The following is a 72,089-nucleotide window of genomic DNA, read 5'->3' as shown; positions in this document are numbered from 1 at the left end:
GGGTTGCTAGTAGTGTTGATTACTCCTTGTAGTTGATGCTAGTTGGTTTATTCGGTGGAAGATTATAACTTCAGATCCTTAATGCACAGTAATACCCCTCTGATTATGAACATGAATATGTTTTGTGAGTAGTTGCATTTGTTCCTGAGGACATGGGAAAAGGCTTGCTATAAGTAGTCATGTGAATTTGGTATCTGTTCGATATTTTGATAAGATGTATGTTGTCTTTCCTCTAGTGGTGTTATGTGAACATTGACTACATGACACTTCACCATTATTTGGGCCTAGGGGAAGGCATTGGGAAGTAATAAGTATATGATGGGTTGCTAGAGTGACAGAAGCTTAAACCCTAGTTTATGTGTTGCTTCGTAAGAGGCTGATTTGGATCCATATGTTTCATGCTATGCTTAGGTTTACCTTAATTCTTCTTTCGTAGTTGTGGATGCTTGCGAGAGTAGTTAATCATAAGTGGGATGCTTGTCCAAGGAAGGATAGAACCCAAGCACCGGTCCACCCACATATCAAATTATCAAAGTAACGAATGCAAATCATATTAGCGTGATGAAAACTAGCTTGACGATAATTCCCATGTGTCCTCGGGAGAATTTTCCTTTATATAAGAGTTTGTCCAGGCTTGTACTTTGCTACAAAAAGGATTGGGGCACCTTGTTGTACCTTTTTTTTACTTTTTTTGCTTGTTACCCGTTACAAATTACCTTATCACAAAACTATCTGTTACCGATAATTTCAGTGCTTATAGAGAATTCCTTACTAAAAACCGCTTGTCATTTCCTTATGCTCCTTGTTGGGTTCGACACTCTTACTTATTGAAAGGACTACGATAGATCGCCTATACTTGTGGGTCATCAAGACTCTTTTCTGGCGCCGTTTTTGGGGAGTGAAGCGCCTTTGGTATGTGGAAATTGGTAAGGAAAAATTTATATAGTGTGCTTAAATTTACGACACTTGTTACTATAGAAAGTAATCCTTTGAGGGTCTTGTTCGGGAAAATCAGCAACATCTCTCCAATAAATCCCATATGAATTCAATAGTCTTCTTGTGTGGGAAAGTTAAATATCCTGGTGATTTTCTTGTTCTTGGTTCCCCACAAGATGACTTTTGTCCCATTATATTTGGTAGACCCTTCTTGAATACTTTTAATGCTAGGATAGATTGCAAAAAGGATATTGTTACAATTGGGTTAGGGGATATGTCTCATGACTTTAACTTTGCTAAATTTCATAGACAACCCCATGATAAAGAATCGGCTAGTAAGGATGAAGTTATTGGTCTTGCTTCTATTGTCATGCCTCCTAATGATCCTTTAGAACAATATTTGCTAGACCATAAAAATGATATGTTTATGAATGAATGAAGGGAAATAGATGAAGTATTCTTTAAACATGGACCTATTTTGAAACACAACTTGCCTGTTGAGATCCTAGGGGATCCTCCACCACCGAAGGGTGATCCCGTGTTTGAGCTTAAACCATTACATGATACTCTTAAATATGCTTATCTTGAAGAAAACAAGATATATCCTGTTATTATTAGTACTAACCTTTTAGAGCAGGAAGAGGAAAAATTATTCAAAATTCTGAAGAAGCACCATGCTGCTATTGAATATACTCTTGATGACCTTAAGGGCATTAGTCCCACTCTATGTCGACACAAGATAAAATTGGAGAAAGACGCTAAACCGGTTGTTGATCAGCAACAACGGTTAAATCCTACGATGAAAGAAGTGGTAAGAAAATAAATACTAAAGCTTCTGGAGGCAGGTATGATTTATCCCGTTGCTGATAGTCAGTGGGTAAGTCATGTCCATTGTGTCCCTAAAAGGAAGGTATTACTGTTGTTCCTAATGATAAAGATGAATTGATCCCACAAAGAACTTTTACATGTTATAGGATGGTAATTGGTTTCCGCAAATTAAATAAACCTACTAGAAAAGATCATTACCCTTTACCTTTTATTGATCAAATGCTAGAAAGATTATCTAAACATACCCATTTTTGCTTTCTAGATGGTTATTCTGGTTTCTCTGAAATATATGTGTCAAAAGAGGATTAGGATAAGACCACTTTTACTTGCCCTTTCGGTACCTTTGCTTATAGACGTATGCCTTTTGGTTCATGTAATGCACCTGCTACCTTTCAAAGATGCATGATGGCTATATTCTCTGATTTTTGTGAAAAGATTGTTAAGGTTTTCATGGATGATTTTTTCGTATATGGAACTTCTTTTAATGATTGCTTGAGCAACCTTGATCGAGTTTAGCACAGATGCGAAGAAGCTAACCTTGTGTTGAATTGGGAGAAGTGCCACTTTTATGGTTAATGAAGGTATTGTCTTGGGGCATAAAATTTCTGAAAGAGGTATTGAAGTTGATAAAGCTGAAGTTGATGCTATTGAAAAGATGTCGTGTCCTAAGGACATCAAAGGTATAAGAAGTTTCCTTGGTCATGCCGGTTTTTATAGCAGGTTCATTAAAGACTTCTCTAAAATTTCTAGGCCTCTTACTAACCTCTTACAAAAACATATTCCTTTTGTCTTTGATGATGATTGTGTAGAAGCATTTGAAATACTTAAGAAAGCTTTGATTTTTGCACCTATTGGTCAGCCACCTGATTTGAATTTACCCTTTCAAATTATGTGTGATGCTAGTGATTATGTTGTACGTGTTGTTCTAGGACAAAGAGTTGATAAGAAACTAAATGTTATCCAATATGCTTGTAAAACTCTAGATAGTGTTCAGAGAAATTATGCTACTACTAAAAAAGAATTTTTAGCAATTGTATTTGCTTTTGATAAGTTCAGACCTTACATTGTTGACTCTAAAGTAACCATTCACACTGATCATGCTGCTATTAAATATCTTATGGAAAAGAAAGATGCTAAACATAGACTTATTAGATGGGTTCTCTTACTGCAAGAATTTGATTTGCATATTATCGATAGAAAGGGAGCTGAGAACCCCGTTGCAGACAACTTGTCTACGTTAGAAAATGTTCTTGATGACCCACTACCTATTGATGATAGCTTTCTTGATGAACAATTAGTTGTCATAAATGCTTCTCGTATTGCTCCATGGTATGCTTATTATGCTAATTACATTGTTGCCAAATTTATACCACCTAGTTTCACATACCAGCAAAAGAAAAAGTTTTTCTATGTTTTAAGACATTACTTCTATGATGACCCACACCTTTATAAAGAAGGTGTAGATGGTGTTAGTAGATGTTGTGTACCTGAGCATGAACAGGAACAGATCCTACGCAAGTGTCACTCTGAGGCTTATGGAGGACACCACGTTGAAGATAGAACTGCACATAAGGTATTGCAATCCGGTTTTTATTGGCCTACTCTCTTCAAAGATGCCCGTAAGTTTGTCTTCTCTTGTGATGAATGCCAAAGAATCGGTAATATTAGTAGACGTCAAGAAATGCCTATGAATTATTCACTTGTTATTGAACCATTTGTTGTTTGGGGCTTTGATTATATGGGACCGTTTCCTTCCTCTAATGGGTATACACATATTTTAGTTGTTGTTGCTTACGTTACTAAGTGGGTAGAAGCTATTCCAACTAGTAGTGTTGATCATAACACCTCTATTAAGATGCTCAAAGAAGTTATTTTTTCGAGGTTTCGAGTCCCTAGATACTTAATGACAGATGGTGGTTCACATTTTATTCATGGTGCTTTCCGTAAAATGCTTGCTAAATATGATGTTAATCACAGAATTGCATCTCCATATCACCCATAGTCTAGTGGCCAAGTAGAACTGAGTAATAGAGAGCTCAAATTAATTTTTCAAATGACTTTTAATAGATCCAGAAATAATTGGTCCAAGAAACTTGATGATGCATTATGGGCCTATAGAACTGCATATAAAAATCCTATGGGTATGTCTCTTTATAAAATGGTTTCTGCAAAAGCTTGTCATTTACCTCTCGAACTAGAACATAAGGCGTATTGGGCCATTAAAGAGCTCAATTATGATTTCAAACTTGTCGGTTCGAAGAGGCTATTTAACATTAACTCACTTGATGAATCGAGAACTCAAGCCTATGAGAATGTCAAACTGTTTAAAGAAAAAGTCAAAAGATGGCATGACAAAAGGATACAAAAGTGTAAGTTTAATGTAGGTGATTCTGCTGTGCTATACAACTCTCGTTGAAGATTTTTTGCAGGAAAACTTCTCTCTAAATGGGAAGGCCCTTATGTTATCAAGGAGGTCTATCGTTCCGGTGCCATAAAAATAAACAACTTCGAAGGCACAAATCCGAAGGTGGTGAACGGTCAAAGAATCAAACATTATATCTCAGGTAATCCCATAAATGTTGAAACCAATGTTATTGCAACCGTAACCCCGGAGGAATACATAAGGGACATTTTCTAGAATGTTTTAGACTCCGAAAAGGAATAGGTATGTGGTACGGTAAGTAAACCGATTCGAAAACAGTTCTAATAGCAATTTTTATCCATTTTGGAATATTTAAAAAATTAGGAAAATAAGAAGTAGTCCAAAAGAGACACGAGGCATCCACGAGGGTGGAGGGCACGCCCTACCCCCCCTGGGTGCCCCCTGCCTCGTGGGCACCTCGTGTGCTCTCCGGACTCCGTTTTCTTGCACGATACTTCGTTTGGTCGGTAAAAATTCTGTGACGCCCCCGATTCGATCATACACTAATCATACACGCAAACGTGTACGATCAAGATCAGGGACTCACGGGAAGATATCACAACACAACTCTAAAATAAAATAAGTCATACAAGCATCATAATACAAGCCAGGGGCCTCGAGGGCTCGAATACAAGTGCTCGATCATAGACGAGTCAGCGGAAGCAACAATATCTGAGTACAGACATCAGTTAAACAAGTTTGCCTTAAGAAGGCTAGCACAAACTGGGATACGGATCGAAAGAGGCGCAGGCCTCCTGCCTGGGATCCTCCTAAACTACTCCTGGTCGGCGGCGGCGGCCTGCAAGTAGTAGTAGGCACCCTCGGCGTAGTAGGGCTCATCGTTGACGGTGGCGTCTGGCTCCTGGGCTCCAGCATCTGGTTGCGACAACCGAGAGGAAAGGAAAAGGGGAAAAGAGGGAGAAAAGCAACCGTGAGTACTCATCCAAAGTACTCGCAAGCAAGGATCTACACTACATATGCATGGGTATCTATGTAAAGGGGCAATATCGGTGGACTGAACAAAAGAATGCCAGAATAAGAGGGGGATAGCTAGTCCTGTCGAATACTATGCTTCTGGCAGCCTCCGTCTTGCAGCATATAGAAGAGAGTAGATTGAAGTCCTCCAAGTAGCATCGCATAGCATAATCCTACCCGGCGATCCTCCCCTGATCACCCTGTGGGAAAGCGATCACCGGATTGTCTGTGGAACTTGTCTGGGTGTGTTTTGTTAAGTATCCGGTTCTAGTTGTCATAAGGTCAAGGTACAACTCTGGGTCGTCCTTTTACCGAGGACACGGCTATTCGAATAGATCAACTTCCTTGCAGGGGTGCACCACATAACCCAACACGCTCGATCCCTCTGGCCGGACACACTTTCCTGGGTCATGCCCGGCCTCGGAAGATCAACACGTCGCAGCCCTACCTAGGCACAACAGAAAGGTCAGCACACCGGTCTAAATCCTATGGCGCAGGGGTCTGGGCCCATCGCCCATTGCACACCTGCACATTGTGAGGGCGGCCGGAAGCAGACCTAGCCTCCCTAATACAAGAACAGGCGTTCCAGTCCAATCCAGCGCGCGCCGCTCAGTCGCTGATGTCACGAAGGCTTCAGCTGATACCACGACGTCGAGTGCCCATAACTGTTCCTGCATAGTTGGTTAGTGCGTATAGGCCAGTGGCCACACTCAGATCAAATACCAAGATCTCGTTAAGCGTGTTAATTGAAGTATCCATGAACGCCAACCAGGGCCAGGCCCAGCTCTCTCCTAGGTGGTCTCAACATGCCCTGTCTCTCTACCACAAAGTAATAGTCTGGGGCCATCGACTATCCTCGATTCCTCTCTACCTCAATATGCTCAATTCCTCGAATAGGTGGTAATCCCGGTGGCACGTCTAGTGGAAAGACATCAGCGAAATCCTGCAAAATGTTAGTGACGGCAGGAGGCAAAGAAGAAGGCACGTCCTTGAATGAAAATAATGCCTCTTTACACACTAAAGCGTAGAAAACAGATTTGCTAAAATCTAGCTCATCAATATCAGATTTGGTGGCAAATAAACATGCACTTTTTAATTTAATTTTAGAAGTAACACTAGATGGTTTATTATTAGGCTTCATTTGTTGCTCCAATTCTTTTGCCACAATCTGATTTTCACTCTTATTGTTCTCCTGTTTTGCTTTATTACCTCTATTAATATCATCTTTCAAAATGGAATCAGGAGTCATAGGAAGCAAAGTAATATTTTTATCCTTATGAACAAGAGTATACTGATTGTTTCTACCATGGTGTACAGAATTTTTATCAAACTGCCATGGTCGACCAAGTAATAAGGAACATGCTAGCATAGGTACCTCATCACAATCAATATAATCAACATATGTAGAGATACTAAAATGCACATGAACAGTACGTGTTACCTTAACCTTGCCGTTGTTGTTGAACCATTGGATGTAGTAAGGATGTGGATGTGGTCTTGTGGTGAGAGATAGCTTCTCCACCATATCCATGCTAGCCAAGTTGTTGCAGCTCCCTCCGTCTATGATAACGCGCACAGAACGTTCCTTCACAACTCCCTTTGTATGGAACAAATTATGCCTCTGATTTTGCTCAGCTTGTGTGAGCTGCACACTCAAAACACGTTTAGAAACTAAACTTTCATACCTGTCGACGTCTTCAGGAGCCATGTATTGCGTCTCATGACCAGAATCATCTCCACCATGTTCTTCACGTGTAATAAGAGCCAAACTCTCCTCATCATAGTCACTAGCGGACTCATACCCACCGTCCTCAGTAGCAATCATCACACGCTGAGATTTCCATTCTCTCGCATAATGATCTCTTCCCTTACAACGACGACAAATAATATCACTTGTGTTCCCTGTTGATGCCATGGAAGAAGAAGAGCTCTGTGCAGGCCCAGCAGGTGCGCTCTTGGCAGATAGTGGTGGTTGTGCCTGCTTTCTTGTATCACGGCTGGAGGTGGCACCTGATGGAGGTGCTGGTGCAGTGGAAGTAGAAGATGTATGCGGTGTCCATGATGAAGGTCGACCTGCAAAAAAGTTAGTTCGCGCCAATGCTTGTCGATCCTGCACTTCACGTTCAGCTTTACAAGCAAGATGGAATAAACGAGTGGTATTAGTATACTCCTTATACTCTAGAATGGTCTGAATCTCTCTATTTAATCCACCCATAAAACGTGCAAGCATAGCTTCATTCTCCTCAATAATACCACATCTAATCATGCCAGTTTGTAATTCCTGATAATATTCTTCTACAAAAAAATTCCTTGTCTTAAACGCTGCAATTTTTGAAGCAATTCACGTTGATAATATGGTGGAACCCAACGAGTACGCATAGCAGTTTTCATAGCAGCCCAAGTAGCTGGAATAGGATATAATCTACAATGTTCAGACCACCATACACATGCAAAACTAGTAAAAGCACAAGCAACAGCAGCAACCCGTCTCTCCTCGGGATATTGTAAACATGTAAAACGTTGTTCAATTTCTAACTCCCAAGTAAGATATATATCAGGAACATATCTACCCTCAAATGGTGGAATATTCAATTTCAGTTTAGGAACATGGTCATGATCTCGTACCTGAGGTTGTGGTGCAGGCCTACCATTGCGATTATATACCTGAGGTCTACCTGCTGGTGCTGGTGCTGGTGGCTGCACGTAGTTCTGATTTTGATCAACCTCATCCTCATAATCGCCCGCATAATCATCATCCTCCTGGATACCAGCAGCAACAGTAGCAGGAGCCAAAGAAGCATCAACAATAGGTACAGCGGCACTAGAATTTTGACCAAGCTCAATTGGAACACGTTGTGCTCGTCCCACTTGATTTGAAAGGAGCCATTGTAGTTGTTGTTGTAAAGGTGTGACAGGTGCAGCCGGCGTTCGTGGTGGAAGACGTGCGAGCAATTCATTAAACTTGTTATTGAGTTTTGTTTCGAACGTCTTCTCAATGCCATCTATCTTCTCCATGGCCTCTTCAAATCTGTTTAGCACATCTTACACCTGTCCACTCATCATTTGCTGAAATTTATCATGTAGTTGTTTGTTCGTCATGTTCTCCCAATCGGTCTCATCGGCTTGTGATCCTGCCATGGTTAGCAGCAATAGAAACACAAAAGAATATGATCCTACATACTACTAGGAAGTGGTGGTGATGGTGGTGTGTCACAAATCCTTCAAGCGAATCTCAAAGTCTTACCAGTTCTTACCCAGCAGCAGGTGGTGATCGACAACCGTTGTAGTCAAAACTCTCAAAGCTTGGATAGAGCGATGGCCAGGCGGTGTCAAACGCACAACGTAGATGTAGTGTGGAGCTGGGAAGGCTTATGATATGGTAGCAAAAAGGGTCAGCAAGAATCAATTCAGAGATGCAAAGTTGAATAAACGCTCAACGACGGTTCTGTGCTGGTCCTAGGCTAGACCATGCTAGAGACGCGAGCCTAGAACACTAACAAAATCACAATGCGACACGTAATCAAGGGAGGAGCACACTCTGAATTTTCTTTCTCTTTTTTTCACTTTTTTTGCACTTTTTTCCTCTTTTTGTTGCTCCACAACAAATTTTTTTTCGAAAAAGTCTACAAATGGTCTAAAAACTGCCTAGCCAGAGTTTTCCAAACTTAGTTTTTTTTAAACTGGAACTATTTTTCTTGTACGGGTGGCACTGATGTTGGAAAGTCCGACTTGGTCACGACTCGGAGTATGGCGTGATCTAGAAATCGAAAACAAACCAACAAATACTGGACTCGGACTGGTGGGGAGATGAATCTGGTGGAAACTCGGACTTGTGGCGGATATATGTAGGACGGTGGAACACGGACTGGTGGCGAATCTCTGATAGAGGTGGACTCGGATTATCGTGATGGCGGTGAATATATGGTATATGGCAGCGGTGATGACGATGGTGGTATATGGCAGCGGTGATGACGATGTTGGTATATGGCAGCGGTGATGACGATGGTGGTATATGGCAGCCGTGACGATGATGGTGGTATATGGCAGCGGTGATGATGATGATGCGGTGGTGGCATGACAACTTGTGAACAGAACTCGAAACTCTAAAGGACTAGACACCAAGACCAGCAACTCGACACGACGATGCAACCGCAAATTCAACGAAGCAAAAGACTAAAAAGAATATGCAATGGCTCAGACTGGTTCGGATAGGATGAACTAACCCTAATTTTTTTGTGGCTTTTTCGTGGACTGTAGGTATGATAACAGACTCGATCTAAACTACGAAAAACTATAGAATCTCATCGAACAACCTGGAAATCTGATACCACTTGATAGAGGCAAAGGTGTCCTGCCTTTCGATGAGATGGTGATTTTCGTTTTGGAGGAGTAGACTTTGATGATCCAACTACGTACGTGCGAGGACGTCGCGCCTTAACAATCGCTAAACCAACTCCGAGAGGTTATTGACCACGCCGGAGCATGATCAACATGACCACGAGGGTCTATTTCATGCTTGCCTGGTTGCTCTAGCAAGAAGGAGGTGTCGTTAACTCAACTACGTACGTACACTTTCTTCCCCCTCTTCTCTCTGGTAGACTTCGAGACCGATGCTGCTTCTGCCTAGTTCGACTACGGAGTTAACGACACCTCCTTCTTGCTAGAGCAACCAGGCAAGCATGAAATAGACCCTCGTGGTCATGTTGATCATGCTCCAGTGTGGTCAATAACCTCTCGGAGTTGGTTTAGCGATTGTTAAGGCACGACGTCCTTGCACGTACGTAGTTGGATCGTCAAAGTCTACTCCTCCAGTTCACAAATCACCATCTCATCGAAAGGCAGGACACCTTTGCCTCTATCAAGTGGTATCAGATTTCCAGGTTGCTCGATGAGATTCTATAGTTTTTCGTAGTTTAGATCGAGTCTGTTATCATACCTACAGTCCACGAAAAAGCCACAAAAAAATTAGGGTTAGTTCATCCTATCCGAACCAGTCTGAGCCATTGCATATTCTTTTTAGTCTTTTGCTTCGTTGAATTTGCGGTTGCATCGTCGTGTCGAGTTGCTGGTCTTGGTGTCTAGTCCTTTAGAGTTTCGAGTTCTGTTCACAAGTTGTCATGCCACCACCGCATCATCATCATCACCGCTGCCATATACCACCATCATCGTCACGGCTGCCATATACCACCATCGTCATCACCGCTGCCATATACCAACATCGTCATCACCGCTGCCATATACCACCATCGTCATCACCGCTGCCATATACCATATATTCACCGCCATCACGATAATCCGAGTCCACCTCTATCAGAGATTCGCCACCAGTCCGTGTTCCACCGTCCTACATATATCCGCCACAAGTCCGAGTTTCCACCAGATTCATCTCCCCACCAGTCCGAGTCCAGTATTTGTTGGTTTGTTTTCGATTTCTAGATCACGCCATACTCCGAGTCGTGACCAAGTCGGACTTTCCAACATCAGTGCCACTCGTACAAGAAAAATAGTTCCAGTTTAAAAAAAACTAAGTTTGGAAAACTCTGGCTAGGCAGTTTTTAGACCATTTGTAGACTTTTTCGAAAAAAAATTGTTGTGGAGCAACAAAAAGAGGAAAAAAGTGCAAAAAAAAGTGAAAAAAAAGAGAAAGAAAATTCAGAGTGTGCTCCTCCCTTGATTACGTGTCGCGTTGTGATTTTGTTAGTGTTCTAGGCTCGCGTCTCTAGCATGGTCTAGCCTAGGACCAGCACAGTACCGTTGTTGAGCGTTTATTCAACTTTGCATCTCTGAATTGATTCTTGCTGACCCTTTTTGCTACCATATCATAAGCCTTCCCAGCTCCACACTACATCTACGTTGTGCGTTTGACACCGCCTGGCCATCGCTCTATCCAAGCTTTGAGAGTTTTGACTACAATGGTTGTCGATCACCACCTGCTGCTGGGTAAGAACTGGTAAGACTTTGAGATTCGCTTGAAGGATTTGTGACACACCACCATCACCACCACTTCCTAGTAGTATGTAGGATCATATTCTTTTGTGTTTCTATTGCTGCTAACCATGGCAGGATCACAAGCCGATGAGACCGATTGGGAGAACATGACGAACAAACAACTACATGATAAATTTCAGCAAATGATGAGTGGACAGGTGTAAGATGTGCTAAACAGATTTGAAGAGGCCATGGAGAAGATAGATGGCATTGAGAAGACGTTCGAAACAAAACTCAATAACAAGTTTAATGAATTGCTCGCACGTCTTCCACCACGAACGCCGGCTGCACCTGTCGCACCTTTACAACAACAACTACAATGGCTCCTTTCAAATCAAGTGGGACGAGCACAACGTGTTCCAATTGAGCTTGGTCAAAATTCTAGTGCTGATGTACCTATTGTTGATGCTTCTTTGGCTCCTGCTACTGTTGCTGCTGGTATCCAGGAGGATGATGATTATGCGGGCGATTATGAGGATGAGGTTGATCAAAATCAGAACTACGTGCAGCCACCAGCACCAGCACCAGCAGGTAGACCTCAGGTATATAATCGCAATGGTAGGCCTGCACCACAACCTCAGGTACGAGATCATGACCATGTTCCTAAACTGAAATTGAATATTCCACCATTTGAGGGTAGATATGTTCCTGATATATATCTTACTTGGGAGTTAGAAATTGAACAACGTTTTACATGTTTACAATATCCCGAGGAGAGACGGGTTGCTGCTGCTGTTTGTGCTTTCACTAGTTTTGCATGTGTATGGTGGTCTGAACATTGTAGATTATATCCTATTCCAGCTACTTGGGCTGCTTTGAAAACTGCTATGCGTACTCGTTGGGTTCCACCATATTATCAACGTGAATTGCTTCAAAAATTGCAGCGTTTAAGACAAGGAAAATTTTTGTAGAAGAATATTATCAGGAATTACAAACTGGCATGATTAGATGTGGTATTGTTGAGGAGAATGAAGCTATGCTTGCATGTTTTATGGGTGGATTAAATAGAGAGATTCAGACCATTCTAGAGTATAAGGAGTATACTAATATCACTCGTTTATTCCATCTTGCTTGTAAAGCTGAACGTGAAGTGCAGGATCGACAAGCATTGGCGCGAACTAACTTTTCTGCAGGTCGACCTTCATCATGGACACCGCATACATCTTCTACTTCCACTGCACCAGCACCTCCATCAGGTGCCACCTCCAGCCGTGATACAAGAAAGCAGGCACAACCACCACTATCTGCCAAGAGCGCACCTGCTGGGCCTGCACAGAGCTCTTCTTCTTCCATGGCATCAACAGGGAACACAAGTGATATTATTTGTCGTCGTTGTAAGGGAAGAGGTCATTATGCGAGAGAATGGAAATCTCAGCGTGTGATGATTGCTACTGAGGACGGTGGGTATGAGTCCTCTAGTGACTATGATGAGGAGAGTTTGGCTCTTATTACACGTGAAGAACATGGTGGAGATGATTCTGGTCATGAGACGCAATACATGGCTCCTGAAGACATCGACAGGTATGAAAGTTTAGTTTCTGAACGTGTTTTGAGTGTGCAGGTCACACAAGCTGAGCAAAATCAGAGGCATAATTTGTTCCATACAAAGGGAGTTGTGAAGGAACGTTCTGTGCGCGTTATCATAGACGGAGGGAGCTGCAACAACTTGGCTAGCATGGATATGGTGGAGAAGCTATCTCTCACCACAAGACCACATCCACATCCTTACTACATCCAATGGTTCAACAACAACGGCAAGGTTAAGGTAACACATACTGTTCATGTGCATTTTAGTACCTCTACATATGTTGATTATATTGATTGTGATGAGGTACCTATGCTAGCATGTTCCTTATTACTTGGTCGACCATGGCAATTTGATAAAAATTCTGTACACCATGGTAGAAACAATCAGTATACTCTTGTTCATAAGGATAAAAATATTACTTTGCTTCCTATGACTCCTGATTCCATTTTGAAAGATGATATTAATAGAGGTAATAAAGCAAAACAGGAGAACAATAAGAGTGAAAATCAGATTGTGGCAAAAGAATTGGAGCAACAAATGAAGCCTAATAATAAACCATCTAGTGTTACTTCTAAAATTAAATTAAAAAGTGCATGTTTATTTGCCACCAAATCTGATATTGATGAGCTAGATTTTAGCAAATCTGTTTTCTACGCTTTAGTGTGTAAAGAGGCATTATTTTCATTCAAGGACGTGCCTTCTTCTTTGCCTCCTGCTGTCACTAACATTTTGCAGGATTTCGCTGATGTCTTTCCACTAGACGTGCCACCGGGATTACCGCCTATTCGAGGAATTGAGCATCAGATTGACTTAATTCCCAGTGCTTCACTGCCAAACCGTGCGCCTACCATACCAATCCAGAGGAGACGAAGGAGATTATGCGTCAAGTACAGGATCTTCTCGACAAAGGTTATATACGCGAATCCCTTAGTCCTTGTGTTGTTCCTATTATTCTAGTGCCGAAAAAGGATGGTACATCGTGTATGTGTGTTGATTGTAGAGGCATTAATAATATTACCATTCGTTATCGTCATCCTATTCCTAGGCTAGATTATATGCTTGATGAATTGAGTGGCTCTACAATATTCTCCAAAGTTGATTTGCGTAGTGGATACCACCAAATTCGTATGAAATTGGGCGATGAATGGAAAATAGCATTTAAAACTAAGTTTGGAATATATGAGTGGTTAGTCATGCCTTTTGGCTTAACTAATGCACCTAGTACTTTCATGACATTAATGAATGAAGTTTTATGTGCTTTCATTGGACGATTTGTGGTAGTCTATTTTGATGATATACTAATTTATAGCAGATCTTTGGAGGAACATTTGGAACATTTACGTTCTGTTTTTATTGCTCTACGTGATGCGCGTTTGTTTCGTAACCTTGGGAAGTGCACATTTTGCACCGACCGAGTATCTTTTCTTGGCTATGTTATTACTCCACAGGGAATTGAAGTTGATAAAGTGAAGATTGAAGCTATTGAGAGTTGGCCGCAGCCCAAAACAGTCACACAAGTGAGGAGTTTTCTTGGCCCCGCTGGATTCTATAGGCGTTTTGTGAGAGATTTCAGCACCATTGCTGCACCTCTCAATGATCTTACAAAGAAAGATGTGCTTTTTGTTTGGGGTACCGCACAGGAAGACGCCTTCACAGTATTGAAAGATAAGTTGACACATGCTCCTTTACTCCAACTTCCTGATTTTAATAAGACTTTTGAGCTTTAATGTGATGCTAGTGGAATTGGATTAGGAGGTGTGTTATTACAAGATGGCAAACCTGTTGCATACTTTTCTGAAAAATTGAGTGGGCCTAGTCTAAATTATTCTACTTATGATAAAGAATTATATGCTCTTGTTCGGACTTTAGAAACATGGAAACATTATTTATGGCCTAAACAATTTGTTATACATTCTGATCATGAATCTTTGAAACATATTAAAAGTCAAGCCAAACTGAATCGTAGACATGCTAAATGGGTTGAATTCATTGAGACTTTCCTTATGTCATTAAACACTAGAAGGGTAAAGAAAATTTTATTGTTGATGCTTTGTATCATCGCTATACTATGCTTTCACAACTTGACTTCAAGATATTTGGTTTGGAGACCATCAAAGATCAATATGTGCGTGATGCTGATTTTAAAGATGTATTGCAGAATTGTAAAGAAGGGAGAACATGGAACAAGTTCGTCGTTAACGATGGATTTGTGTTTCGTGCTAACAAGCTATGCATTCCAGCTAGCTCTGTTCGTCTTTTGTTGTTGCAGGAAGCGCATGGAGGAGGATTAATGGGACATTTTGGCGTGAAGAAGATGGAGGATATACTTGATACACATTTCTTTTGGCCAAAGATGAGACAGGATGTTGAGCATTTTGTTGCTCGCTGCACTACATGTCAAAAAGCTAAGTCACGACTCAATCGTCATGGTTTATATATGCCTTTGCCTGTACCTAGTGTTCCTTGGGAGGATATATCTATGGACTTTGTTTTAGGTTTACCTCGAACAAAGAAGGGGAGGGATAGCATATTTGTTGTCGTGGATAGATTTTCGAAAATGGCACACTTTATACCATGTCATAAAAGCGATGATGTTGTTAATGTTGCTGATTTGTTTTTTTGTGAAATTATTCGCTTGCATGGTGTGCAAAATACTATTGTTTCTGATCGTGATACTAAATTTCTTAGCCACTTTTGGAGATGTTTATGGGCTAAGTTGGGGACTAAACTGCTTTTTAGTACTACTTGTCACCCCCAAACTGATGGACAAACTGAAGTAGTCAATAGAACATTGTCTTCTATGCTTAGGGCTGTTTTGAAGAATAATAAGAAAATGTGGGAAGAATGCTTGCCTCATATTGAATTTGCTTATAATCGTTCATTGCATTGTACTACTAAGATGTGCCCTTTTGCAATTGTGTATGGTTTTCTACCGCGTGCACCTATTGATTTGTTGCCTCTTCCATCTTCGGAGAAGGTAAATTTTGATGCAAAACAACATGCTGAATTGATCTTAAAAATGCATGAGTTAACTAAGGAAAACATAGAGCGTATGAATGCTAAATATAAACTTGTTGGAGATATGGGTAGAAAACATGTTGTCTTTGCACCTGGAGATCTTGTTTGGTTACATTTGCGTAAGGATAGTTTCCTAATTTGCGCAAATCAAAGCTAATGCCACATGCTGATGGTCCTTTTAAGGTGTTAGAGAAAATAAATGATAATGCATATAAACTTGAGCTGCCTGCAGATTTTGGGGTTAGTCCCACTCTTAACATTGCAGATTTGAAGCCTTATCTGGGTGAGGAAGATGAGCTTCCGTCGTTAATACCATTGTTACACCCACAACCCCTATTGCTACATATACTGGACCAATTACTAGAGCTCACGCACGCCAATTAAATTATCAGGTACTTTTGTTTCTTGGTAATGATTCTAATGTTCATGAGAATATGATGCTGCCAAAATTGGATACATTTGTTTTGCTTACAAATGAAGGGCCTGGCATGGATAAGAGGGATGAACACTGGAGCAAGACCAAGCATGGAGATGATGGCATGCGCAAGGGGAACAAGAACAGAGTTACAAGTGATGATTTCAGGACTTTGAAGCCACCATAATGAGTGCATGAAGCCTTGGACGAAATATACAAGATGCCACTTCATAAATTTCGTACAGAGCTATTCTAGGTGCTGCATCACCTTTTTATTGGGCCAGGCCCATGTAATTTCGAAATACATAAGTATAGGCCATTTTTAGAGTCCGTATGTGTGGGGAAACAAGAGATAGGGTTGGTTTCGGACCCCTCCACCAAGGGCCACGAAATTCCCCCCTCTTCCTCCATATGTACAGCCCTTAGGGCACCGTTTAGACATTGGGTTTTGTTTATATTAAAAGTTCGACATAGCTGCAACTTTGCGTACTTCGTTTGCGTTCAACGACCAGACCAAGACGTCACAGAACCCCATCTTGATCAATAAATCTCTCATCTTATATTCGCAATATCTAGATTGCAATCTCAGTTTCTTGCTTGTTCTTTGTTTGCTCGCAGGAAATAGACCCTCGTTGTCAGGTTGATCGTGCTCCGGCGTGGTAAATAACCTCTCAGAGTTGGTTTAGCGATTGCTAAGGCGCGACGTCCTCGCACGTACGTAGTCGGATCGTCAAAGTCTACTCCTCCAAAACGAAAATCACCATCTCATTGAAAGACGGGACACCTTTGCCTCTATCATAAAGTTTTAGTGTGATCTAGTTGTGAGCTTTTCTGTATGACTCTCCTATGTAATCGAGTCCTCGAGCTATATATAATAAAGATTAGTGTTGAGTCGAGGGCTTGGTTATCTTGCTGTGATCTTGAGGGAATAATAAGAAAAAAGAAAGAATAAAAAGAATTAAAGAGGTCATATTGATCTTGTGGAGAGTAATGACTTCACATATAAATAGTATGATGAATAAAGATTGTTGAGAGTTGGCAAACATAGTTTTGGTCATCGTTGCAATTAATAGGAAGTAATAAAGAAAGAGAGGTTTTCACATATAAATATACTATCTTTGACATATTTTATGACCGTGAGCACTCATTAAAATATGACATGCTAAAAAGTTGATGTTGGACAAGAAAGACAACGTAATGGATTATGTTTTCTTATATCCAAAATAAAGTATATTGTCATGGATCATCCAACATGTTGAGCTTGCCTTTCCCCCTCATACTAGCCAAATTCTTTGCACCAAGTAGACATACTACTTGTGCTTCCAAATAACCTTAAACCCAGTTTGCCAAGAGAGCCCACCATATCTACCTATGCATTGAGTAAGATCCTTCAAGTAAGTTGTCATAGTTACAAGCAATAAAAATTGCTCTTTAAATATGTATGATTTATTTGTGTGGAGAAAATTAGCTTTATACGATCTTGTGATATGGAAGTAATAAAAGCAATAGACTGCATAATAAAGGTCCATATCACAAGTGGCAATATATAGTGATGTTCTTTGGCATTAAGATTTTGTGCATCCAGCCATAAAAGCACATGACAACTGTAGGACCTTGAGAAGAGGTGTCTAGAGGGGGGTGATTAGACACTAAGTATCAAAGTTGCAGTTTTTAATTTCTTTGAGTTTAGGCACAAGTTTAACATTCACAATACATAACAAGCAAGCATGCAAAGAGTATATGAGCAACGGAAAGTAAAGCATGCAACTTGCAATAATGTAAAGGGAAGGGTTTTGGAGGATTCAAACGCAATTGGAGACACGGATGTTTTTGTCATGGTTCCGATAGGTGGTGGTATCGTACATCCACGTTGATGGAGACTTCAACCCATGAAGGGTAATGGTTGCGCGAGTCCATGGAGGGCTCCACCCACGAAGGGTTCACGAAGAAGCAACCTTGTCTATCCCACCATGGTCGTCGCCCACGAAGGACTTGCCTCACTAGTGGTAGATCTTCACGAAGTAGGCGATCTCCTTGCCCTTACAAACTCCTTGGTTCAACTCCACAATCTTGTCTGAGGCTCCCAACTAACACCTAGCAAATCTAGGAGACACCACTCTCCAAGAAGTAGCAAATGGTGCATTGATGATGAACTCCTTGCTCTTGTGCTTCAAATGATAGTCTCCCCAACACTCAACTCTCTCTCATAGGATTTGGATCTGGTGGAAAGAAGATTTGAGTGGAAAGCAACTTGGGGAAGGCTAGAGATCAAGATTCATATGGTAGGGATGGAATATCTTGGCCTCAACACATGAGTAGGTAGTTCTCTCTCAGAACTGGTACGTTGGAAGTGTAGGTTTGTTCTGATGGCTCTCTCCACGAATGAAGATGAGGTGGAGGGGTATATATAGCCTCCACACAAAATCTAACCATTACACACAATTTACCAAACTCGGTGGGACCGAATCAACAAACTCAGTCGGACCGATTTAGTAAATCTAGTGACCGTTAGGGTTTTCGGTGGGACCGACGTGCAACTCGGTAGTACCGATATGGTTAGGGTTAGGGCATAACGTAATCTCGGTGAGACTGATTACACAAACTCGGTGAGACTGATTTCGGTAATTAGCTAACCAAAGAGTTGGTCAGGCAAACTCGGTGGGACTGATTACTCAAACTCGGTGGGACCGATTTTGGTAATAAGTTAACCAGAGAGTTTGCATTGTAATCTCGGTAGTACCGATTGCTCAAACTCGGTGAGACCGATTTTGGTAATGGACATACACAGAGAGATTACAATCCCATCTCGGTGAGACTGAGATCCCTATCGGTGAGACCGATTTGTCTAGGGTTTGTGGCAGTGGCAAAGACATTTGAAGTCGGTGGCGCGATCGGTGGGGCCGAGTTTGACTTTAGGTTTAGGTCATATGTGTGGAAGTAGGAAAGTAGTTGAGGGTTTTGGAGCATATCACTAAGCACTGTGGAGCAAAAATTCATTAAGCAACACCTCATCCCTTCTTGATAGTATTGGCTTTTCCTATAGACTCAATGTGATCTTGGATCACTAAAATGTAAAATGAAGAGTCTTGAGCGTGAAGCTTGAGCCAATCCTTTGTCCTTAGCATCTAGAAGGAGTTCCCACATCTTTTAGTCCATGCCACTCCATTGTTGAACTTATCTGAAACATACTAGATAAAAGTGTTAGTCCAACAAGAGATATGTTGACATTAATTACCAAAACCATCTAGGGAGCACTTGTGCTTTCAATCTCCCCCTTTTTGGTAATTGATGACAACATACATCAAAGCTTTAGATAAAGATATAAAGAATAGCAAGTAAAGCTTTGGAAAGACATGTAACAAGCATAGGCTCCCCCTACATGTATGCAATCATGTGAATATGGAATATAGAAGTATTTGAGAGCATAACCATGATAGAGTAGGCAATGTGTTACATGTATCTTGGCCATATGCATCAGAGCAAAGAATATTAAAGAAAATACCTTCATGCCCATGAGTCCTTCTTGCAAACAGTATGTACATCAGCAAGAATTCCTCATACACATGATTGTGATGCATATACTTACCTTGTAGTCTTGAGTTGGCTTAGGATGGAATGAACCTGCGTAAACAAGGTTAGATAACACAGGTACATCTACTAGCCAGAGCAAACAGAAGAAACCACAAGAATACCAAGACTGGGATGACATGTAGAGAGTGAGTACTAAGTACCACATTGGATTAGACATGTCCCCAAGAGTAAAGATATGCAATGAATTTAAATGATTTCTTTCCCTTAGATGTCTTGCTCCCCCTGAATCTAGCATGGGATACTGGGAGAAGATAGGGAACAGAAAATCAGAGCTGAAAGATATAATGAACAGAGCTAATGCAAATAAGCACATATGAACATGTCTTTCCCCTCAAGAAGACATGTGGCATATCTCCTCTTGAACACCAAGCATCTGGGATCCTTGAGAAATACTTTCTACTTGAGTATTCTCTCCCCCTGGAGATCTCTTTCTCCCCCTGAGGAGGTGATACTCTCTCTCTCTGATGTGATCTCTCTAAGTGATAAGCTTTGATGTGATCTCTCTCTCCCCCTTTGACATCAATTTCCAAGAAGGGTTTGATCCTTGAGTCACAGCACAAAGCATTTATATAAATGTGATGCTTGTAGAGGACAAGATTCATTGAGTGGAGCTGGATCAGAAGAAACACAGAATAAGTGGCAAACTGTTTTTCCTGTTGTGAAATCGGTGGCACCGAGTGGTATGCTTCGGTTGTACCGAAAGGATTCGGTTGGACCGAAAACAACAAATCGGTGAAACCGAGTTCATCGCAGAGAAAACACTTGTCACCTCAGCTCACTAGACTAGTAAGATCTCACAAAGATTTGCAAGGAATTTACTGAATGATATGCAATGAATTCGATGCAGAAAATGCAGAGCAAACAGAAAGAAATCTAGATGAAGTTTTTTTTGAAAGGGGAAACAAATATGCATGAGACAAATGCAAAAACACAGAAAAGAACACAAGAGAACTTCATCTAGAGATGGTCGGCGACAAAGTCACCTATGTTAGAGTATATTGACTTAGGAGTCAAGTGAGATCACTTGATCATAGGTCATACTCATCGTTTAAGCTCAAAATGGGGTTGCCATTTTTCGTTTAAGCATCTTGATGTATTCACATCTTGTCGAGTTGCTTTAGCTCATGACTTGGAGTAAAGCTTCTCTAAGATGGAATAACATACCTTGGTTGGTGGTGTTGAACATGTAGTTGAACTTGTGTGGGTTGCTCAAGGTTGATGTAGCTCATCAAGAATTGGGAGCACCACTTGGAATTTGAGTCCATCTACCTACATGGGTTAGTTCTTGCAAGGAAGAGCACTTGTGTATCCAAAAATGACAATCATGAAGCTCAACATAGAATTTGTCAAAGGATATGTTTGAATGGTTCCGTGCTTCCTTGTCTTCAACCACCATAGTGTAGAAACTTGGTGATGTAGAGATTGCTCAAGATGTGAGTAGATTACAATCTCATGGAATTTGATTCAACCAAGTACCTACATGGGTTATATAACATGCAAGATGCAAATATATCCAAGACATAAGATCTTCATCATAAGAGAAATATCAAGGATTAGTCATAAGCTCATGTCTTGCATGTGTCCAATGGAGTTTCTACTCCAAGTTTGAAGCATCTATGATGTTCAATTCTCCTCTCAACCTGCAAAACACTTTCTCATCAAGAGGTTTAGTGAATATATCCGCTAATTGCTTTTCGGTGCGAACATGCTTAAGATTAATGTCACCCTTAGCAACATGATCTCGAATGAAATGATGACGAACTTCAATATGCTTAGTTCGAGAATGTTGTACGGGATTATGACCAATTTTGATAGCACTTTAATTGTCACAAAGCAATGGAACATGTTTCACATATATCCCATAATCTTTAAGAGTTTGGGTCATCCAAAGTAATTGAGCACAACATGAACCAGCGGCAATGTATTCCGCTTCGGCGGTGGATAAGGATACCGAGTTTTGTTTCTTGGAGGACCAAGACACAAGAGATCTACCAAGAAATTGACAAGTACCTGAAGTGGACTTTCTATCAACCTTGTCTCCAGCATAGTCCGAGTCGGAGTAGCCAACAAGATCGAAAGAGGCCCTCTTAGGATACCAAATGCCAAAATTTGGTGTATGGATTAAGTATCTCACTATCCTTTTCACGGCCTTAAGATGACATTCTTTAGGAGCAGCTTGATATCGTGCACACATGCACACACTTAGCATGATATCGGGACGTGAAGCACATAGATATAACAATGAACCAATCATAGAGCGATAAACCTTTTGATCAACCGGTTCACCATCTTTGGTCAAGTCAAGATGTCCACTAGTAGGCATGGGTGTAGTCATACCTTTGCATTCTTGCATATTGAACTTCTTGAATAGGTCCTTGGTGTACTTCGTTTGAGAGACAAAGGTACCTTCCTTAGTTTGCTTGATTTGCAACCAAGAAAGAATTTGAGTTCACTCATCATAGACATCTCAAACTTCTCCGACATTAGCTTCCCAAACTTTTCACTAAAATGAGGGTTAGTTGAACCAAATATAATATCATCAACATAGATTTGGCACACAAATAGTTCTCCATTAACCCTTTTAGTAAAAAGTGTGGAATCAATTTTCCCAATTTCAAAGCCTTTTTCAATGAGGAACTTGGTCAAGCATTTATACCACGCTCTAGGAGCTTGTTTAAGACCATAAAGGGCTTTGTGAAGTTTGTAAACATGATTTGGTTTCTTAGGATTGACAAAGCCGGGAGGTTGCTTAACATAAACTTCCTCCTCTATTTCACCATTTAGAAAAGCACTTTTAATGTCCATTTGGTACAAGGTGATATCATGGTGATTAGCATAGGCAAGTAAGATGCGAATGGACTCAAGTCTAGCAACGGGAGCATAAGTCTCACCATAGTCCATACCTTCGACTTGTGTGTAGCCTTGGGCGACGAGACGTGCTTTGTTGCGAACTACTTGTCCATCTTCATCTTGCTTGTTGCGAAACACCCATTTGGTACCGATGATGTTGTGGTTGTTGTCGGGCTTCTCAACCAATGTCCAAACTTGGTTCCTCTCAAAGTTGTGTAGCTCTTCATGCATAGCATTTATCCAATCCGGATCTTCCAATGCTTCTTCGACCTTCATAGGTTCAATGCTAGAGATGAAAGAATAGTTTTCACAAAAGTTAGCTAAACGAGTTTTAGAGCGAGTGATTCTCCCGGTTTGAATATCATTGTAGATTTGCTCGACGGGATGGTCTTTAGCAATTCTTGCTCGAACTCGTGAAAGCTTTTGCTTGGTTCTTGGTTGAACTTCTTCTTCATCTTGTTCTTCTTCTTGGCCTTCTTCATTGTTGGCGTTGTCGTTCTCTTGTCGTGGTGGAGAAGGAGGTTGTTGACGTTCATCTTGATGCACTTCCTCGTTTTCTTCATCTTGGTGTGTCCCACTTGTGGATGCTTCCGTATCAACTCTTGGTTCACCTTGTCGTGAAGTAGAAGCTTCCACTTGGACGGACGAGGTACTCTCCTTCACCTCCGTTGGACGGACCTTGCCAATAGACAAGTCTTGGATTGCTTCCGAAGGATCTTTGTCTCCTACATCAATTGGCAATTGCTCTACTTGCGAGCCGTTAGATTCATCAAACTTCACATCTACCGTCTCTTCAACCTTTCGGGTGAAATTGTTGTAGACACGGTAAGTGTGAGAGTTTGAGCCATAACCTAGTAGGAAACCTTCATGAGACTTAGGAGCAAATTTAGAACGACGATGCTTATCAAGAATGTAGCACTTTGAGCCGAATACTCGAAAGTATCCAACTTGGGGTTTGTTACCGGTGAGGAGCTCGTATGCCGTCTTGCCGAGTAGCTTGTGAAGATACAAGCGATTTGTTGCATGACAAGCTGTCTCAACCGCTTCTGCCCAAAAGTGCTTCGGTGTCTTGTACTCATCAAGCATCGTTCTCGCCATTTCGATGAGCGTCCGGTTCTTCCTCTCAACAACTCCATTTTGTTGAGGTGTGTACGTAGCCGAGAACTCGTGTGAAATCCCTTCTTCGTCAAGAAAGGTGTCCACATTTGCGTTCTTGAACTCCGTTCCGTTGTCGCTGCGAACCTTCTTGATCTTCACTTCAAACTGATTTTGAGCCTTCCTGGCGAAGTTTTTGAAGATCTTTTGGACCTGCGATTTATCATCGAGAAAGAACACCCACGTAAATCTTGAAAAATCATCAACTATAACTAGACCAAAAGAATTTCCACCGAGACTCTTGTAAGCGTTGGGACCAAAAAGATCCATGTGAAGTAGCTCAAGTGGCCTCCTTGTGGTCATGATGTTTTTCACGGGATGCCTTCCTCCAACCTGTTTACCTGCTTGACAAGCACTGCAAAGTCTATCCTTATCAAATATGACATCGTTAACACCAAGGATATGATTCCCTTTAATAAGCTTGTCAAGGTTTCTCATGCCAACGTGACCTAGTCGTCTATGCCATAACCAACCTTTTGAGGATTTAGCAATGAAGCAAGTTTTAGGTTGAGCCTTTTTAGAGAAATCAACAATGTAAAGATCACCTCTACGTATACCGGTAAAGACCATTTTATGATTGTCTCGACGAAACACTTGGCAATCTACTTCAGTAAATAGGACATTGAAACCGAAATCAGCAAGTCTAGATACTGAAAGTAAGTTGTAGCCAAGAGATTCAACGAGCATAACATTCTGAATGGAGCTATCATGTGAGATGGCCACCTTACCGAGGCCAACCACCTTACCCTTTGAGTTGTCACCGAAAGTGACATACTTTCGAGGACTATCATTTTCAGCAAGCTCACGAAACATGTCTTTATCTCCGGTCATGTGATCGGTACATCCACTGTCAAGAACCCATTCCTTTCCTCCTGACATATATCCCCGAAGATTTGCCATAAGACCAAAATGTCTCATTGCATCGTCAAGATCGAAGTCACTATCATCATCCTCATCATAGTATCCATGTTCAACATCGTCATGTGGTGGATCAAGTCCTAGAGAGGGTAATTCGTTAGAGTGAGTTTGACAATGATCTTGCTTATGAATTCTTATAGCTTCGGAAATAATATCACCAATAATTCCAACATCTCCTTTGGCACGCATAAGGTTTGTAAGTTCAAATAGACGATCACCAAACATAGGATCACTAGTATTCATCTTACTCAAGGCAATAGACTTATGGAGAATTTCATCTAGATTTTTCAAGGAATAATTTGGAAAGCGTTCCTCAAGAAATTTCCATATAGTGTAGGCACACTCAAGAGTAGGCAAGTTTCTAATTAAGTTTCTAGGCAAGCCTCTAGTGATAAGATTAACAGTTCTAAGATTCCTAATCATGTCAATTGACTCATCAAGAGTAGGATGCATAGGATCAACATGAGGTGCACAAGGGCTAGCAATGTACTTGTTCAAATGATATTGATTGAAAATTACAAGCATCTCATTTTTCCACTCATGAAAATACTCTCCATCAAGTATAGGCACTCTATGTCTAAGACTCCCCAAAGTAGACTCATCCATCTTCCTCCAATGGTGATTAAACCAAGGCAATGGAGACCAATGCTCTGATACCACTTGTAGGACCTTGAGAAGAGGTGTCTAGAGGGGGGGTGATTAGACACTAAGTATCAAAGTTGCAGTTTTTAACTTCTTTAAGTTTAAGTGGAGTTTAGGCACAAGTTTAACATTCACAATACATAACAAGCAAGCATGCAAAGAGTATATGAGCAGCGGAAAGTAAAGCATGCAACTTGCAAGAATGTAAAGGGAAGGGTTTTGGAGGATTCAAACGCAATTGGAGACACGGATGTTTTTGTCGTGGTTCCGATAGGTGGTGCTATCGTACATCCACGTTGATGGAGACTTCAACCCACGAAGGGTAACGGTTGCGCGAGTCCACGGAGGGCTCCACCCACGAAGGGTCCACGAAGAAGCAACCTTGTCTATCCCACCATGGCCGTCGCCCACGAAGGACTTGCCTCACTAGCGGTAGATCTTCACGAAGTAGGCGATCTCCTTGCCCTTACAAACTCCTTGGTTCAACTCCACAATCTTGTCGGAGGCTCCCAAGTGACACCTAGCCAATCTAGGAGACACCACTCTCCAAGAAGTAACAAATGGTGCGTTGATGATGAACTCCTTGCTCTTGTGCTTCAAATGATAGTCTCCCCAACACTCAACTCTCTCTCATAGGATTTGGATCTGGTGGAAAGAAGATTTGAGTGGAAAGCAACTTGGGGAAGGCTAGAGATCAAGATTCATATGGTAGGAATGGAATATCTTGGCCTCAACACATGAGTAGGTAGTTCTCTCTCAGAACTGGTAAGTTGGAAGTGTAGGTTTGTTCTGATGGCTCTCTCCACGAATGAAGAGGAGGTGGAGGGGTATATATAGCCTCCACACAAAATCTAACCGTTACACACAATTTACCAAACTCGGTGGGACCGAATCAACAAACTCGGTCGGACCGATTTAGTAAATCTAGTGACCGTTAGGATTTTCGGTGGGACCGACATGCAACTCGGTAGGACCGATATGGTTAGGGTTAGGGCATAACGTAATCTCGGTGAGACCGATTACACAAACTCGGTGAGACCGATTTTGGTAATTAGCTAACCAGAGAGTTGGTCAGGCAAACTCGGTGGGACCGATTACTCAAACTCGGTGGGACCGATTTTGGTAATAAGTTAACCAGAGAGTTTGCATTGTAATCTCGGTAGTACCGATTGCTCAAACTCGGTGAGACCGATTTTGGTAATGGACATACACAGAGAGATTACAATCCCATCTCGGTGAGACCGAGATCCCTATCGGTGAGACCGATTTGTCTAGGGTTTGTGGCAGTGGCTATGACATCTGAACTCGGTGGCGCCGGATAGAAAGAATCGGTGGGGCCGAGTTTGACTTTAGGTTTAGGTCATATGTGTGGAAGTGGGAAAGTAGTTGAGGGTTTTGGAGCATATCACTAAGCACTATGGAGCAAGAAACTCATTAAGCAACACCTCATCCCTTCTTGATAGTATTGGCTTTTCCTATAGACTCAATGTGATCTTGGATCACTAAAATGTAAAATGAAGAGTCTTGAGCTTGAAGATTGAGCCGATCCTTTGTCCTTAGCATCTAGCAGGAGTTCCCACATCTTTTAGTCCATGCCACTCCATTGTTGAACTTATCTGAAACATACTAGATAAAAGTGTTAGTCCAACAAGAGATATGTTGACATTAATTACCAAAACCACCTAGGGAGCACTTGTGCTTTCAACAACCTCTGCTTCCCTCTGTGAAGGGCCTATCTTTTATTTTTGTCTTATGCCTTATGTACGAGTCATGGTGATCTTCACCTTTCTTTTTTACATTTTATCCTTTGGCAAGCACATTGTGTTGGAAAGATCCTCATACATATATCTAATTGGATGTAAGTCATCATGAACTATTATTGTTGACATTACACTTGAGGTAAAAAGTTGGGAGGCAACACTATAAGCCCCTATCTTTCTCTATGTCTGATTAAAACTCCATACCCATAAGTATTGCATGAGTGTTAGCAATTGTGAAAGACTAAATGATAGTTGAGTATGTGGACTTGCTAAAAAGCTCTTATATTGACTCTTTCCGATGTTATGATAAATTGTAGTTGCTTCAATGACCGAGATTATAGTTTGTTAGTTTTCAATGAAGTTTTTGATTCATACTTGACACTGTGAATAGATTGTTACTTTAACATAAGAAGTCATATGACAATATATATATATATGTGTGTGTGTGTGTGTGTGTGTTGCTGTTTCAAGAATGATCATGATGCCCTCATATCCGTATTTTATTTTATCGACACCTCCATCTCTAAAACATGTGGACATATTTTTCGATTTTTGCTTCCGCTTGAGGACAAGCGAGGTCTAAGCTTGCGGGAGTTGATACGTCCACTTTGCATCATGCTTTGATATTGATATTTATTGCATTATGGGCTGTTATTACACATTATGTCACAATACTTATGCCTTTTCTCTCTTATTTTACAAGATTTACATGCAGAGGGACAATGCCGACAGCTAGAATTCTAGGCTGGAAAAGGAGCAAATATTAGAGACCTATTCTGCACAACTCCAAAAGTCATGAAACTTCACGGAGGTACGTTTTAGAATTAATAAAAAATACTAGCGAAAGAATCAACCGGAGGGGACGACACCCTGTCCACAAGGGTGGGGGCGCACCCTACCCCCTGGGCACGCCCACCTGTCTCGTGGGCCCCCGGGCAGGCCTCCGGTGCCCATCTTTTGCTATATGAAGTCTTTTGCCTGGAAAAAATCAGAAGGAAGCTTTCGGGATGAAGCGCCACCGTCTCGAGGCGGAACCTTGGCGGAACCAATCTAGGGCTCCGGTGGAGCTGTTCTGCCGGGGAAATATCCCTCTAGGAGGGGGAAATCGTCACCATCATCATCACCATTGATCCTCTCATCGGGAGGGGGTCAATCTCCCTCAACATCTTCACCCGCACCATCTCCTCTCAAACCCTAGTTCATCTCTTGTATCCGATCTTTGTCTCAAAACCTCAGATTGGTACCTGTGGGTTGCTAGTAGTGTTGATTACTCCTTGTAGTTGATGCTAGTTGGTTTATTCGGTGGAAGATTATATGTTCATATCCTTAATGCATATTAATACCCCTCTGATTATGAACATGAATATGGTTTGTGATTAGTTACGTTTGTTCCTGAGGATATGGGAGAAGTCTTGCTATAAGTAGTCATGTGAATTTGGTATTCGTTCGATATTTTGATAAGATGTATGTTGTCTTTCCTCTAGTGGTGTTATGTGAACGTCGACTACATGACACTTCACCATTATTTGGGCCTCGGGGAAGGTATTGGGAAGTAATAAGTAGATGATGGGTTGCTAGAATGAAAGAAGCTTAAACCCTAGTTTATGCATTGCTTCATAAGGGGCTGATTTGGATCCATATGTTTCATGCAATGGTTAGGTTTGCCTTAATTCTTCTTTCGTACTTGCGGATGCTTGCGAGAGTAGTCCTCAAATTATCAAAGTAACGAATGTGAATCATATGAGCGTGATGAAAACTAGCTTGATGATAATTCCCATGTGTCCTCGGGAGCATCTTCCTTTATATAAGAGTTTGTCCAGGCTTGTCCTTTGCTACAAAAAGCATTGGGCCACCTGGCTGCACCTTGTTTACTTTTGTTGCTTGTTACCCGATACAAATTACCTTATCACAAAACCATATGTTACCGATAATTTCAGTGCTCGCAGAGAATACCTTACTGAAAATCGCTTGTCATTTCCTTCTGCTCCTCGTTGGGTTTGACACTCTTACTCATCGAAAGGACTACGATAGATCCCCTATACTTGTGGGTCATCAAGACTCTTTTCTGGCGCCGTTGCCGGGGAGTGAAGAACCTTTGGTAAGTGGAAATTGGTAAGGAAAATTTTATATAGTGTGGTGAAATTTACCGTCACTTGTTACTATGGAACATAATCCTTTGAGGGGCTTGTTCGGGGTATCTTCACCCCGACCAGTAGAGCAAAGAGTTTCTCCTCAACCTACTGAATCTACTGAAAATATTTACTTTGAAATCCCTTCGGGTATGATAGAGAAACTGCTAGCTAATCTATGTGGATGAAGTTTGTGGATTATTTAAGCTTGTAGGTATGCCCGAGATGTTATCAAGAAGAAGTTCTTCCCTTTATCTTTGAAGGTAGAGGCATTGACATGGTTTAGGCTATGTGATGATATGGGATCATGGAACTACAATCAATTGAAATTGGAATTTCATCAGAAGTTTTATCCGATGCATCAGGTTCATCGTGATCGTAACAAGCTTGGGGGAGGCTTAAGTCAATGTTATATTCATGCCCCAATCATGAGCTCTCAAGAGAAATTATTATTCAAACTTTTTATGCTCGGGTTTCTCTCAACAATCGCTCCATGCTCGATACTTCTTGTACTGGTTCTTTTATGATCAAGACTTTTGAATTTAGATGGGATTTATTGAAAAGAATTAAACGTAACTCTGACCAATCCAACTGCTTCTAGCTTCTTGATTTCTTCTGCAATAAACTGCTGCCTCTCCAAGGTCTGCTTTCGGACTTTCTGCTTAACAGATCTGGCATGTGGGCAGACAACAAGGTGGTGATCGATTACCTCCCTAGGAACACCCGGGATATCACTTGGTTGCCAAGTAAACACGTCGACATTCGCCCACAGGAAGGAAACGAGCGCGCTTTCCTATTTTTCCTCGAGGGTGGCGCTGATGGTGAAAGTACCATCAATGCCAGCCAGCCCTGCCGGGACCTTTTTCACTTGCGAGCAGCAACCTTGGATCTCTTGATGTTGGAACACTCCGTCACGTCGTCAATGGGTGTCGTGCACTCGGAGGGGGCACGCTTCCCAGACTCATCGCTAGAGGTCCTACAATCCTATTTCTTCCCTTTGCTCTCCTCGGCGGGAACCGGTGTTGTTGCTACCTCTCCCGTGACCGCGCCCCTGTACATCTTGTCCACACAAATGATGGCATCTTTCAAATGCGACGGGATGGTGAGGACTCCCAGTGTCCCAAGCATCTTCAAGGTATTGTAGGCATAGTGGGATGCCGCCATGAATTTAGCAAAGGTCAGACATCCAAGGTTACCATTGTATGGCAAGGGGATATCAACTACGTCAAACACAATCTTCTCGGTCCGGCAGTTAAGCTCTCCCCCAAATGTCACCGGCAACGTAATCTTCCCTTTAGGATGGCTCCTCCAAGGGTTGACTCCTTGAAACATGCCTGTAACCTCTAGCTCTTCTTCTGCTATCTGAAGCTTGCTGATAACTGTTGGGGAAATCAGATTCAGTCTGGCCCCATCACCCACCAACATCTTTGTGACCTTGAGGTTGCGAATTGTTGGAGAAACCAACAAAGGTAGGCATCCTACCGCAGTGTTGTAGCTGGGATGGTCCTCCTCGTCGAAGATGATGGGTGTAAGGGGCCATTTGAGCGGCTTACGGGCCTCTGGCGCTGGTTCCACGACATTGATTTCGCGCGCCCACCGCTTGAGTTGGCGATGGGAGGTGTGCAAAGATGCACCCCCGTCAACGCACAGGGCGTCCGTGGCCCTCTGAAACTCCTATGCACTGGTTTCCTCTTCATCCCCTTTATTACTCTCATCATCACAGACTTCTTTCTTCTGTCCCCTGGCGGGTTTTCGTTTGTTTCGAAAGGGCTTGCCGGGTGATTTGCTCCATCGCCTCAACCCTTACCGCCAATGACATTCTGACCCTTTTCCTTATCACACTTCTCATATTCTGCTCTCTGCCTCTTGACCAATTGCTCAACCTGATAGCACTCCTGAAGGTCGTGGCCCTTGGTCTGATGGATCTTGCAGTACGGGCCATCACCCTTCCCGGCCTTCTCTACAGCTGCAGCTTTGTTCGCACATGAACATGTCACCGGCAACGCAGCTCACACCGAAGGAGACCCGTTCGGAAGCGCGGTACGCAAGCAATCCAGCGGGCGCTTTTGAGCACCCGAAACCCCACGCGCCCGGGAGGGACCCAGTCTGGACGCGCGGCGGCAATGGGCTGCCCTAGGTCGGTTCGCCCGCCCCTAGAGCCTCGAGGATCGCTGCCCTTCAACACGAAGAACGAACGAAGAAGGAGAGAGAAAGAACAAGGGAGGGATGTAAAACTAGGGTAAAAAGTAGATGAGTTTTGCGATTATGTGTTGTTGTTCAATCGGCCGTCACCTCTTATCTATATAAGAGGCGGATGGACTTACCGTACAAGAAAAGGACTTGCCTTTCCATCCAAATCATCAAAATCTAACCAAACTCGGACTTTTCACGACCTCCGGCCTGGATGTCCGGCTCTAGGCCCAGATGATCCGGCCTAGCCCAGTTTTCTGATAGCAGTTCACTGTTTTGGCTCAAGAATCCACATATGATCTCGGACTTGGACGTTTTTTGTTGTCAAAACCAACCGTCTCGACGAGACGCACAACTTTCATGTTGAACACTTTTCGATCCGAGGCCATCTTGATGGTGTTTCGGGCCGTTTTCTAAAGTCTATAGTCGAAAAAGCTGTCCGGACGTCCGGACTTCTACCTGGATTGTCCGGCCTCCACCCGGATCATCCGGGACTGGACCCAGATCATTCGGATTCATCATAAACCTTCTATTGTTTTCGGTGCTTCAATTCCCGGATGATCCGGACCCCGGCCCGTATGATCCGGCCAAACACTGCTGCAGCGCACGATTTTGCCTGTAACTTTTGCATATCACCTCGGATGGGGACGATTCTTATATCAAAATCGTCCGCTTCGACGAGACGAACAACTTTGCAGTTGTTGCTTTTTCATCAGAGGCCATCTTGGAGGCGTAATCAGCCGAATACTGTTCTTAATACAAAATCTCAGTACTTCGAACACAACTTCGGCCTTAGAGATGAGATCGCATGGCTATGGCCCAAATATAAAAGTTTCTCCCTTTGATGATATGGAACTTTCTCACATTGATAACTTTTCCATTTGAGGCCTTATTAGTTACGTTTTTGACCATGCCAAAATCTGGTGTCAACACATGCCCCCATGTTTTTCGGCAAAACTTGTGTGCCGAAAAATAACTTGCACAAAGTTTGTTCTAAGCGCGATGTCAACACTCCATCGGCCATTTTGTACGTGCTTTGGATGATAAGTATATATCGGCCATTTAGATTAGCAACAAAAGTGAAGCTAATCGAACATATAATGATTTGGTAATACCCTTTCATGATGTAAGAAAATATATTGCATCCACGGATTAAAATAAGCCCATTCAGTGTAACCAATATACCTGATGAAGAATTCCATGGCATAGGCATCAACGACATTGTTGAAGAAAATGGATAATGTGTGGACCGAAGATGTTGAAACCTTCGGCTTGGTACTTCGTAGCTTTCACTCTTTTCCTTCTTCACCTTTGTCACTCTCCTTGTAAAGGAAGCTCGCACATAATTCTTATTTTGAATATTTCCTTTGGGAACCCATGCCATGTTTCTCTTTTCAAGTTCTTGTGCACTAAGCTTCTGCAACTCCTTCTTTTACCAATACGATAAGCCGAGTGGGCACCCCGGCTGCGATTTTGTTTGAAGTAATGGCAATTCTTGTTTTACCTTATGCACTCTCAACTTCTTCCCTTCGGAATTTACACTTGATTGACTTGCCTCATTGCCTTTTGTAGCCAATGTCAAGACTTTAGTTGGATCTTTTCATTTGAGATCATATCTGAAGTGGCACTCTTATGACCATCTCTTTTGACGCGGTAGATTTGCTCAACCACTTCCTTATTAATTCTTCCTTGTGCACCAAGACCGATTCCTTTTTGAAACGGTCGTGGACATATGACTGCTCATTGAACGTTGGTCTTCTTGGAGCTGCATAATACTGGTGAGGTGGTTTATAATAATATGGAGAATGTGCCCTTGTATCATACTTTTCCCATGATGGATATGGATTTACATGAGCATAGGGATACATCCATGACATTGGCATTGGCGGCCCAAAATAAGGATATGAACAAGTTGCATTCAAATTCTCTTCTTGCCAATATCGATCCTTGGATTTGCGCCTAGGGGGTGGTCTTGATGCTTTTGCATTAGTTGGCCGATAAGCAATGTTCTCCTCACTTATCTTCTGATATTTTTCCAATAGTTGCGCGAAAGTAACTTTCGGCTTTTTACCTTTGTGCTTACGTCGCCCTTTGTTTTCTTTGGTTGTGCTTGCACCGATCTTTGGATTTTCTCGTTGCCCCCCAGTACTTGGCTCTTTTGTGCAACCTCGATAGAATTTTCACCCTCAAGAATATTATCATTGTGCTCTTGAACAACTTCCTTACTTGAAAGCTTGATCCCATTACCCATGGGCCTTACCTTCTTGTGTTTAGATGGAACGGCTTGAAGCGGCCGATAAAAAACCCGTTTGCCGTCAGGACCAATCGGAATAGACTGGTCATCCCTTGGTGTTTCAACAAGTTTCAATCGTCCTTTTTCAATGGCTGATTTAACTATTTGACGAAACATATTGCAATCCTCAAAACTATGCTTGAATGAATCATGCAACTTACAATACATTCGTCCTCGGATAGATGGTTTTTCATGGTGATCAAGAACTCTAATGTAATTATTTTTCAGCAACAAATCAAATATTTGATCACACATGCTTGAATTGAAGGGATGCTTCTCATTTTCTAGCCGATCTTGGTGTGAGAACGGCTTTCCAGGTAAGCAAACGAATGGTTTAGATTACCCCCATTCGGCTATGCATTGTGTTTTGCATTCTATCTCCGATGTCTTTGGGTAAGGTATTATACTAGCATCAGTTTTCTCAATAGAATTTAACCTTGACTTTAAAATTCTGAAATGAAAATAGTTAGAACACATATGTCTCAATTGAGACCAAGTGTAAGCCAAGTAAGAAACAAGCAAAGCTACCCAATTATATAAGAACTTTTGATAAAGCAATGGGGAAAACTTTGGCCGCAATAATAAGTCATAATCGGTCTTTATAAATGGCACAATGTGTTGACCGATATGCTTTGCAACGATTTTATTGCTAACAAATAAATTACCCTTCTTCATTGGTCTTTCAAGATTGCTTCTGAGAATTTTTCTAATAGAAGCATCAACAATAAAGTTGCGACCAAATCGGTAGATAGGTAAATCACTTGCTAGACATGCCTCTTCGAATACGTTAGGAGAGCATGATGGTTGCGCTACTTGAACGATATCTCATTCCCCTTTCGAATAGCTCCCCAGCTCCTTCTCACCCTCTTTTTCTAGAATAAATTCAGCATACATAATATTTGATTCGGTCTTTTCGATAACCGAATTAACTTTGTTTTCCGAATCACCACTCTTTTTGATAATTCTACCCACACTCAATGCTTTCTCTTTTTGACATAATCTAGCTTGTATTGCAACAGAACTAATAGTCTTTCCCTATTTTATTAATTCATGTAGAACAACATTGCATTCGTCCCAAAAAGACCTAAGGTTTTTCTTAATGACCCAATCTGGATAGAATTGCCCCCCGATACTTTTAGACTCTTTCGGTAACGAGATGCAGCCAAAATTCTGTAATTGTGCAGGGAAAACATTGTATGCTATGATACTAGGTGAAGACACATGGGATCCTATAGAATTTTCATTTATTCAGCTATTAGCATGAAGGTGCGAAGCCGAATTATGAATACCTATAGTTGCATATGGTGTCAAAACATTAGTAGCATGAAGTGTAGCATATGATGGTTGAGGGTAATTGGCCGAATAACTAGTAGTAGCATGGCCAATTCCCCTATCCACCGGCATGTTTGGATTCACATATTGCAATTAGTTGCCGATGAATAAAAAGGTGAAACACTTTTTTGCATACTATCGGAAGTTCCTATGTGAGGTGTTTCAACTTGATTAACCGAACTCATCATGTTTTTCATCGGCATATGGATTTCTGGGGTTGCTGATGCATGGGAGTTGGAATACATATGTTGCATGTTGCTAAAATTATAGGAGGTAGAAGCATGAAGATTTTGTTGCATCGGCTCTTGCACATAATTAGATGCATGATTGATAAAGCTAGGGCTAGCCGATACATTATGCTCATTAGATGATCGAGCAAAAACATATGCATTATTTCCATCTATATATGTGAATTGGGTATTCATATTACATTTGTAGATTGCAAACCCTACATGACGATCTCTTCGTAGCAAGAACGGGCCGGAGACCGTTCAAAGCTCCATCCCCAGCGGAGTCGCCAAAAAGTGTGTTCGCACACAAACACGTCACCGTGTACCTCCAACGCCGAGGGTGATGCACCGCAGCTCACGCCAAAGGAGACCTGTCCGGAAGCGCGGTACGCAGCTCACGCTTTTGAACACCCGAAACCCCACGCGCCCGGGAGGGACCCCATCTCGATGCACGGCAATGGGCTGCCCTAGGTCGGTACGCCCGCCCCTATAGCCTCGAGGATCGCTGCCCTTAAAAACGAGGAACGAACGAAGAACGAGAGAGAAATAACAAGGGAGGGATGTAAAACTAGGGTAAAAAGTAGATGAGTTTTGCGATTGTGGGTCGTTGTTCAATCGGCCGTCACCTCTTATCTATATAAGAGGTGGATGGACTTCCCATACAAGAAAAGGACTTGCCTTTCCATCCAAATCATCAAAATCTAACCAAACTCGGACTTCTCACGACCTCCGGCCCGGATGTCCGGCTCTAGGCCCGGATGATCCGGCCTAGCCCAGTTTTCTGACAGCAGCTCACTATTTTGGATCTAGAATCCACATACGACCTCGCATTTGGACTTTTATGTCAAAACCAACCGTCTTGACGAGACGCACAACTTTCATGTTGAACACTTTTCGATCTGAGGCCATATTGACGGTGTTCCGGGCCGTTTTCTAAAGTTTGTAGTAGAAAAAGTTGTCCGGACTTCTACCCGGATTGTCCGGCCTCCACCCAGATCATCCGGAACTGGAACCAGATCATCCAGCTTCATCATAAACTTTATGTTGTTTTCGGTGCTTCAGTTTCCCGGATGATCCGGACCCCGGCCCGGATGATCCGGCCATATACTGCTGCAGCGCACGATTTTGCCTGTAACTTTTGCATACGACTTTGGATGGGGACGGATCTTATATCAAAATCGTCCGCTTCGACGAGACGAAGAACTTTTAAGTTGTAACTTTTTCCATCAGAGGCCATCTTGGGGGCGTAATCAGTTGAATACTGTTCTGAATACAAAATCTCAGTACTTCGAACACAACTTTGGCCTTAGAGATGAGATGGGATGGCTATGGCCCAAATATCAAAGTTTCTCCTTTTGACGATATGGGACTTTCTCACATTGATCACTTTTCCATTTGAGGCCTTCTTAATTACGTTTTTACCATGCCAAAATCTGGTGGCAACAAGCTTCCCGACAGTCGGCGCACATGGCAACCTCCTGGCCGGGGGCCTCAGTCTTGGCGATCTTGCCGGTACTAGGGGTGCCCGACCCTTCAACAGTCAATACTGCCTTGTCCCTATGCTTCTTACTGCGCTTTTTAGCCTTCTTCTGACTGGTGGTTTCATTATCATCTCTGAATCAATATCAGTGCAATCTTCCTCTCTGCACAACTTCCTTCCTTCCTCCATCCGGGCACAGTTATCCACTAGGGTGTACAGCTCCTTCCCAGTCTTGGGCAACCGCACGTTCATCTTGGCACGGATTCAGTGGTTGCGCACATTGGAGTGGAAGGTAGCTATCACGGCTACCGGATGGATATTTGGAATATTCCTATGAACTTTACAGAACCTATGCAAATACTTACGAAGGGTTTCTCCTTCCTTCTATTGGAGAAGCTCGAGATAACCGGGCGGCCTGGCTCCTGGTGGCCACCGGTGAAAGCATCGATGAACTCAGGGCACAGGTCTGCCCATGACGAAATGGAGTTCTCTGGCAGGTGCATCAGCCAAGACCTCACATTGGATTTGAGTGCCAATGGGAAGTAGTTGGCGAATACCTTCTCATCTCTTCCCCCGGCAGCTTGAACAGCGATGGAGTAGATGCTCAGGAACTCTGCCTGGTTCAGCCTCCTGTCGTACTTCTCAGGTATCTCTAGCTTGAACGTGCGAACGGACAGCCAACAGACTTGCCGTAGCTCATGGGTGAAGGCTGGGCAGCCAACCTTGAAGGGTAGGAGCCGTCAACACCAAGAGTGGGCTCATTGATATCAGGACCGCCGCGCTCGTCGGCTCGGAGGAGGTTGTCGCGGTATTGGCTGACGATGCACACATCACCTCTCCGCCTATCTTCCGGGGTTTGCAGTTGGCCTGGACGTGCTTGCTGATTAGAAGAGGCCATCGAGGCGTCATCGAGGTCTTGATTCGGTCGCACGCGCCCGGTCGCTGAGGTGGGGATTGAAACATGGGGAAGGCTCCCTCTATGCGGGCAGTGACATGGGTTGTTGCCATTGCTTGGGGAGGTCGCGGTGGGGCAGCTCGTCGTGAGCCCTCAGCTTCAGCGAAATCGAGCAAACTTTGGATGGTGGCATGCCATTCATCCATATGCTCAACCACTGGTGGAAACCTCAGCAGCATTTGAGCCTGCGCCATGGCCTTCGAGGTTGTGCTTGGCATGGATGACAATGAAGTCGACTGCGCCGTCGCTCGGCTTCTGGTGGAGCCAGTAGCGGCAGCACTGCGCCCCCGCTGTTGCGGTACAACCACCTGGGTGGCAGGGTGGTGAGGCGGAGGCACGCGAGGGCCATCAGCTCTGTTGGGCGCATCAGCTCGGTCGACTCGCCCTGGGGAGAGCGCACTCGCAGCACTCATGCCTACAGCGAGGACGGCTATAGGGTGGTGGCTCGCCCCAGACCGCGTGCCATCGTTGTGGCTGCGCCCGTCAACGGGCGGAGCGCGGCCGTCGTGGTGTTGCTGATGTTGTTCTCCTCCAGCATCTCCTGCTCCCGCGTGGACAACGAGGAGAATGGTGGTGGTGCCGCCTGCTCCGTTCACATGCCTTGTAGTGTTCGCTCCCTCGTGCGTCTCCGTGTCCCCCGTGGCGTTGGAGGCCGCGGGTAGCGGAGCCTTTGAGGTGGATGGATGAGCTGAAGGAGCTGATTTCTTCTTGGGCGCCATGGTCGATGGCGCCATCGACGATGCAGATGGTGATGAAGATGATGGGATTCTTACGTCTTCAGGTTCTTGGGAAACCACTGCCACCTATGGGACCAGGACGGCCCCTTGCTGGTTCAGTGGGGGGAGTCGCGTTGCACAAAGAGTAGACCAACGTAAGGCAGCACGACAGGGATCACACATGCAGTTTTACCCAGGTTCGGACCACCGCGAGGCGTAAAACCCTACTCCTGATTTGGTGGATTGATGGGGAAAGGTGGAGGTGGTGCATAGTACACTTGCCCGGCAAGGGTTGCCTCGGGGCAGCAGCGACTACACGCGTACGGAGGTGTGAGCGGTCTAAACTTCCAACCTCTTGAATCGTTGCCGTGGGCCTCCTTTTATAGATCAAGGGGTTACCAAAGTGGCAAATTAGTCATTAGACACCGATATGATAGGAAATAGTGTTATCATACCTAAATCTACAGGCTGACAGCATGCATTTAATGCACTGCTTAGTGTCATGTCGTTGGTTGCCCAGCAAGGCCTGCCGGGTTAATTCGCCAGATCCACACTTGTTCACATGACACGTCACTGGACGGGTGTCATCTATGGGTTCACTTGGTAGGAAGTGGTCGCCATGTGGCAAATGGTTGCCACTTAATCATCCTGCGTCTTGACACCGCACTGATCGATGACATGGGTAGTGGCGGAGTAGTCGGTGAGGTGACTTGGTCTCCGTGAGCCCCGACAGGCCCTGCCGGGGTGCTTGGGTCCTCTTCTTCCAGGGATGGCCTCCCCCCTTGCTGGGCTCGCCTGCCCGATAAGGGAGGCTACTTTCTTGATAATATCTGGCTCCTCTGTCTTAGTCTTGGTTCCTTCTGATCCACTAGTTGGTTCTTCGAGTCTCTTGGTCTCTTGCTCTAGTGCTCCAATATTGATCTTGTGCCTATGCATAGTAAGGCCAACAATCCCCGGGTCTGTTGCACTGACAATCACCACCTCCGAAGAAAGAGACATAAATACATGGGTATGGGCACTCCCCTTGGCAACTGCCAAGCTAGGGGGAGGTGCCCTGGTATAGTATCACCATCACCCATTTACTTTTATCGTTTTTCTTAGTTCGATCCTTTTAGTTATATTTTGATCTAGTAGAATAAAGTTTTAGTATGATCTAGCTTCGACTTTTTTTCGAGATCTATCGATTGTAACGCCCAGATTCGATGCACCAGGTGTCTGCCAGTTATTCGCCGTCGTTGCCATGTCATTTGCTTGCGTGTTGCATTTTATCATGTCATCATGTGCATTTCATTTTGCATACGTGTTCGTCTCATGCATCCGAGCCTTTTCCCCGTTGTCCGTTTTGCATCCGGCGCTCCTATGTCCTCCGGCGTTCCCCTTTTGTCTCTCATTGTGAGCGGGTGTTAAACTTTCTCGGAATGGACCGAGCCTTGCCAAGCGGCCTTGGTATAGCACCGGTAGACCGCCTGTCAAGTTTCGTGCCATTTGGAGTTTGTTTGGTACTCCAACGGTTAACCGGGTAACCGTAAAGCCCCCTCTCTCTTTGCAGCCCAACACCCCTTCCAAAGTGGCCCAAAACCCACCTAACTCCCCTCCATGCTCTCGGTCGTTCGATCATGATCGTGTGGGCGAAAACCCCTCCTCATTTGGACACTCCTAGCTCCCTCTACCTATAAATATGTGGCCTCCCCCGAAATTCCCGCAGTCCAAACCCTAGTTTTCCTCCTCGCGCCGCCGGACGCGTCCGCCCGCGCCGGACCCGTCCAGCCGCCACCTCACCCCGCCCAATCCCGCGCTGCCACCTCAGCTCCGCCGCCACGTGTCGCCTCCTGATTCGCCGCCGCCCCGCGCCGCCATCCGCGCCTCGGCCCGCCGGGGCCCAGGCGGGGCCCTGCCGGCCCGCGCGCCGCCGCCGCCGCCCGAGCGCGCCCCTCCGCCCGAGCCTCCGCCGCCGTCTGCCTCGGCTTTCGCGCTCGCTGCCGGTCGCCACCTCCCTGCCGTGGGAGCCGCGTCCAGCCGCACCTCCGCAGCCCGCGGCCCGAGCCATCCCGCGCCCTGGGCGTCGCGCCCCGCCGCCTCCGCGCCGGCGCTCCGGCCGCCCGCCGCCGCCTCGCCGGCGCCAGCACCCGCCGCCGTTCGCCGCCGCATCCGCCCGCCGGTGGCCTCGCTCCGGCCTCCGCGTCGCCCGGTCGCGCCTCCCCGGCCTTCCCCCGAGCCCCTCGACGCCGCCTTCCTCCCCAACTCCGGCGAGTGGTCCGGCCATCCTCGTCCTCGAGCTGCTACAGTACCCGCCGGACCCGATCCAGATCCAGATCCATTTCGGAGGTTGCCCTCGTTTTTGACCAAGTCCCCGTTTCTGCAATAATTATCATGCCATGTTCGTGCCATCGTATCTCTGCATCCGTAGCTCCGTTTCGTGCGTATAATATGTCAAATTGTTTGTCTCAACGAGTATATCATTACATTCCATTGCATCATTTTCATTTGAGGTCATCTTGATGCCTGAATCATCATTGTAAGAGTGCTTCATAATGTTTTCTGCTGTCTGTTATCAGAACGAGCTCTTTTGTCATTTTTGCCATGATTGATGTGTGCATCCTATGAGGTTGGTGTCTACATGTGTTTTGATCTATGCTATGTCTTCTTTACAGAGGTGATTAACATGTATTTTTATGATCAATGTGGTGACTAGCACAAGCATGCAAACTAGGCATCGTGATGTTACTGATTTTAGTCCCTGTTGTGCTGTTATTTTGATGCCATGTAAACATGATGCTACAGAGAGATCCATGCATATTTTGAGATACTTCAGTAAGGGTGTTTTGAACATATGGTTATTGTCTATCCATTCATGGCCTTGTTGGCAATTATGGAGTAGTCTAGCATGTCATTTTCATGCTCTACTTTTGCTTCAAAATGTTTTCTGGCAGATTGTTTACGTGTTATTTAGTTTGGCCAAGGATGCTATAGTTGATCCTTGCATGCTATGGACTTGTTCTTGACTTGGTTTGTTTCAAAAACATGTCTTCTTGATGATGCTATGCTTATATTGTCATGCAATGACTTGTGGTGAGTGAATCGAGCTTGTTAAGTAGGGTTCATGATGTTGCTGTTTTGCTAGGCTGAATCTGTTATTTCGTGATGCCATGTAAACATGCTTCTACTAATCATTCTATGCATAATCTGGAGATGTTCTATAAACATGTTTTGATCTACATGTCATCCTCTATCCATCCATGCCCCTGGTTGCATTTATATCTTGTTGTAGCTTGTTCATATCTTACTCCAAAGTTGCTTCATAATGTTGCTGTCAGCATGTTAACATTAAGTTCAGTTGTTTCCATGTGTTTTCCTAGTGATCCATGCACCCTATGGACTTGCTATTGCCATGCTTAGCTTCACAAACATGCCTTCTTACTGTTGGTTGCCTTGCCATGCCATGTATTGCTCTGTAGTGACTTGCACAAGCTCATCTACATGCCTTCATAATTCTGTCTCTGCCTTGTATGAATCTGTAATATAACTTGCTATGTTTGCGTGGGTGCCATCATATTTTCTGATCCTTTTTGGCTTATGGTCAGTAAGGGACTTTTGATCTATGCAATTAGTAGGTTCATGCCATGCCTTTGTTTGCCATAATAAGTTCCTGTAACATGTTGTTTGATAGCTCTAAACATTGCATCGTGATGTTATTTTCTGCAAAGTCTGAATTGTTATAACTTGCAATCTTGCCATGTGTGTTTGAGTATGTTCTAGTGATTTCTAGAGATAGCTCAGTGTTCATGTTTTGTAATGCTTTACCTGTACATGATGTCCATGTCTTTTGTTTTCATGTTGGGGTGCTGTAGCATATAGTTTTGATGCTTGCAATATGCCTAGTTGCTGTTTTGGACAGATTGTTGCTATTACTTGTTTCCTGTGTGTGTTGAACCGTTGCTCCGTTTTGAGTGTGCTCTATATGAAACTTGCTTAGAATTGCATGTAGTTTCATATTATCATGTTGCATCCTTGTTTTGAGGTGTTTGCTTGATGTTTGTATGCGTTTTGCATCAATGCCATGTTTAACTTGTTTTGCTCATATCTTCTAGGCCGTAGCTCCGAACTAAATGATCTTTATATGTAACTTGACTAGAATCTCGTGTAAATCATCTTTGTGCATCTTAACTTGCTGTTTAACAAATTGAACATAAGGTTTATTCAGATCTGGACCAATTTCGAAATATGCATATGAGGACTTACCGGAATTGTTATATGTTGTTCCCGGCCTCATTTAAACTTGCCTTGATGTGTTGTTCTTGTTTGCATCATCTCTTGCCATGAGTAGCCGCATCTAGCTTTGTCATGCATCATGCTTGTTGTGCATCATGCCTTGTTCATGTGTGGTGTGTTACCATGTTGTGTGCCTCTTCTTGTTAGTTCTTGTTTCGTTGCGATCGTGAGGATTCGTTCGTCTACGGTTGGTTCGGCTTCATCCGTTCGTCTTCTTCATGGACTCGTTCTTCTTCCTTGCGGGATTTCAGGCAAGATGACCGCTACCCTGGATCTCACTACTATCATTGCTATGCTAATTGCTTCGATCTATCGCTATGCTGCGTTACCTATTACCTGTTTATCAAGCCATCCCAAATTGCCATGAACGTCTAACCTTTGACACCTTTCCTATGCAAACCGTTGTTTGGCTATGTTACCGCTTTGCTCAGCCCCTCTTATAGCGTTGCTAGTTGCAGGTGAAGTTGAAGATTTCTCCATGGTGGACAGGATTTTGGTTGGGATATCACAATATCTCTTATATTATCAATGCATCTATATACTTGGTAAAGGGTGGAAGACTCGACCTTTTGCCTGGTGTTTTGTTCCACTCTTGCCGCCCTAGTTTCCGTCATACCGGTGTTATGTTCCCGGATTTTGCGTTCCTTACGCGGTCGGGTGATTTATGGGACCCCCTCGACAGTTCGCTTTGAATAAAACTCCTCCAGCAAGGCCCAACCTTGGTTTTACATTTGCCTCACCTAGCCCTTTTTCCCTTGGGAGTCACTCATCCCGAGGGTCATCTTTATTACAGCCCCCCCCCCCCCCGGGCCAATGCTTGTCTAAGTGTTGGCCCAAACTAGAGCATCGTGCGGGACCATCCCTTGGCAACTTGGGTTACGTCGGTTCCTGTACGCTTAGCTTATCCGGTGTTGCCCTGAGAACGAGATATGTGCAGCTCCTATCGGGATTGTCGGTGCATCGGGCGGTCTTGCTGGTCTTGTTTTACCATTGCCGAAATGTCTTGTAAACCGGGATTCCAAGTCTGATCGGGTCTTCCTGGAAGAAGGTCTATTCCTTCGTTGATCGCGAGAGCTTGTCATGGGCTAAGTTGGGACACCCCTGCAGGGTATAATCTTTCGAAAGCCATGCCTGCGGTTATAGGCAGATGGGAATTTGTTAATGTTCGGTTGTAGATAACTTGACACCAGATCCGAATTAAAACACATCAACCGCGTGTGTAGCCGTGATGGTCTCTTTTCGGCGGAGTCCGGGAAGTGAACATCGTTTCTGGGTTATGTTTGACGTAAGTAGGAGTTCAGGATCACTTCTAGATCATTGCTAGCTTCACGACCGTTCCTTTTGCTCTCTTCTCGCTCTTATTTGCGTATGTTAGCCACCATATATGCTTAATCGCTGCTGCAGCCTCACCACTTTACCCCTTCCTTTCCCTTTAAGCTTTGCTAGTCTTGATACCCATGGTAATGGGATTGCTGAGTCCTCGTGGCTCACAGATTACTACAACAACAGTTGCAGGTACAGGTTATGCGATGATCATGACGCGAGAGCGATGCTTGCTTGCGTTGAGTTCTTCTTCTGCTTCTTCGATCAGGGGATAGGTTCCAGGTCGGCAGCCTGGGCTAGCAGGGTGGATGTCGTTTGAGTTTCTGTTTGTGTTTCATCCGTAGTCGGATGTTGTATTCGTGTGGCATTGGGTGCCTTATGTATGTATCCCCATCTATTATATAATGTTGATGTAATGATATCCATCTTGCAAAAGCGTTTCAATATGCAGGTCTATCCTTGGTGGGACCGTCGAGTTCCTTTTGGATAGGGTCGCATATTGGGCGTGACATCGATGTAATCAAGTCCGTGAGCTATATAATAAAGAGTAGTTTTGAGATGAGGGCTTTGCTTTCTTCCTATGATCTTGAGGAAATAAAATAATGGAAAGAATGAAAAGAAATAAAAAGATCATATGTTGATCTTATGGAGAGTAATGACTTCACATATTAAAGAGTATGATGAATAAAAGTTGTTGAGAGTTGACAAACATAGTTTTGATCATTGTTGCAGTTAATAGGGAGTAATAAAGAAAGAGAGGCTTCACATATAAATATACTATCTTGGACACCTTTTGTAATTGTGAGCACTCATTAAATTATGACATGCTAAAAAGTTGATGTTTGACAAGGAAGACAACATAATGGGTTATGTTTTCTTATATCCGAATAGAAGTTATATTGTCATGGATCCTCCAACATGTTGAGCTTTCTTTTCCCTCTCATGCTAGCCAAACTTTGTGCACCAAGTAGAGATACTACTTGTGCATCCAAACATCCCTTAAACCCAGTTTTTGCCACGAGAGTCCACCATACCTACCTATGGATTAAGTAAGATCCTTCAAGTAAGTTGTCATCGGTGCAGGCAATAAGAAATTGCTCTTTAGATATGTATGATATATCAGTGTGAATAAAATAAGCTTTATAAGAACTTGTGATATGGAAGAAATAAAAGCGACGGACTGCATAATAAAGTTCTTTATCACAAGCGGCAATATAAAGTGACGTTCTTTTGCATTAAGATTTTGTGCATCCTCTGCTTCCCTCTACGAAGGGCCCGTCTTTTATCTTTTATCTTACTAGCTAACCCATTGCGCCAAATGGCGTAGAGACCCGCTAAAGCCATGTTGTCGATGAAAATAGTTTCATTTTACAAGGACATATTCAATATTGATAGTAGAAAGCCCATGTGTTAAACCATGTTATATTGAAAATGTGTTTATTACGCTACAAAATCCAAATTTGGGAAAAAATGTATAACATACACAAAACAGCTAAGGAAGCATTGTTTTAGTTGAAATTATAGTTACCACGATGAGAAATCTGAGTTTGAAAAAAAAACATATTTGTATAAGATGTATAGACCAGTTAAAGATGTATTTTTTAGCAGTGTTTGCACATTTTTCTTTGGATGAGCACAAAATATAAGCAATGAAGGTCATTAAGAGCATCATTATTATTCAAAATGATAGCAACTCTATACAACCTGGTATTTGACTATTTCCCTTTTTCTCTCAAGCTTTAATTCTGAACACGGCACTCCACCCCCTATTCTAAGCCTACACTGAAATCTAAATTTAGTGGGTGGCATGTATGTGTGTATATGAAGCTTAAAACCCGAGAAGAGCATCGTACAAACACATACTACTTCAACTTCAAAAAAAAACAACTGCATAACATAGATGAACATTAGAGCATCACTTTTTAGTACAATAGTTTGTGTATAATGATATGAATGTACACAGAACAGAATATTGTGTATAATGATATGAATGTACATAGGCAAAAGAAAACCCAATGTCGGGCCAAACCCGGAATATCAACACGACCAATGAAGCAAGAATAATGACAATACATAGGTCACACAATAAATGCAATTCCTACAAAAAAAGGAAAGGAAGAAACCTTGCTAAGCAGAAGAAAGAAGAAGAAAACTTGATCAACAGAAGAGAGAAAAAGCGACCTCCAAGAACGTACAACGGACAAAAGAAAAGAAGTAATCAGGCCACATGCATTACACTAAATAGCTCAGTATTATTAGGATCTGTGTGCATACCAAAACTTCTTAAGATTCTGTGTAGAGCAGAAATTTTGAAACGACCCAGAATAATGCAGTAAGAAATAAAATACAGGAACTACAAAAACTAATTAATGCAGGTGGTCTATGCATCATAAATCAGGAATCCTACAATTACAATACTATAAACATATGTCTACTGCATTCCAAGTGCTCTTATATTACATCCTTATTTTTAATAACGAAATCCATCATCCTAACACATGTCTCATGCTTGATTTTACTCTAGCAAATCATGAGGCGATAAGCGTTCCAGCTCTATGTACATACTCCAGTATCCAGGAAGTGACTACTTCCATGTTAGAAAAATCATGTAAAGACATGGGTTTGACACAGTTTATAATCACTTGGTCCTCCCATACTTTACATGCCACAGTTTGACAACAAAGAAAGATTGAAAAGCATGTATACATGCATCCACAGATGCTTTCACTTCAGCACGACTACAGTATAAAAAAGGTTGAATATCACCTTCGGCCTATCCATCAGTTTGGATATTTATCAACTTCAGCAAGACTACTTATTCATTAGAAATGGATCTCTTGAATATCACCTTCGGCTTATCCATCAATTTGGAGATTTATCACCTTCAGCAAGACTACTTATTCATTAGCAATGGACCTCGTACCTTTATTGTCAATCTACATTTTCGAAGTATATTCAAATGAAAACATGAGGGCTCTATAAAAGGCTCCCACATAACCTACACACATATAAATTGTTATTCCTTTACAATGAAAAACATGATACATCGGACAACAAGGTAGAATAACTTTACCTTGTCGATGTTGTTGTAACTTATCAGAAAGTCAACAAAAGAAAAAACTTCAATCTCAACGCCCATTTGACTAAATTGCAGTGACAACTGACAAGTTCTTCACCAAGGTCTCTATAAAAGGCCCATGACTACTCCACTCTCAAGAAAGCATTACCAAAAACCAGAGTGGGCCAAATGTTGAAGCTGAAAAAGAGGATACACCAATCAACATATTTGAGTACCAAAAAAAGGCACGTAGACATAAAACAATTGTTGTCTGATCAATTAAAAAATGGACAACTTTTTTCGTTAGGTGCAAAGTGAACTTCAAAGTTATCTTATAGATTTAGTTGCAAGGTTGACCAAGCAAAACGAATGAGCCATTACTGCTGAAGGTATAGAATCGTGTTTGGATAGCACCAGCTAATGTTTCATTATGTGACATTTTTTACATTATTCAGCGTGCTTCAATAGTTTATAGTGCCCCTTTCTTAAAAGCAATATATCTTTATTTCAACATTACCATAGAAAATATCCTTCCAAAACATGATCGGCACAAAGCAAAAACCACACATATATCTTTATTTGAACATGAAAAAGGATGAAAAACACATGAGCATGTAGTTATATAGAAGTGAACATATCAAATACTTGTTTTCATGAATATCTTGAGGTATCACAGTCCTATATTTTATTTTTGCTGGAAATCACACTCCTATACTAAAAGGCTAATCTCCAAATAAGTAAATAAATTATTTCTCTCTTATACATCATATCAATGTACAGAATCTCAGCCCGCAAATAAAAATCCTCAGATATGTGCATTGAGTTTTTTTGCTGTTATTATCCTAGCAGGAGCCCCTTATCTCATCTTTTACTATTCGTTTAAACTTAAAAGTAAAATACACGACGTTGATCATTATTTTTGTTCGAAAGTAGCATAATCCAAATTAGCCGATGTGGAATCCCTCAGAACTAATCGGCTGGCATAAAGCTGGTGAAATCAATAAGACAATAGAACAATAATTAAATGCTTAGTTTTAAGTTTTACTTAAAGGCATAGAACTGAAAAGTAGTTATCCAACCAATTAGATAAAATACCTTGATTTGAGTATACCTGCACTTAAATCTTTCATTAGAAATAGTTTTGTTGTTGGTCTGCACCATATAAACCCAAAGTAAGTTTTCCCTTTTACTTTTGTTTTTTCATGCAAATGTGTAACAGAGAGACGGTCTGAAAAGAGAGATAGTTCAAAGGAAAGAGAGGGCACGAAGAGGAAGGGGATTACCTATGAGTAGAGGTGAGGATGGAATGGCAGGGTTCCTCCTGTACTGGTTGGGCTGCTCCGGGACCTCACGGTGCACGTTGCCGCCGGCGTGCTGCTCCAGGACACACCTCATGTGCGCCGGGCACGCGTGTTCCGAGCCGCCGGGCACGCCATCCTGAAACGCCTGTGGGGAGGCCGCGCCCATCTTACCAGGCTTCGCGCACCATGCGTATTGCCGTTGCCGCCGACGTCATCTGCTTGTGGTCGCTTTGTCCCCGATTCCTCACACATGCTACTATGCAGAGCAAGGTGGTTGCAGAGGCGGCGGCGGCGCTCACAACGCAGTGGAGACGAGCCCATCCACCTCCCTGGCTGGCATATATACACGATGTATAACGCATGAACCAGGAAAGACAAATACAAGGGATTGCTTAAATATATGTTGCCGCAGTACACCTATTTATCTAACTGAAATTAAGCCTACCACTTCCTGCTCTCTATTACTTCAGAATCATATGTATGAGAAAACATTGTTACCCGTTACTTTATACTGATAAACGGTATGCTCCAGGACAAGGACGCTCACCACGGCACACTGACAACTCCTTTCTCTTCTTGAATCAACATCTTGATTTTGAGATGCAACATATAACCAGGTTTTTATCTTACAACATAAGGGAATCCTCGCAATCTGCTATATACAAGTACTTTGTATGACGTGCCTGAGCTATCAATTTGCCGGTCCTTTTCTTCTTCAAACCAACATTGACAACACCAACTGATTTTCCAGCATGCAATTGCTTCCCCTCAACTTCTATTTCTTCCTGAAAAATAAAAGAAATAGTTTACAACATGTCAGATAACTATTAAAATAAAATAAGAGTGAAAAGACACAAGTATGTTCTAAATTAATCAAGCCTTATGATAATATTCTAGCAAGAAGCTGGCCAAAGCTTTCCTTTGGGGGGCAAAAATTATAACCAAGCAACCTGAAAAGTACGTCCGAAATCTTTAGAGCAATATCTACACAACATGACAATAACTCTGATCCTAAACTAATTCTAGGAACCTCTTAGAGCAATATCTGGACAACATGACAACAATTCTGATCCTAAACTAATCTTGGCAACATTTTGTACCCAACAAGCTCCAATTTGTACTCAGAGCCATCAAAGGAAACAAAAACTGATAACACCTAGTCATGTAAATGCAGGGGCACTAAATTCAACCATCTTTTCTACTTAGTACACACTTGCATTCCTATAATATTAAAATGACTGGAAGGTAAGAAGTAGTGGTCCTTTTATCTTGCCAATTGAGATATTAGCATACCAACTTCCGGTGATGCTTCTCAAACACCAAATTCCTTATTACATATGCATCATGCCGCAATAAAATTAGATGATGGCAATCTTCACAAAATGCAGATGGTACCTGCCTAAACTTACACCATCGACCAGATGTAATTTTGATATCATGGTCAAAACTAAAAAACAAGCGAGGAGTGAGCCGCTGCCTAGCAAACTTACCACGGGGGACAGAGCATAACAACCCCTGCAAAACTATGAAAAAAGGTTCCAGTCAAACAAGAGAGGAAATCAAAAGGGGATAAAAAAGATCCTTCTTCTCTGCTAATCTGAGAGGTATAAACAGAGGGTAAAATGACTCACCGAACCTATCTCTCCCTGACTGGTCTGTCAAGACCTCGGTTGTAGCAAAGGTATTTGCTGCTGTTCCCCACGGACCACCGTGCAACCACAACAAGGCCATGAACATGAACTGGAAGATGGAAATCAGCTGCTGCTGCTCCGGACTGAATCGAACAGAAAAAGAAATCAGGGGTCCCATCCAATCTGATGTGATGTGAGAGAGGAGAGTAGTCAAGGAAAGGGAGAGCTCACCATTGGAACAGGGCGACCGAAGAGGTGGAGGATGGAGGCGGAGGAGGGGATCCGTGCCTGGGAGCCGTCACGCTGCCGCGTCCATGGAGACGGTACTGCTGCTGCTGCTGCAGATCGAGAAAGCAAAGAAATAAGGGGAAGGATGTGAGAGAGAGGAAAGAGAGGAGAGGTTAGGGAGAGCCCCGACATTCTACCCATACGAAGGCGCATCTCTGCTCTAGCGCGGGGAGAAGGAAGGAGGCCGGCGGCACAAGGAGGAGGGGAGCGCGCTGAGGCGTGTGAGGAGAGGGTGCGGCGGCGTGGGGGAGGATGGAGTGGGGAGGAGAAGGTTTGGCGGCTAGGGTTTTAAATTTTTCTTGTTCTCGAGGTCGAGCGTGGGGCGCGGGCGGAGGGGACTGGCGAATCCCTCAGGAACATGGGAAAGGCACACCCAGCCAATGAGTGCATGAGATGAGCCCACCAGTCATAGGCCAATGAAAATGACCGTGGGTGAAAATTGGATTTGACCACGAAGTGAATATCTGACGGCCCAAATGCGTCTGATGGCCGATCCGACGTCCAGAAGTGGACCAAATCGAAGGAGCTTCGTGGTACCAAGTTGGCTAGCAACATTATATGTTAAAGTACCTTTATACAAGAGTCATGGTGATCTTCACCTTTCCTTTTTACACTTTTTCTTTTGGCAATCACTATGTGTTGGCGAGATCCAGGTATATATATCCACTCGGATGTAGGTTATCATAAAATATTATTGTTGACATTACACTTGAGGTAAAAGGTTGGGAGGCGAAACTGTAAGCCCCTATCTTTCTCTGTGCCCGACTGAAACTTTGAACTCACAAGTACTGCGCGAGTGTTAGCAATTCTGAAAGATTAAATGATAGTTGAGTATGTGGACTTGTTGAAAAGCTCTCATATTGACTCTTTCCAGTGTTATGATAAATTGCAATTGCTTCAATGACTGAGATCATAGTTTGTTAGTTTTCAATAAAGTTTCTGATTCATACTTTACTTCTTGAATGAATTGTTACTTTAACATAAGAAATTATATGACAATATATGTTGTTGTTCTAAAAATGAGCATGATGCCCTCATGTCTATATTTTATTTTATCGACACCTCTATCTCTAACCATGTGAACATATTTTTCGATATTGGCTTTCGCTTGAGGACAAGCGAGGTTTAAGCCTAGGGGAGTTGATACGTCCATTTTGCATCATGCGTTTATATTGATATTTTTGCATTATGGGTTGTTATTACACATTATAACACAATGCATATGCATTTTCTCTCTTATTTTACAAGGTTTACATGAAAAGGGAGAATGCCAACTGCTGGAATTCTGGGCTGGAAAAGGAGCAAATATTAGAGACCTATTCCGCACAACTCCAAAAGTCCTGAAACTTCACGGAGAGTCATTTTGGAATTAGTAAAAAATATTGGGTGAAGAAAGCACCAGAGGGGGCCACCTGCCATCCATAAGGTGGAGGGCGTGCCCCCCTACCTTGTGGGCCACCTGGCAGGCCCCCGATGCCCATCTTCTGCTATATGGTGTGTTTTGACCTGGAAAAATTAGAGAAAAACTTTCGGGACGAAGCGCCGCTGTCTCGAGGTGGAACCTGGGCAGAACCAATCTAAGGCTCCGGCGGAGCTGTTCTACCGGGGAAACTACCCTCCGGTAGGGGGAAATCGAAGCCATCATCATCACCAACGATCCTCTCATCGAGAGGGGGTGAATCTCCATCAACATTTTCACCAGCACCATCTCCTCTCAACCCCTAGTTCATCTCTTGTATCGATCTTTGTCTCAAAACCTCAGATTGGTACCTGTGGGTTGCTAGTAGTGTTGATTACTCCTTGTAGTTGATGCTACTTGGTTTATCCAGTGGAGGATCATATGTTTAGACCCTTAATGATAATTAATACTCCTCTGATTATGAACATGAATATGGTTTGTGAGTAGTTACGTTTGTTCCTGAGGACATGGGAGAAGTCTTCACTACAAGAAAGACACATCCGTGACATTTTGGGACAAACAAAAAATTTTCTGTCATACTTATGACACTTCTATGACGATAATTGTGACCAAACCCGGTATAATCATAGATGTGGTTGGCTCCTACTTCTATGACAAAAAATCATGATAGAAAATGGGCTTTTCGTCCTGGGCAGGCCGGAGACGCAGCTGCATGATATTCTTTGGGCCGTCCATGACATAAAAAACCGTGGTAGAAGCGAGGGCGAGAAAAATATTAGGGAGTTTCCGGTTACGGTGGGTGCTCAGGGGCCGAGCGATGCGCATTTCTCTCGTACACGTACGCGCGTGGGTGCGAGGAGTTGGGCTCTAACTGAACCCGAGCGAGGTGTTCGCCTAACTGAACCCAAGCGATTGCAGTGTAGGCTACGCGTTACTGAACTTGAGCGATCGAGCGATTCCTTTTCTACTACTTCTAACTAAAGCCAATTGATGATGCCTCTGGATGAACAGTGAGCATTGTTGGGGTGTTTGGATGAACAATTCTCGGTTGGGGGTTGGATGAACAGGACCCCGTGGTGTTGCCGCTGGATGAACAGGACCCCGATTGATCGAGTCAGTTGGGCATGGATGAACAGGACCCCATGGAGGGCTGGATGAACAGGACCGCGTGGAGGAAACGTTGAACAGTAGCCAGTGGTGGGCTGGTTGAACAGTAGCCGGTGGAGGGCTGGATGAATAGTAGCTCATGGAGGGGTGGTTGAACAGGACCCCGTGGAGAGGGTTGGTTGAACAGTAGCCGGTGGAGGAGCGCGCGGTGGAGGCTGGCTGAACAGGAGCCCGTGGATGAACAGTCATAGGTGGAGGCTGGAGGAGGTCAACGGTCGATGAACAGTAGCCCGTGGAGGCCGGAGGAGGTCGACGGTGGAGATGAACAATATCCCGCGGAGTCCCGTTTTGCGGTATGCCACACCCCTCCTGATGAATAGGACCCCCGTTTGGACCGTAGTGCTCCAACACAAGTCCATTTCCTCCGTTTTGCGGTACGCCACACCCTTCCCGATCAATAGGACCCTGTTTCGACCGTAGGAGTTCCAACAGAAGTATGTTTCCTCCGTTTTGCGGTACGCCAGACCCCTCCCGATGAACAAGATCCCATTTCGACCGTGACCGGTCGAACACAAGGTCGGTTCCTCCGTTCTAGGGTACACTGGGCCTCGTTTCCATCGGCTGTTCCGTCCAAGCCGGTTGGCTCCCGATGAATAACACGTGTTCTGTTGCCTCCTGATGAACACGACGCATTCTGTTGCCCCCCATGAACATGACGATGCAGTTTCTCCGTTCCGACCCATCCATGTAAACGAGCCCTGGCCTTACGTATGCGCGAGTAGGCGTTCGAGACCCCACCCGTATGTACGTACATGGCCGTATTTACTTTCTTGCACCCTGGCCGCTTTGTATGTGTACACGCTACGTGCGCACCTCTACTATGACACGTGCACGCCTATACATCGACTAGTATGTACGTACACGTTCGTGACCAGAATGACAACGATACTGTAAGTGCATCTAGTGCCACCCCTAGTTGGTTTTGGAGTATTGACGACAAAGTTGGTTGACGGACTAATGCGTTTGTGAGAACTGCAGGATAACGCAGGTAGTGTCCCTCATTGATTCGGTTTACCTACCGGAGATGACCCCTAAAAATGTATGAAGACATTGAAGACAATGGTGGTGTGTGAAGATATTCACACTGAAGACTATGACATGAGAAGACATTGAGTGAAGACTATGGAGCGCGAAGACTGAGTTGTTTCGTTGTTTCCTTTTCTTCTTTGTTGAGTCATAGGAACCACCGTACTGTTAAGTGGGGTCCAAGTGAACAAAGTCATAGTGACTGAAGTGATGCTCAACCAAAATCCTATGTCTTCGAGTGAAGACAATGAGAGCAAATCTTATCCAGAGCTGGATGAGTCAGCTTTGCTTGTAGCCCAAGTAAAGTTGTCGTGTGTGTTTGAAATCTGACCGTTATAACACGTGTCAGTTTCTTAGTGACCCAGGGTCATTTCGGACATATCAGGTCAGGTTGCCTTGTGTCTATAAATAGCCCACCCCCTACACCATAAATTGGTGGCTGCTCAGAGTTAGTTTACGGCTTTTGTCGTTTTGAGAGCAACCCACCTCGAAGCCTTTGAGAGAGAAATCCTTGCGAGGACAAAGCCCAAACACCCAGAGCCAAAGAGTGTTAGGCATCACTGAAGACTTTCTGTCTATGTGACCTGAAGACTTATTACACTTGAGGACTGTGTATCCTCCAGCCGGTTAGGCGTCGCGTTCTGAGCATCCAAGAGTCATTGTGGATTGCCGGTGAACGAAGTCTGTGAAGGTTCAGAAGTCTACCTTGAAGACTTACCAGAGTGATTGGGCGAGGACTATGTGTCCTTAGCTCAAGGGGAATAAGGTGAAGACGCGGTCTTCTGAGTTGAATCTCAGCCTCCCTAACCAGACGTACAGTCACAGCAACTGGAACTGGTCCAACAAATCCTGTGTCTTCAACAAGTGACTAGTTCTATCTCTTCCCTCCTTTACTTTAAGTTTGTCTTCATGAAATCATTGCTTATTTGTCTTATCTGTTTGACTTCATTGCTTGACTACTATCGTTGATTGGCTTCATACTATCTTCCATCCTGATCCTTACTACCTAGCTGCTATTAGTCTTCGTACATCAATACTATTGCATACTTGACTATGGCTTGCTCGTTATAGTTTATCTTCCGCTGCATATCAATTAGGTCATTTCTATTGTTTGTCTTCGAAACTTCCACGTTTTGAAGACTCTGATAAAAATCGCCTATTCACCCCCCTAGTCGATAACTAGCACTTTCAATTGGTATCAGAGAAAGGTACTCCCTTATTCTGTGTGATTCGGTTTAACCACCTGGAGTTTAGCTATGTCGACTGCAGGGATAATCAAAGTCTCCGCTGCTTGCCCCGTCTTTGATGGAACTGAATATCCCTACTGGAAGAATAAGATGCGCATGCATATTAAAGCCATTGATGTCGATCTCTGGTATGTCGTCAAGAACGGCGTTACAAAAACTGGTGAAGGTGTCACCCCTGCTGATGTCAAGAAGTTCATTCAACTGGACTCGACTGCAAAGAACATCATCTGTGGTCATCTGACCAAAGGACAGTATGGCCGTGTGAGTGCTCTGAAATGTCAAAGCTAGTTTGGGACTGGCTATCCAAGGTCAACGAAGGCGTCTCAACTCAGAGAGATCAAAGGATCAGTGTTCTTCACAACCTCTTCAACCGCTTCAAGAGAAACGACAATGAAAATGTCCAGCTCACGTTTGATCGCCTCACCGACATCACGAATGAGCTTCAGGCTCTCGGCGCCACTGAGATCACCAAGCATGAAATCGTCAAGACGCTGCTAAGATCTCTTGACAGCTCCTTTGACACCCTTGCCCTCATGATACAAGAACATCCTGACTTCAAGACTCTCGATCCGTCTGATATACTTGAGAGGCTCAACACACATGAGTTCCAGCTTTCTGAGAAAAGAGATATCTATGGCCCCAAATATGGCCGAACTCGTGCTTTGAAGGCAAAAGTTGTTTCCTCATCTGAAGAAGAAGAATCTGACTGCGGTTCTGATGATCCTGAAGACATTGGAAGGGAACTTGCTATGCTTGTGAAGAAGTTCTAGAAATTCACCAAGAAGAAGGGCTTCAGAAAGTCTTCATGATCCAGTTCAAGAAATGATGAAGCTTCCACTCAAGACAACAAGAAGAGAACATGTCACAAGTGTAAGAAGCCTGGGTACTACATCTCTGAGTGTCCTCAGTGGCACAGCGAGTGGAAGAAGAAGAAGAGCAAGGAATATGACTCTGATGACAAGAAGAAGAAGAAATCTTCAAAGTCTTCTTCCAAGTCCTCATCAAAGTCTTCATCTCATAAGAAGAGCTCATCTGGCAAGGCTCGTGCTTTTGTTGGCAAGGAAATGGATTCAGAGGAGGAGTCTGCTTCTGAGGAGGCGGAGGTGGAATCTGAAGCTGAGTCCGACTCTAGTGTTGCAAGTCTGGCTCTAGCCACAGCCTATGTTGCCAAGTCCATCTTCAACACTGAAGACAATGACTCCCACACCAACGCTGATGATGACAAGGACGATCCTGCTCCCACCTACTGCTTCATGGCACGCGGTGCCAAGGTAAAATCACGCGATGCTTACTTTCAAACATCAAGTGAAGATGACTCTGATTGTGAATCTAAACCCAGCTACAAAACACTTGCTAAAATTGCTACTGAACAACAAAGGGTTATGGAACATACTCAAAAACTGTTAGACAAAAGCGATGACCTGTTGGACGCGGAAATGACACGTTCACAGTCCTTAGTTGAAGACATAAAAAATCTTCATGCTAAGTATCAAGAACTTGAAAGTCTTCATGAGACGCTCTCAACCACTTATGAAAAGCTCTCCTATGATTATCTTCAAAGGAAGCAAGAGCTTGAGAAATTGAAAGCGACTCATGAAGATCTTTAAAAGGAGAATGAGTCATTTCGCGCTCAACAGATCAGTTCCGCTCAGGAAGGATTTGAACCACCATGTCTAAAATGCATTGAGTGTGATAACGCTGCCTCTGTTGCTGACTGTTCCACTGCTGCTACTGTTGCTCTGTCTTCAACTACTGATGTGGTAACTAACCCCTCTGCTGAGGATACCACTACTATTGCTGATGAAAATGCTAGGTTGAAGACATTGCTTGAAACAGGGATGTATAAAAGTCTAAAAGGGCATCAGACACTTTGCGATGTCCTCAAAAAGAAGATTCTGAACCGAAACCCTAGGAAAGAGGGTGTTGGGTTCAAGAGGAAAATGAATGCTGATGGTTCCTATTGGAAGGCTGAGCAGTATCCCAAAACCAGATGGGTTGCTGCAAAGGAACCTTCAGTGGATCCATCCACTTTATCTGGCTTTACCTGTGCTAATCCTATTATCATTGATGAATCCTTTGATGCAAACTATAAACTGTTCAAAAATCAGAATGGTGAAGTGTTTGCCAGGTATATTGGTACTAACTGCAGGAATGGACCACCAATGAAGAAGATCTGGGTTCCCAAAAGCTGTCTTGAGAATCTTCCTGTGAATGTTGTCATGACACCACCAGGGAAGAAGACAAACACCAGACCAAAGGCGTCACATGGTCCAACGGCTTCATACGGAAATAGGACTCACCTAAGTCACCCTAACGCCAATGTTTTGCAGGGAAATCATACTCAAACTTATGAATATGAGCGCGTGTCTTCAAACCGCTATGTTCATAGGACTAAGAACTTTTCTGCTTATTCATATGAGTATCATTCATCTCTTGCAAGGCTATTTGCTAGGGCTCCAAAGCCGAAATTCTCAGATGCTGCACTTAGACTCATTGCTTCTAAGCCACCCCTAAAGATGTGGGTGGTGGATAAGAACTAACTCTCTTTTGCAGAACATGGTCTCCAGCCAGCAATCAAAGATGTCAGATGTTATTGCTGGGGACCTAAAACACTATAAGGGATGCATGATAAAATGATCTTACCATATATTCCACATTTGAATTGCTTACCTGTCATACTGTGTGCTAACTTTCATCTATGCTGTGATAATCCAAGTGTGCGTCAAATGCTTATTCTTCACAACATACCTTGTGAGGCCTATCCTCCTAACTGCATTGTAGGGTATGACACCTCGTGCTTCAGAATGGATTATGGACAGCAGATGCACTAATCATATGACTAGTGATCGAAGTCTTCTCATGGACTCAACCTTACGTCCATCCGACAAGAGTCAAATCACTTTTGCTGACACTGGTAAAGGTAAGGTATTGGGTCTAGGTAGAGTTGCAATCTCAAAGGATCAACACATGGATAAAGTGATGCTTGTTGAATCCCTTGGATTCAACTTAATGTCTGTCTCAATGCTTTGTGACTTAAACATGATTGTGATATTCGGAAAATATCGTTGCCTTGTACTAATGGAATCTGACAAGTCTCTAGTCTTTGAAGGGTATAGGAAAGGTGATCTATACATGGTAGATTTCTCAGCAGGTCCACAGCTTGCCGTATGTCTTCTTGCAAAAGCTTCAGAATGTTGGCTCTGGCATCGAAGGCTGGGGCATGCTGGCATGAGGAACTTACACACTCTCGTCAAGAAGAAGCATGCCATAGGCATCGAAGGTGTCTGTGACACCCCAAAAATTTTAACCTTGTTTTATTAATTAAAATTTGGACAGGAACTTAAACTTTTGTTTTCTGGATTTTCTTTCGATTTCAGAACCATTCTTCCCTTATTTTTATGGAGTTTTTACCTCAAGTGAAAAACTTCCCAATTTTATTGGACTCTCTTACCCTCTCAAATAAAACAATTCTTTTATCAGTAGGATTATTTATATATTTTTTCCTGAGCTTTATTTCTCTAATTTAGTTTTTCATAAGTTTAGGCTCCCATTTGCACTGCAACCCTTTTATAAATTCATTCAAAAATCCCACCAAAATTTGGAGATGTCATGTGATGTTTCTAAAACATTTTTATGCAAAAATATATTTCAATCTCTGGATATTTTGAGTTCTACTCATAATTTTCAAATCTGGTCCAGTGGGCAGTTTTACACTACAACCTATTTAAATATTTCTTTAAAATTTCCATCAAAATTTTGGGATGTCAATATGAGTATGTTAATTAACTTTTTGAAAAAACCCAGTGTTGTCCTTTGAAAAATTTGAGTGAATCAACCTCTTTTCCATTCTGGTCCAACTTGATGATTTGTACATCAACTATATTTCAAATTGCTCCTTTATCCTTGATTTCTTTTCCTACTTGTAGTCCTCCCTGCCAAACCCTTAAGTACAAGAGGTTGGACTCATTCGAGCAATTCTAGTTCCTGCAATCATGCCCTGTTCTTTCTGTCCTAATCTAAAGTTTTGCAAAACTTGCACTAACAAGTTTGTTCTTTTTATAAACTAACCTCACCACCCTCTTATGAATCCAAAGAGACCCCAATATGGAAGATTTGACCACTCCAAGAAATGCCTAGGTGCCTGTGGCATTTTGTCAAACACCTTGAGAGCATGGACAGATTGGGCATGAGTTTTTGTTTACATTGTGAACCTGACCCCCTGACCAGACCAGCATGTCCCATGGTTTTGCCCTAGCCTACAACTCCACCCTGCTAACCCTCTTGTGGTTTAGAGCCCCATAGCATGCATTAGCATTTTGTCGAGCACATTCCGTGCGTGCTCTGGGCGCGAGCAGAGCACGCGTTTTGGACGTGCCGCGCCCGAGCCGCCGCGTCGCGCCCCTGGTTTTGCCCACACTGCAGAGCCGCGCCACACACTCACCCTCTCACCAGAACACGCCAAGCAGCCCATCGCCACATCTCCGACAAGCCAGGAGCTAGCCGCCACGGCCGCCCGACAGCCCCTGCTCTGGTCGGCGCCGCCCGAGCCTCTCCCGCTCGCCACCTGCCCCCTAGAGTAGCGCGAGCTCATCCACAAGCGTGTTCCCTAGTGCTCGTCGTCGCCACGTTCCCTGGATGCTACAGAAAGATGGTCGCCGGCGAGCTTATCCACGGCCGCCGCGAACCGACTTGGATGTGCTATGAAAAGAGGCCCCCGAGCGCGTCCCGTTCCCCAGGTAGCCTCAAATCACTACCCCTCGTTTCCCCGTGGCAGCCAATCGACCCGGGGAGGTCTTCTTCCCCATCTCCAGCAACCACAGCCACCGCCACTATCCCGGTCATTCCGGCACCACCAGGGCCTCCCCCTCTCCACTCTCTTCACCAGGAGCCCCCTCTCCCCCTCGTGAGTCCACCCCCTACTCAATTTTGATTGGGACTCGCCGCGGGCGAAAAATCACTCTTCTCGACGGCCACCGTCCGCTGCGGAGCTCGCCGCCGGCAGCTCCATCCACCCCAGAGACCAAAGCGACCACCGGAGTGACCTCCTCGACCCCCTGAGCCCGCGGGTGACCTTTGTTTCTCGAATGGTGCCGCCGTTCGCTGGTGAGCATCGCCGGAGTCCCGCCCCCTCTCGGGCAAAGGAAGAGGAGGGAAGGTGGACTAGTCAAACCTGACCAGTGGGCCAGGCGGGCCCACTGTCAGTGACCACGCATGGTCCACGCTAGATAAGTGGAGGCGTAAAGTCGGAATACGCCTTCGACGTGTACGTATATTCGAATCGTTTTCTTTTTCTGTTTTATTTTTCTAAAATAACAGATTTTGACCAAAACTTTGACTGTCTATAACTTTTTAAATATAACTCCAAATGAATTGATTCTTTTTCCTACCTCTCCTAAATATTGTCTAGTTTATTTTAAGATTTATTTCAAAAAATATCAGACAACTTTTTTGTACTGTTTTTGAAACTATTTATTGATTCAAAAATCTTTTAAATAGGATTTTTGGAGAAAGGAGAAAGCCTTCAAAAACTTTTGGAGTGCACCTTGCCTCCCCACAACTTGAAGGCAAGCATCCTGAACCCTGGTATAATATTTTTGATTTGTTGGTTGACACGATTATAACACCACCTTATTTCGGAAAACTCGTTATTTTATGTGGTGATACGATCCTTTGCATGAATGCATATTAGTGATTTCCCTGCTGGTGGAAATGAATATACTTGAGATGGTAATCATCCTCATGTGCCTTGCATGCATGCCGGAAAGGAATCCGGGAAAACCTCTGCCTTGGGTAGGCGTGAGCTTGTCGCCGGTCTCCGTCGGGATGGTTATGTCCGGTATGGCATAGTAAGGTGTAATAAGCGGTGATTCTGTTGGTTGAAATATAATTGTTATACATGTCATACAGGGAAATTATTAACCTCCTGAGTCGACCGTAGATCGAGTCTTGTTCCAGTAACCCCCACACTTGTTTCGTGCTACCACTTGTCCCGGCCATAGGTAGGGTACGGTTCAGTAATTTGTCAACCCCTTTCTAGCACACACCGTACAGAGGGGCCGGGATGAGGGTACCATGGCCATGGATTAAAGCCAGTCATCCGGTCAGGGGGCATGGGTGTTTCGGTTGTAGCCGAGGGGGTAGCTTCCCTAGTTTTGCGCGCGGTATAAATTTTGTGATCCCATGCTAATCGAGGTTGTAGCCTCCCCACTTAGAGTTTTGCTTAACGAGTGTCCTGGGTGATTCCAGACACCGGTAAGTTAAGCTGGTGTGTGCAAGTCAGGTGCGTTTTCATTTAAAAGACCGTAGACGGAATTAGTCCCGATGGACTAAAGGAATCTGTTACTCATGGGTAAAGAGTACACCCTCTGCAGAGATTAAACCTATTCGAGTAGCCGTGTCCATGGTTAAGGACTACAGTCTGGGTTGGGTCAAGTGTCGGTCTTAGTGTCGGTCTTCGGAGGAGAAACCGTTAAAACAAAACTTGGATCATGACTTGTGCTGATTATGATGATTGTGATTATTATTATGGACTAACCCATTATATTATTTGAGTTATTGAGTATCCCTGGGACGGTTCTATCCCCTGGATATTCATTGTGATTATTTGTTTTATAAGCCCTTTATGCGGTGTCGCTGAGACGCCCGACTGTGGCATTGTTTGTTATTTATTTACTTTATAAGCCCTTTATGCGGTGTCGCTGAGACGCCCGACTGTGGCATTGCTAGTTATTTATTTACTTTATAAGCCCTTTATGAGGTGTCGCTGAGATGCCCGACTGTGGCATTGCTTGTTATTTATTTCCTTTATAATCCTTTTATATGGTGTCGCTCAGACGCCCGACTGTGGCATTGCTTGTTATTTATTTACTTTATAAGACCTTTACGTGGTGTCGCACAGACGCCCGACTACGGCATTTTATTTTCCACTCCATTATTGCTCATTCATGTTGCATGTAAATAACATGTTTGCATGCATAAGAGATTTTATTTATGACCGACGATGTGATCATAGAATATTTTAGTGCATGGTTATCATTTATATTATCCCAGTGTTCATAATGTTTGCGAGTACATTCAAAGTACTCACTAGCTTGTCCCTGGCTATTGTCTTGGCCAGATTTCTTGCACGGAGAGGAGCGACGCGATGACAACCCCAGAATCTAAGCAGTGGTGGTAGCAGCCTCGCAAAGATAGGAGTTACCTGGTCAGCTGTTCTTGTGGGAAATGGAGTCCCATAGACACTGATGATTCACAAACCGCTTCCGCCATAAACCACTAGAAACCATTTGTTGTACTCACAGGCCAGAATGGTCTTGTACTACATATTTCGTATTTTGCTTGGAAATTATGTATCAAGTCGGTGTCTCGTCATCTAACAGTAATCCTGGGGCTGGTGAGCACAACGGCCATTTTCTGGAAATTAATACCCGGAAAACCGGTCGCCACAAACTTGGTATCAGAGCCAGGCTGACCATTGGCTAATCCTATCTTAGTCAGGTCAAAAAACTTAGGCAGACCAACCCACCAGACCTTAACCAAACCCCAGCCAAGCTTCTCGTGCAAGATAGCCACACAGTGACCCCGACACCTTTTGGCAGTCGGTGCCCAACCTATCAACCTAGCATGTCTATCACGCACTAGTGACCAGCACCCAAGATGTCTCATTCACAAGCGTGCGAAGGAAGACTCCGTCCCCTTTTCCTATAAAAAGGGCACGCTAGCCCCAACCCAGCACAACACATCCTCTACCCCAAACCGAGCCGTAATGCCTGGCCCCGTCGTGCACAATGAGACCACAACAACCAACCTTGGAGGTTTTGTGACCATACTCGCAAACCTCACCCGTCGTGCCTATGCGTTAGAAGAGCCCCCAGAATATGTTGTGTACCAAGGACCCATGAGCGGTGAGGACCGTCAATTCTGGGCCACTGTGCACATCTAGGGTAGGAGTCTGTCGCCAGAACGCCCCTACAGGTTCACTGGAAGGACAACTCCCTTTGAGCCACAAGCCATCCAGCTAGCTGCTCTAGAAGCTATAGTTCAACTCTGGCACTTGTCGTCCAGAGTTAACTATCGCTCTTTCTACTACTACCCCAGACGTGAAGGGTATGGTAGACCACCCCAAGTTGACAATGGATATCACGAGACGGATCCTGCATTATTGCACCTAGTACGCTATGTAGGTGCACTAGAGGCACTGTTCGATCAAATCACCATTGATCTGATCGCAGCTCGTGGAGAGCTGGTTCGCGGAGCCCCGGCAAGTAGGGAAGACGAGCCTGACGCCGACAACCTAGTCGTGCTGTTCGGACACCCGATCGAGACCCTGAGGTCAGCCCCAGCCATCAACCAAAGTGCTTTGATGACCCCAGAAGTGCTTCGTCGCCTTTTGGGAGCCCACTCCAACGGGATTGTGGCCAACAATCCCCGCGATGGTCATCATCGCCACCCCGACCCTGCAACCCCTCAACCTCCTCCAGCTAATCCCGAAAGTGAGACCCGAGGAGAAGCCTCGACATCCACAAGGCACGCCCGCTTGGATATAAACGAGGTAGACTAAGTCACTCGAGTAGTGTTGAGTCCCAGTGTATCCTCGCTTTGTAATCATGTGACCTTGTAAATAAACGCAGCCAGTCGCCGTGCCTCTGTTATTTAAATAGTAACCTTGCAAGGATATATCAACCTGCAGTTGCATTTTATTCTGGGCACAGCTACCAAACCACCTCGACGACCCCCACAGTGATACGTCACTTTAGTGATGTGTGTATCTGTGGCTTTGACCCCGACCCTTGGAGCTGAACTGGCAAATTCATTACCTTTCACCACGGTAAAATGACCCAGCTCCAGTGCTATAAAAAAGGCCATCTCATGACCTTGCCAAGCACCCCTCACCTTTTGCACCATTTCCTGCCATGCCGAGCCCTAGTATTTATCTGAGAACCCCAGATGCAACCCCAGGTAGCTTTGTCAAAATATTGTGGGATTTTACCTGCAGTACCATGGGTTCTACCCAGCCATCCCAGTACGAGCTATTCAAATCGAGAATCACCCGGTCCACCTCGAGATATGGGGCAGCAGTACACATCCCTCCCGTAGACTCAAACCAAGACCCAACAGAGGTCTCCTTCGTGGGGAAATCTATGCCGACCCCGCATATGGCCATAGAAGCTGCTGCATATGAAGCGCTTGCTCGCCTTTGATTCGCGGTACCCTATGCCAGCGAACGAGGGTATTATTACTTTCCGAGCCGTGCAGCACCCGGGGAAGTAACATCCTTTCCCGATGGACGAATTGAGAGAGACCCAGTACTGGCCAATCTTGTCCAGTACGTCATTGCTCAAGAACCTTTAACCCAACGTGTGATGGGTTATCTCTAGAGCCTCGTGGATTTAAATCCTCAGATCGCCACCGGCAGATCACTGAGGCCCGACCAGGAGAGACACATTCATCAACTGGTCAATCCACTTCCCCCGATAGAAGAGGACTGTGTCCCAGTACCAGAGACGCTTTCTAGGGACCCCATCCAGTTACCGTTTGCATTATAGACGTCGCTGCTGTGTTTATTATTGCAACATTTATTTATAAGTTGTAACTTATGTGTGGTACCCCGAGTTTGCGAGGCGAGTAAATCATTTAGTTTCTATTAATGTGAGTAGTTCTGTTGCGGTTTGACTCTAATATACTACTGTTTTTTTTCTCGCGAAAAATCCGCGAGTGAGATTTCTTTTCCCTGAGCTGCTGCATCATACACCTTCTCACGACATGGATTATTTTATGTCACACAGCATGACGGCAGCAGACTCCCAACCGCTCGAGCACATACCCTGTTTGCAAAAACACGTAACCATGGAGTATTTGTTTTTCAAAACAACTCCTAACAAATCTCGAGAACGAGATTTTTTTTCTTAAGAGGGGTAGTGTTGTGACACCCCAAAAATTTTAACCTTGTTTTATTAATTAAAATTTGGCCAGGAACTTAAACTTTTGTTTTCTGGATTTTCTTTTGATTTCAGAACCATTCTTCCCTTATTTTTATGGAGTTTTTACCTCAAGTGAAAAACTTCCCAATTTTATTGGACTCTCTTACCCTCTCAAATAAAACAATTCTTTTATCAGTAGGATTATTTATATAATTAAAATAAATCCTGAGCTTTATTTCTCTAATTTGGTTTTTCATAAGTTTAGGGTCCCATTTGCACTGCAACCCTTTTATAAATTCATTCAAAAATCCCACCAAAATTTGGAGATGTCATGTGATGTTTTAAAAACATTTTTATGCAAAAATATATTTCAATCTCTAGATATTTTGAGTTCTACTAATAATTTTCAAATCTGGTCCAGTGGGCAGTTTTACACTACAACCTATTTAAATATTTCTTTAAAACTTCCACCAAAATTTTGGGATGTCAATATGAGTATGTTAATTAACTTTTTGCAAAATCCCAGTGTTGTCCTTTGAAAAATTTGAGTGAATCAACCTCTTTTCCATTCTGGTCCAACTTGATGATTTGTACAACAACTATATTTTAAATTGCTCCTTTATCCTTGATTTCTTTTCCTACTTGTAGTCCTCCCTGCTAAACCCTTAAGTCCAAGAGGTTGGACTCATTGGATCAATTCTAGTTCCTGCAATCATGCCTTGTTCTTTCTGTCCTAATCTGAAGTTTTGCAAAACTTGCACTAACAAGTTTGTTCTTTTTACAAACTAACCTCACCACCCTCTTATGAATCCAAAGAGACCCCAATATGGAAGATTTAACCACTCCAAGAAATGCCTAGGTGCCTGTGGCATTTTGTCAAACACCTTGAGAGCATGGACAGATTGGGCATGAGTTTTTGTTTACATTGTGAACCTGACCCCCTGACCAGACCAGCATGTCCCATGGTTTTGCCCTAGCCTACAACTCCACCCTGCTAACCCTCTTGTGGTTTAGAGCCCCATAGCATGCATTAGCATTTTGTAGAGCATGTTCTGTGCGTGCTCTGGGCGCGAGCAGAGCACGCGTTTTGCACGTGCCGCGCCCGAGCCGCCGCGTCGTGCCCCTGGTTTTGCCCACACTGCAAAGCCGCGCCATGCACTCACCCTCTCACTAGAACACGCCAAGCAGCCCCTCGCCACGTCTCCGACAAGCCATGAGCTAGCCGCCACGGCCGCCCGACAGCCCCTGCTCAGGTCGGCGCTGCCCGAGCCTCTCCCGCTCGCCACCTGCCCCCTAGAGCAGCACGAGCTCATCCACAAGCGTGTTCCCTAGCGCTCGTCGCCGCCATGTTCCCCGGATGCTACAGAAAGACGGTCGCCGGCGAGCTTATCCACGGCCGCCGCGAACCGACTTGGATGTGCTATAAAAAGAGGCCCCCGAGCGCTTCCCGTTCCCCAAGTAGCCTCAAATCACCCCCCTCATTTCCCTGTGGCAGCCAATCGACCTGGGGAGGTCTTCTTCCCCATCTCCGACAACTACAGCCGCCGCCACTGTCCCGGTCATTCCGACACCACCAGGGACTCCCCATCTCCACTCTTTTCACCAGGAGCCCCCTCTCCCCCTCGTGAGTCCACCCCCCTACTCAATTTTGATCGTGACTCGCCGCGGGCGAAAACTCACTCTTCCCGACGGCCACCGTCCGCTGCAGAGCTCGCCGCCGGCAGCTCCGTCCACCCCAGAGACCAAAGCGACCACCGGAGTGACCGCCTCGACCCCCTGAGCCCGCGGGTGACCTCTGTTTCTCGAACAGTGCCGCCGTTCGCCGGCGAGCGTTGCCGGAGTCCCGCACCCTCTCGAGCAGAGGAAGAGGAGGGAAGGTGGACTAGTCAAACCTGACCAGTGGGCCAGGCGGGCCCACTGTCAGTGACCACGCACGGTCCACGCTGGATAAGTGGAGGCGTAAAGTCGGAATACGCCTTCGACGTGTACGTATATTCGAATCGTTTTCTTTTTCTGTTTTATTTTTTTAAATAACAGATTTTGACCAAAACTTTGACTGTCTATAACTTTTTAAATATAACTCCAAATGAATTGATTCTTTTTCCTACCTCTCCTAAATATTGTCTAGTTTATTTTAAGGTTTATTTCAAAAAAAATCAGACAACTTATTGGTACTGTTTTTGAAACTATTTATTGATTCAAAAATCTTTTAAATAGGATTTTTGGAGAAAGGAGAAAGCCTTCAAAAACTTTTGGAGTGCACCTTGCCTCCCCACAACTTGAAGGCAAGCATCCTGAACCCTGGTATAATATTTTTGATGTGTTGGTTGACACGATTATAACACCACCTTATTTCAGAAAACTCATTATTTTATGTGGTGATATGATCCTTTGCATGAATGCATATTAGTGATTTCCTTGCTGGTGGAAATGAATATACTTGAGATGGTAATCATCCTCATGTGCCTTGCATGCATGCCGGAAAGGAATCCGGGAAAACCTCTGCCTTGGGTAGGCGTGAGCTTGTCGCTGGCCTCCGTCGGGACGGTTATGTCCGGTATGGCATAGTAAGGTGTAATGAGCGGCGATTCTGTTGGTTGAAATATAATTGTTATACATGTCATACAGGGAAATTATTAACCTCCTGAGTCGACCGTAGATTGAGTCTTGTTCCAGTAAACCCCACACTTGTTTCGTGCTACCACTTGTCCCTGCCACAGGTAGGGTACGGTTCAGTAATTTGTCAACCCCTTTCTAGCACACACCGTACAGAGGGGCCGGGGTGAGGGTATCTTGGCCATGGATTAAAGCCAGTCATCCGGTCAGGGGGCATGGGTGTTTCAGTTGTAGCCGAGGGGGTAGCTTCCCCAGTTTTGTGCGCGGTATAAATTTTGTGATCCCATGCTAATCGAGGTTTTAGCCTCCCCACTTAGAGTTTTGCTTAACGAGTGTCGTGGGTGATACCAGACACCGGTAAGTTAAGCTGGTGTGTGCAAGTCAGGTGCGTTTTGATTTAAAAGACCATAGACGGAATTAGTCCCGATGGACTGAAGGAATCCGTTACTCGTGGGTAAAGAGTACACCCTTTGCAGAGATTAAACCTATTCGAGTAGCCGTGTCCATGGTTAAGGATTACAGTCTGGGTTGGGTCAAGTGTCGGTCTTAGTGTCGATCTTCGGAGGAGAAACTGTTAAAACAAAACTTGGATCATGACTTGTGCTGATTATGATGATTTTGATTATTATTATGGACTAACCCATTATATTATTTGAATTATTGAGTATCCCTGGGACGGTTCTATCCCCTGGATATTCATTGTGATTATTTGTTTTATAAGCCCTTTATGCGGTGTCGCTGAGACGCCTGACTGTGGCATTGCTTGTTATTTATTTACTTTATAAGCCCTTTATGCGGTGTCGCTGAGACGCCCGACTGTGGCATTGCTTGTTATTTATTTACTTTATAAGCCCTTTATGTGGTGTCGCTCAGACGCCCGACTGTGGCATTGCTTGTTATTTATTTACTTTATAAGCCCTTTACATGGTGTCGCACAGACGCCCGACTGCGGCATTTTTTTTCCACTCCATTATTGATCATTCATGTTGCATGTAAATAACCTTTTTGCATGCATAAGAGATTTTATTTATGACTGACGATGTGATCATAAAATATTTCAGTGCATGATTATCATTTTTATTATCCCAGTGTTCAAAATGTTTGCGAGTACATTCAAAGTACTCACTGGCTTGTCCCTGGCTATTGTCTTGGCCAGATTTCTTGCACGGAGAGGAGCGACGCGATGACAGCCCCGAAACCTAAGCAGTGGTGGTAGCAGCCTCGCGAAGATAGGAGTTACCTGGTCTGCTGTTCTTGTGGGAAATGGAGTCCCATAGACACTGATGATTCACAAACCTCTTCCACCATAAACCACTAGAAACCATTTGTTGTACTCACAGGCCAGAATGGTCTTGTACTACATATTTTGTATTTTGCTTGGAAATTCTGTATCAAGTCAGTGTCTCATCAGCTAACAGTAATCGTGGGGCTGGTGAGCACAATGGCCATTTTTTGGAAATTAATACCCGAAAAACCGGTCGCCACAGTGTCAAGTTCAAGAAAGATCATTTGTGTGGTGCCTGCGAAGCTGGAAAGATGACGAGGGCCAAGCACCCCTCGAAGACAATCATGACGACATCTCAACCCTTTGAGTTGTTGCACATGGACTTATTTGGCCCTACTCATTACTCTACCCTCAAAACAACAGTGTGTCTCTATGGCTTCGTCATTGTCGATGACTACTCAAGATATACATGGGTGCACATAATTCTCTAAAAGACTGAAGTACAAGGTGTCTTCAGACGATTCGCCAATCGAGCAATGAACAATTATGGCATCAAGATCAAGCATATTAGAAGTGATAACGGCACTGAATTCAAGAACACCGGGCTTGATCTCTATCTGGATACAATGGGAATCACTCATGAGTTTTCTGCTCCATACACACCTCAGCAAAATGGCATTGTTGAGCACAAGAACAGAACCCTCATTGAGATGGCTCGAACAATGCTCGATGAGTACAAGACACCAAGAAAGTTCTGGCCTGAAGCTATTGATACAGCTTGTCACATCATGAACCGTGTCTACATCCATAAGCTTCTGGGCAAAACATCCAATGAGCTCCTTACTGGCAAGAAGCCAAATGTCAGCTACTTCAGAGTCTTTGGTGCTAGATGCTGGATCAAGGATCCCCATCACAAGTCAAAATTTGAGCCTAAAGCACACGAAGGCTTCATGCTTGGTTATGGAAAGGATTCACACTCTTACAGAGTCTTCAACCTCTTCCACTACAAAATTGTTGAAACTGTGGACGTGCGATTTGATGAAACCAATGGTTCACAACGAGATCTCCTGCCAAGCACATTAGATGAAGCTCCTTCCAGCGAATCTATCAAGGTGATGGGAACTGGTGAAATCATGCCCTCTGAAGCACAGCCTGAAGATGAACTTATCATTTCTACACCAAACCAACCTGAAGACAATGCTCAGACCGAAGACAATCCTCCCAATGATGACAATGATCAGCATGAGCAAGGGCTTCGTCCAGTTCATCCTCGTGTTGCAAATGAAGTACAAATTGAGAAGATAATTGATAGCATCAATGCACCTGGTCCGCTTACTCGCTCAAGAGCAACAGAGTTAGCAAATTTCTGTGGGCACTTTTCATTTGTATCAATAACTGAACCCAAGAAAGTTGATGAAGCCTTTATGGAACCTGAATGGATTCAAGCCATGCAAGAAGAACTTCAACAGTCAAGCTGAATAATGTTTGGGAACTTGTCAAGCGACCTGACCCTCGCAAACATAACATTATTGGCACTAAATGGATATATCAGAACAAACAAGATGAGCATGGTCAAGTCGTCAGAAACAAAGCACGTCTTGTGGCTCAAGGATATACTCAAGTTGAAGGAATCGGCTTCGATGAAACATTTGCTCCGGTGGCTAGGCTTGAAGCTATTCGCATACTGCTAGCCTATGCTAATCACCACAACATCTTGCTATATCAAATGGATGTGAAGAGTGCTTTCCTCAATGGCAAGATTGAAGAAGAAGTGTATGTTGCTCAACCACCTGGTTTTGAAGATCCAAAACATCCTGATATGGTGTACAAACTAAACAAAGCACTGTATGGCCTCAAACAAGCTCCTCGCGCTTGGTATGATACAATCAAAGACTTCCTGAAGAGCAAAGGCTTCAAACCAAGATCCCTAGATCCCACACTCTTCACGAGGACATATGATGGTGAACTGTTTGTATGCGAAATATATGTGGATGACATAATTTTCGGCTGCACCAACCAGAAGTATAGTGATGAGTTTGCATACATGATGCAAGAGCAATATCAGATGTCCATGATGGGTGAGCTGAAGTTCTTCCTTGGTCTTCAAATTCGTCAGCAAAGAAATGGCATCTTCATATCTCAAGAAAAATATCTCAAAGACTGTCTAAAGAAGTTCGACATGCAAGATTGCAAAGGTTACACGACGCCAATGCCAGCCAAACATCATCTTGGTCCCGGCGACAATGGTAAAGAGTTCGATCAAAAGGTATACCGCTCCATGATTGGTTCTTTACTTTACCTATGTACATCTAGGCCAGATATTATGCTTAGTGTTTGCATGTGTGCTCCATTCCAAGCGGCACCAAAGGAATCGCATCACTTAGCTGTGAAGCGAATTCTTAGATATTTGGCTTACACCCCAACACTCGGATTATGGTATCCAAAGGGCTCAAGGTTTGACCTGGTTGGATTCTCGGATGCTGATTATGCTGGTGATAAGGTGGATCGCAAGTCTACATCTGGAACATGTCACTTTCTGGGACGATCACTTGTCTGTTGGTCTTCAAAGAAGCAAAACTGTGTATCACTCTCAACTGCTGAATTTGAACACATTGCTGCTGGATCTTGTTGTGCTCAGCTTCTATGGATGAAGCAAACTCTCAAGGACTATGGCGTCAATCTGAAACAAGTCCCTCTCTTCTGCGACAACGAAAGCGCCATCAAGATTGCCAACAATCCAGTTCAGCATTCGAAGACAAAGCACATTGAAATTCGTCATCATTTTCTCCGAGATCATGTTATGAAGAAAGATATTGACATCATTCACGTCAACACTGAAGAGCAACTGGCAAATGTCTTCACAAACCCCTTGGATGAGAAAAGGTTTTGCAAGTTACGGTGTGAGCTAAATATCTTGGAATCCTCAGATGTCCTGTGATCAAGCACACATCCTAACACTTATGCATGTTGATGACTTAGATGTGCAACACACGAAGTAAAGTATATCTTCAATCAATGAAGACTTACATTCTGAGTGTGAATACATTAACGTGGAATTTGACTTCGGAGCGCCACGATAATTGTGCGCCGTGTCTGGGTCTAATACTTCCTATACAGTGGGTAACGCCACCACCAAATTTCTTGGTTTGAAGTGTTTCACTCATGGCGTTACTGTTGAATACATTCGCATTTGATTTGTCTTCAACTTTCAACTTATCTTCATGATTTACTTCACTATGTTGAGTTG

General features: G+C 43.7%; 1 long non-coding RNA gene across 8 annotated transcripts; it reads right to left on the bottom strand.

Moving 5' to 3' along the window:
* Positions 1-46,378: 46,378 nt before the first annotated feature.
* LOC123091884 (uncharacterized) lies at positions 46,379-50,559 on the bottom strand. Of its 8 annotated transcripts, none has more exons than XR_006443739.1 (9): positions 50,352-50,559; positions 50,165-50,271; positions 49,934-50,076; positions 49,793-49,825; positions 48,850-49,087; positions 48,285-48,635; positions 48,097-48,153; positions 47,017-47,199; positions 46,379-46,941 (listed from the first exon to the last, which is right to left on the bottom strand). It is a non-coding gene; the product is annotated as an uncharacterized lncRNA (long non-coding RNA). The 8 variants fall into 8 exon arrangements; XR_006443740.1 differs by having other exon boundaries at positions 48,113-48,153; XR_006443743.1 differs by lacking the exon at positions 48,097-48,153 and having other exon boundaries at positions 48,801-49,087.
* Between the last annotated feature and the right edge of the window lie 21,530 nt (positions 50,560-72,089).

This window comes from Triticum aestivum, chromosome 4B (genome assembly GCF_018294505.1).
Source record: "Triticum aestivum cultivar Chinese Spring chromosome 4B, IWGSC CS RefSeq v2.1, whole genome shotgun sequence".
Taxonomy (NCBI): Eukaryota; Viridiplantae; Streptophyta; class Magnoliopsida; order Poales; family Poaceae; genus Triticum; species Triticum aestivum.
Note: the sequence above shows the minus strand (reverse complement) of the source record. Positions and strands in the feature narration are given on the sequence as shown.